The sequence below is a fragment of the Staurois parvus genome, unplaced genomic scaffold (genome assembly GCF_062004578.1).
Source record: "Staurois parvus isolate SC_StPar_1 unplaced genomic scaffold, SC_StPar_1.0 ptg000636l, whole genome shotgun sequence".
In the NCBI taxonomy this organism is placed as follows: Eukaryota; Metazoa; Chordata; class Amphibia; order Anura; family Ranidae; genus Staurois; species Staurois parvus.
In genome coordinates, this window is record NW_028318432.1 from 5230536 (window position 1) to 5302624 (window position 72089).

A 72089-nucleotide genomic window follows, 5' to 3' on the forward strand; every position below is an offset into this window, starting at 1 on the left:
ATCAACTTTTTAATCAAGGTACGCTGTTCTACTGAACAATGTCTGGAACGACCCATTTTCCTCAGAATTTCATAGAGAAATGCACTGTAACCAGCATGTGCTGCCTTCCTTCCTTAAATAAGGGCAATAATTGCCACCTGTTTTTCAAAGAATGAATGACCTCACTAATAGAACTCCACACTGCTATTATTTTGAACATGCCCCTTTCAATTAGTGATTCAATTACACAGAATCAGCAGCATGCATGTCATGACTGTTGGGTCTGTTGGATTTCTATTACTCTACTACACCTGCTAGTAAATTATTTGCCATGTAGAAATATTATTTCTACCAAAAACAGTGATTGATCAGGTTAGTGATGTCTGACTGCTATTATTTTGAACACAACTGTATATATATATTATATATATATAGTCAGCACAGTGGCTAAGTTGTTAGCACTTCCACCTGGCAGTACTAGGCACGGGCGGACTGACCATTTGGAAACTCGGGCGCTGCCCGAGGGCCCGGGGTCAGTAGGGGGCCCCATGAGATGCCCCTGGTACCTTTTTCATAGGCTTTTTTGAGTTTGGGCAAGGACACAGGGGACCCATGATCCCTATTGCCCGGGGGCCCCATGAGTTGTCAATCTGCCCCTGGTACTAGGGTTGTTGGTTTGAATCCCAACCATGACACTACCTGTACGGAGTGTGCATGTGCTCCTTGTGCCTGCATGGGTTTCCTTCAGGTACTCTGGTTTCCTCCTACACTCCAAATACATGCTGGTACCTTAACTGGATCCTGTTTAAATTGGCCCTAGTATGTGTGTGTATTGATGGTTAGGGACTGATATGAACGTACAATATATGTAATTGATGTTGCTATATAAGTACCTGGAATAAATTTAATATATATATATACACATTATATTAGAGTAGGGGATAAAAAGTAATATTGAGGAAAGTTTAAAAAGAGGTTAAAGCTCCACTTTAAGGAGCTTCAGCACAATAAATTAAGTGCCTGGACTACATTTGAGAACCACAGCACACTGTAACACACGTAGATTCCCATACGAGCTTTGTGGTGCAGTGAAGAACAGATGCCTTGGTATACTATACAGAATAAATAACAAAACACTGCAACCTATATGTACAGCACAATGTAGCACATGTTAAAAGCAGAGGGCTTTGATGGAGAGAAGGGGCTTAGATCAGTAAGTGTATCTTGCTGGGGGGCTATTGGGAAGTTTTGAGGCCAAGGTGACAGTCACTTTAACTGGACTGGGTAAAATGTGAAGAAGTTGCACTGGCTACACCCTAAGGCTTTATCCGCATAGTAACTGGAATTGCCGGTGTGAATATCCTGCGCCCTTCCCATCTTAATTGTCAGAGGCTATAAATAAAAAGAAATGCAGTCACTATGTTTCATTATATGCCTTAAAGTGGAAGTGCAGGAAAACAGATACTTTCGCATATGATTTATAAGTGTGAACTGTCTGACTTGCCAAAAAACATGTACTCCAAGCAGTATTAAACCCAAAACTGATATATATTGAAGCTTACCAACCATTAGATGTGGTGGCTGCATTGGTTTTCTTTTTACCTCTGTTTTTACCTGGTTATCTGGCCAGTACCACACCAGTGCCTCTAATCTGGATGAAGAAGCACAGGGGCACCTTAGGACAGCAATATTGTTAGTCTGTGGGGACTGGTAATGTTAAAAGTACTAGCAGATTTAGATACACTAACATATTAAAGCCAAACCAGCTAATGCAGGCCATAGACAGGTCAAACATTGGCCGATTTTTCGAACGATAAATGAAAAAACGGTCGTTTGTTAAGCCGACGTTACCACCAACGATTACAAAAATTGGCCGACTAAATCATAAAGTTCACCCAATATAACAGCCAAACTTCTGTTCCTTGCAGGTCACAGCTCATGCGCAAATTTTTTTCATTAAAACGATCGTCTGATTTGGCCATCACTGCCACGAAAATCGTCCATTTTCTGCAAATTTTCCAACATGAACGATAATCTAAAAGTGCAAAAAACCCGAAAACCGGCCAACCAATTAACCCACAAACAGTGCGAAAATCATCCGATTTTTGAACCGTCTATGGCCGGCATTACACTTTATGAGCAGTTACAGCAAACAGTTTTTTTCTCCATTTGAGATAAAGATTTTACAGAAATAAATAAACGTTGATCATTAAGATACATAAGCACCCCTGTCAGTGTTAAATGATTCATCCCAACCCTCTAACTGCTACATCTGCAGGAAAGCTTGTTTTGTTGAACTTACTGGAAAAAATATGTACATTTATTATTTTTCCCCATAAGTGAACTTAGCCTTTATAAAGTGTATGTAAAGGAAAAAATAGGTCCTGAATAGAGTGGTGATGGGGTTACAACCCCTTTCAGACTTTTACTGCAGTCTGTGTGGTGACGATTGTCTCTGGGACTGCAAGTGAGGAAACATCCAAAACGTTACAGCTGTCTCAGGAGTAGAAATGGAAAATTCTTCCTTGGGGACACTTGTCCAAAAGGGGGGGGGGGTCCACTCCCTTCCTATCATGTCTACAGGAAGTAAAGTGAAATTACCCCAGTGGAAAAAAAAAAGACCCAACAGGATTTTTAACTCCTTCCTACTCCATTCAAAATGAAAAAAAAAAGTTTTAGCTTTGGATACACTTTATATTTAAAAAATTACTCTGCGCTAAACAATTAAACTATCAATGGCATGTAAAGCTGATCTGTTATCTCTACAATAGATATGTGATAAATAAATGTTAAAGTAGAGGTAAAGTCAAAACTTTATTTTTTATTTGTTTTGGATGGAGTAAAGAATGGTTATAACCCCTCTCAGTTTTTTTTTCTACCATCTGTGTCCCATTGCAGAGATTTCCCTTCACTTCCTGTCCCATAGCCAAAACAAGGAGTGAAGGAATCCCTCCAAAGCAGGGGCGGACTGACCATTTGGAAACTCGGGCACTGCCCGAGGGCCCGGGGTCAGTAGGGGGCCCCATGAGATGCCCCTGGTACCTTTTTCATAGGCTTTTTTGAGTTTGGGCAAGGACACAGGGGCCCCATGATCCCCTATTGCCCGGGGGCCCCATGAGTTGTCAGTCCGCCCCTGCTCCAAAGTGAAGGAATCTCTGGCTGTCACTAGAACTAGTCTCCCCATTGAAAGATTTCTCCTCTACTCCTGTTCTGGAGACAACCCAAAACATAGGATTTTATTTTAGTTTTTCTTTCAGTGATAACAGTAAACAGGAGATTATGTGAATCTCCATAATGGGGCACAGACACCAATAAAAACCTGAAATGTGTTCTAATCCTTCTCCACTCTATCCAAAACTAGAAAAAGTTTTGTCTTTAGTTATACTATAAATAAATATTAAAGCTGAACTCGAGAAAACTAAAGAAGCCTCCGCTGATGTGGAGCAGGGCCTGCACTGCAAGAGGTAACTGCCCGTTTATGTCTAGAGGGCATACAAAGCACTTCTACTTACCTGATCCTCCACTCACCCTGGCAGATGGCACTCCTCTCAGATCCAACAGTGGACTGTCCCTTGGCGGCCCCACGTCCAGTGCAAGGCTACAGTTTCTGCATCAGTCTGAATGACATCAGAGAGCAAAAGTGCAGGAGAGAGGAAGCTGCAGGGAAAAGCAGAGGATCAGCTAAAGGTCACCATACACACTGCTATCTGATTGTACAATCAATTTTTGATTTACCAAACTTTGTAATATAAGGACCTACCTTATCTACCACATCTACCAAGTTAACCTGTATTCAGTCTTGTACAACATAGTTGTTGATAGATCTAAAGGAGATTGTACAGCAAAATTGTAATGAGTGTGCTGAGTTTAAAGCATAGCTAAAGGCATAACTTTTTTTTTTGTGTTGGATAGAGTGGGGAGAAATTAGAATACCTGTCAGATTTTTATTGCTGTTTGTGCCCTTGTTAGGGAGATTCACCCAATCTACTTACCTGACAGGGGTTAAAATTGACCCTTCCTTATGACTGGTTCACATTGAATGCAACTTTGAAATTGTGATACTTCACTTGAAGTAGTGCAATTTCAAAGCAGCAGACCAATGCGATTTGTACCTCCAATTTCACTGTGGCTTGCAACTTCATTTAACCACTTGCCGTCCGCCTGCTGTTTATAAATGGCAGGACGGTGGCACTCCAGGGACCCGCCATTTCTAGCTGTGCGCGCTCCCTAGGAGCGTGCAGCACCGCAATCCGGTGCCCGCTTTGTCCTCCGGACACAGTGAAACACCGATCGTTGGACAGGAACTCTGTATGAGGTCCCAATCATGTGATCACTGATTGGCCAATCAGTGATTACATGCAAAGTAGTAAGCAAGATGTTACTTGTGACATCATTGCTTACTACGTGTGAAATCTGTGAATGATCACAGAGGTCACATAGTACAAGGCTATTCACAACAGCCTTGTACCATGTGACAAGGTGTGACCAATCACAGCTCACTCAGTAGTTCTCAATGGCTGCAAGAATGCAGACAGAGAGAAAGAGAAATGATTGCTTTTACATCCTATATGGGTGTAAAAGCAATCACTGTAAAAAAAAAAAATCTTCATCACCCCCCACAAGTAGTACAGTGTCACCATGGTGACACTGTACTGCTAGGGTGACAGTATTTAAAAAAAAAAAAACATAAATAATAATATAAAAAAATAAAATAAAAATGTAAAAAAACTTTTTAAAAATTATAATTTTTGGTTATAAACTAATTTGGCTTATTTTTTTTTTTTACTAAAAAGATAACGGAATACATTTCGGCCAAGATTTATGATGAAAGATTATTTATTTGCAAAATTTTATAAGAAAAACACTTTTTTTCAAAATTTTTGGACTTTTTCATTTACATAGCAAAAAAAATAAAAATCCCAGCGGTGAATAAATACCACCAAAATAAAGCTTTATCTGTCTCAAAAAATGGTAAAAAATTCATATGGGTACAGTATTGCATGACCGCGCAATTGTCATTCAAAGTGTGATAGCGCTGAAAGCTGAAAATTGCCCTGGACAGGAAGGGGGTGAAAGTGTCCGGACAGGAAGTGGTTAACAGAAGTCAATGCAAATTGCAATGAAAGTGGAAAAAACTAGTGCAGGAAATATTTTTGAAATCGCACTACTTCAAATCGCACTGATCAAGACAGTGCTTCAGAAATCCATTAGATATGACTTCAGATGTGATTTGTAAATCGCTTGTCACTCCGGAAGTCACACTGGCGTGAACCAGGGCTCAATCCATATACAGTTTTGCCTATAGTTCCACTTTAAAGAGTAACTTAATTTGTCGTTGAGGAAGAAAAAACAATCCCCCCAGGTGTTACATGTGTATTGCAACAATTTTAACAAGTGTTACAGATTCCTACCTGTTTCTGCTCTGAAGAAAAAGCTGTTTGTTCCACTATGTCTTTTAGATACTGATTGTGAAAGGGAGTGGCCAATTCATTTTAACCACTTCAAGTCCAGACACTTTAACCTCCCTTCCAGTCCAGGCCAATTTTCAGCTTTCAACACTTTGAGCGACAATTACTCAGTGATGCAACATTGTAACCATATTACAATTTTATCTTTTTTTTTTAGACAGATAGAGCTTTCTTTTGATGGTATTTATTCACCACTGAGTTTTTTATTTATTGCTATTTAAATGAAAAACATTTTGAAAATAAACTTTTTACTTAGTTTTTGTTATAAAATTTTGCAAATAAATAATCTTGCTTCTTAAATTTAGGCCAAAATGTATTCTGCTACATATTTTGGGTAAAACTAACCCAGAACAGTCTATATTATTTAGTCTGTGTGAAAGTTACAGAGTCTACAAACTATGGGATATATTTCTGAAAATTGATCAGTTAAGACCCTAAAATGCCGGATGCTGGTAAGGCATATCGGGTGATCAGGACATTGGTATGAGGTATGGTGGTGATCAGGATGTAGGTATGAGGTATGGCGGTGATCAGGACTCTGGTTTGGGGTATGGCGGTGATGAGGATGCTGATATGGAATATGGCGGTGATGAGGACGCTGGTATAGGGTATGGTGGTGATCAGGATGTTGTTAAGAGGTATGGCGGTGATCAGGACACTGGTATAGGGTATAGCAGTGATCAGGACACTAGTATGAAGGTGATCAGGATGCTGGTATGGAGTATGGCGGTGATCAGGAGGCTGGTATAATGGTGATCAGGACGCTGGTATGGAGTATGGCGGTGATCAGGAGGCTGGTATAATGGTGATCAGGATGCTGGTATCGTGTATGGCGGTGATCAGGACACTGGTATTGGGTATGGTGGTGATCAGGATATTGGTTTGAGGTATGGCAGTGATCAGGACTCTGGTATGAGATATGGCGGTAAGCAGGATGCTGCTTTGGGGTATGGCGGTGATCAGGATGCTGGTATGGGGTATGGAGGTTATCAAGACACTGGCATTGGGTAAAGCAGTGATCAGGACACTGGTATGAAGGTGACCCGGATGCTGGTATGGGGTATGGCAGTGATCAGGACGCTGGTATGGCAGTGATCAGGACGCTGGTATGGTGTATGGCAGAGATCAGAACACTGTTATTGTGTATGGTGGTGATCTGGATGTTGGTTTAGGTTATGGCAGTGATCAGGACTCTGGTATGGGGTATGGTGGTGATCAGGACTCTAGTATGGGGTATGGCAGTAATCAGGACGCTGGCATGGAGTATGGCGGTAATCAGGATGCTGATATGATTTATGGTGGTGATCAGAATGTTGGTATGGCACATGGGGTGATAAAAATGCTGGTATGGGGTATGGTGGGGATCAGGACACTGGTATGGGATATGGTGGTTATCAAGATGCTGGTATGGTTTATGGTGGTGATCAGGACATTGGTATGGCATATGGAGTGATAAAAATGCTGGTATGGGATATGGTGGGGATCAGGACGCTGGTATGGTGTATGGCGGTCATCAGGACACTGGTATAAGGGTGATCAGGATGCTGCCTTGGGGTATGGCGGTAATCAGGATGCTGGTATGGTGTATGGCGGTTATCAGGACACTGATATAGGGGTGACCAGGATGCTGGTATGGGATATAGCAGTGATCAGGATGCTGGTATGGGTTATGGTGGTAATCAGGACACTGATATGGGGTATGGTGGAGATCAGGATGCTGGTATGGTTTATGTTGGTGATCAGGATGTTGGTATGGCATATGGGGTGATAAAAATGCTGGTATGGGGTATGGCGGGGATCAGGACGCTGGTATGGGGTGTGGCAGATATCAGGATGCTGGTATGGGGTACGGCGGGGATCAGGATGATGGTATGGGGTATGGCAGTCATCAGGACACTGGTATAGGGGTGATCAGGACACTGGTATGTTGTATGGCAGTGATCAGGATGCTGGTATGGGGTATGGTGGTGATCAGGACACTGGTATGGGGTATGGCGGTCGGCAGGACACTAGTATGGGGTATGGCGGTCATCAGGACACTGATATAGGGGTGATCAGGATGCTGGTATGGGATATAGCGGTGATTAGAATGCTGGTATGGGGTATAGTGGTAATCAGGACACTGGTATGGGGTATGGTGGTGATCAGGATTTTGGTATGGCATATGGGGTGATAAAAATGCTGGTATGGGGTATGGTGGTTATCAGGATGCTGGTATGGTGTATGGCGGTTATCAGGACACTGGTATAGGGGTGATCAGGATGCTGGTATGGGGTATGACGGTGATGAGGACACTGGTATAGGGGTGATCAAGATGCTGGTATGGGGTATGATGGTGATCAGAATGCTGGTATGGGGTATGGTGGTGATCAGGATGCTGGTAAGGGGTATGGCGGTGATCAGGATGCTGGTATGGGGTATGGTGGTGATCAGGATGCTGGTATGGGGTATGGCGGTGATCAGGATGCTGGTATGGGGTATTGCGGTGATCAGGACACTGGTATGTTGTATGGCAGTGATAAGGATGCTGGTATGGGGTATGGCGGTGATCAGGATGCTGGTATGGGGTATGGCAGTGATCAGGATGCTGGCATGGGGTATGGTGGTGATCAGGGCGCTGGTATAGGGGTATGGTGGTGATCAGGATGCTGGTATGGGGTATGGTGGTGATCAGGATGCTGGTATGGGGTATGGTGGTGATCAGGATGCTGGTATGGGGTATGGCGGTGATCAGGATGCTGGTCTGGCATATGGTGTAATCACAGCACTGGTATGAGGTATGGTGGTGATCAGGATGCTGGTATGGCATATGGTGTAATCACAGCACTGGTATGAGGTATGGTGGTGATCAGGATGCTGGTCTGGCATATGGTGTAATCACAGCACTGGTATGGGGTATGGTGGTGATCAGGATTTTGGTATGGCATATGGGGTGATAAAAATGCTGGTATGGGGTATGGTGGTTATCAGGATGCTGGTATGGTGTATGGCGGTCATCAGGACACTGGTATAGGGGTGATCAGGATGCTGGTATGGGGTATGACGGTGATGAGGACACTGGTATAGGGGTGATCAAGATGCTGGTATGGGGTATGATGGTGATCAGAATGCTGGTATGGGGTATGGCGGTGATCAGGATGCTGGTATGGGGTATGGCGGTGATCAGGATGCTGGTATGGGGTATGGTGGTGATCAAGATGCTGGTATGGGGTATGGCGGTGATCAGGATGCTGGTATGGGGTATTGCGGTGATCAGGACACTGGTATGTTGTATGGCAGTGATAAGGATGCTGGTATGGGGTATGGCGGTGATCAGGACGCTGGTATGGGGTATGGCAGTGATCAGGATGCTGGCATGGGGTATGGTGGTGATCAGGATGCTGGTATAGGGGTATGGTGGTGATCAGGATGCTGGTATGGGGTATGGTGGTGATCAGGATGCTGGTATGGGGTATGGCAGTGATCAGGATGCTGGTATGGGGTATGGCGGTGATCAGGATGCTGGTCTGGCATATGGTGTAATCACAGCACTGGTATGAGGTATGGTGGTGATCAGGATGCTGGTATGGGGTATGGCGGTGATCAGGATGCTGGTCTGGCATATGGTGTAATCACAGCACTGGTATGAGGTATGGTGGTGATCAGGATGCTGGTATGGGGTATGGCGGTGATCAGGATGCTGGTCTGGCATATGGTGTAATCACAGCACTGGTATGGGGTATGGTGGTGATCAGGATGCTGGTCTGGCATATGGTGTAATCACAGCACTGGTATGAGGTATGGTGGTGATCAGGATGCTGGTCTGGCATATGGTGTAATCACAACACTGGTATGGGGTATGGTGAAGTGGTTATTAGCTCATGCACTTTCTGTGTTTTAATAGAAAAGCTGCAATGTCTGCATACCTTTAGAAAAGATTAGCTCTTTGGGAGTATCTTCCTACAAATTACATTTTTGTTGCAGAGGATGCCTCATTCACACGGGTGAATACTTGTTTCCCCATGCAGTGTTGTGTTTTGCCCACAGAAGGGTGCACCGGTGTTCCGTGCATCCTGGTGCCAGCAGTCCACAGCAACAAACACACCCACATGGATGTCACATTGGGGCACAGTGACTGTGTTTGTGCAGATATATGTCCCTATAGTCGTCCATGGGACTGCTGGCACGGGGATGTATAGACACCTGTGCATCCCTGTGCCGGTAACACAACCCTGTATGGGCACACATATATTCACCAGTGTGAATGAGGCCTACAACCTGATTTGTATCTTAGTGCAGAGTTCTTCACACAAGCAGGAAATGACATTTCTGGGGAATGTTCCCTGCACTCTCTGTGTACAGAACGCCTCCATGTTGTCAGATTGCACTGAATTTACAGAGCATGACAGCGCTGCAGATTAATCCCTGGTTCACACCAAATGTGATTTCAAATTGGTGCGATTTGGCCCCATTTAAAGCATGACTTCAAAGCAGCGCTGATATAGATACAGGTGCGATTTCATTGCCATTTACCTTATAGTCTATGAGAGTTATATTGCACTGAAGTGGTGAAAAAGTAATGCAGGAACTATTTTTTAAATTGCACCTTATTAAGACAGTGCCATAGAAATGCATTGAATGTGACTTCAGGTGCATTAGTAAATCGCATGTTGCACCTGAAGTCGCAGCGGTGTGAACCGGGGATAAAAGGAAAGGTCATTTTTATAACAGTTAACTACAATGTGGCTAGTGTAACAATGGTATATACCAGGTGTCTGCAACCCGCGGCTCCAGAGCCGCATGCGGCTCTTTTTCACCTTGGCTGCGGCTCCGGAGCACACTGCCCACCAGGTGACAGGCAATAGGGCAGCAATGGGCAAACTACGGCCCGGCAGACCTTTTAATCCGGCCTGCGGAGCTAGGCTCCTGCTAGGCTCCTCTCACAGTCCGCCCTGAAGACCGGTGTAGCATGAAAATCTGTCTCCTATGAGGATCTGTCCCCCTCGACGTATCTGCGCATGTGTCGGAGATCGCCGATCGGCTGCTAATGCCTGAAACTGGCACATGCGCAGATACGTCGAGGGGGACAGCACCTCATAGGAGACAGATTTTCATGCTACACCGGAACGGCGCGGGAACACAGCGAGAGGAACGCGAGGAGCAAAGGTAAGTGAATTGACACAGGGGGGACTTGGGGACTTAATATGGGGGATGAATTAATATGGGGAATGAATTACTATAGGGGGCATGAATTACTATACGGGGGATGAATTACTATATGGGGGATGAATTACTATATGGGGGATGAATTACTATGGGGGATGAATTACTTTATGGGGGATGAATTACTATATGGGGGATGAATTACTAAAGGGGGGGATGAATTACTATATGGGGGATGAATTACTATATGGGGGATGAATTACTATGGGGGATGAATTACTTTATGGGGGATGAATTACTATATGGGGGATGAATTACTATAGGGGGGGATGAATTACTATGGGGGATGAATTACTATGGGGGATGAATTACTATATGGGGGATTAATTACTATGGGGGATGAATTACTATATGGGGGATGAATTACTATATGGGGGATGAATTACTATGGGGGATGAACTACTATGGGGGATGACTTACTATATGGGGGATGAATTACTATGGGGGATGAATTACTATGGGGGATGAACTACTATGGGGGATGAATTACTATATGGGGGATGAATTACTATGGGGGATGAATTACTATATGGGGGATGTATTTTCAGTTTTAAAAATGTGGCTCTCAAAATAAATTTCAATCGTGGTTTTGGCGAGATTTGGCTCAGTTGAAAAAAAAGGTTGCCCACCACTGACCTAAGGCTATGATTGTGATTATGATGATACACTGTGGCCCTGATTAACCCTTTGCTTACTGGGCCCTTAAACCCCCTTCATGACCAGAGCGCTTTTTGCAATATATGCAGTGTCGGATTTGTTTTAAATGTTGCAATGGTTTTGCGGCTCCCAGTCTTTTTTTCCCTCTCAGAAACGGGTCCAAGTGGCTCTTTATGTCTTAAAGGTTGCAGACCCCTGGTATATACTATATATTTTTTAACCTGCTATGTTTTTTTCCACGGAAGTGGAGTTACCCTTTAAGTAAATCTCCTTGGCCCTGTCCCTGAGCATACACCAGGGTAACCCTTGCACTCCCAGGGTTCACATTCCTCTTCTCACAACAGGAGGGGGAGGAGTTCTTTCCCATCTATTGGATTGGGATTTTAAAGGTTTGATACAATGAAGGCAAAACAAAGAGAAATGATACATTGTTTGTACATTGTTTATCAGCTGAGATATTAAATGTGCCAAACAGAAATAACATATCTATCCTGGCGCTATTTATATCCTGTATAATAATAATCCATGAGTGACAAGTAACATGATAAAGTGGGGTGGGGGCACCCAGGGTGGGGTATGCACCACAGGCACTGTCAGTCCTCATCCTGGAGAGTGAAGTCACTCAGGACTGAAGCCTCTGGATCAGCATGACAGGAAGAGAGGGAGTGTTAGAGGGGGGAATGACATCCTCCATCCATCAGACACATGGAGGGTGATGGGTTGTAGATCAGACACTTGGAGGGTGATGGTGTGTGGATCAGACATATGGAGGGTGTTGGTGTGTGGATCAGACATATGGAGGGTGGTGATGTATAGATCAGACACATGTAGGGTGGTGGAGTGAGGACTGACACATGTAGGGTGATGGGGGTGTAGATCAGCTACATGGAGGGTGAAGGTGTATAAATCAGACACATGGAGGATGACGGGGGTGTGGGGACGGCCACATGGAGGATGCATACACAGGCAGAGTCCCGGGCTGTCAGCTGGTCGGGTCACGTGGTGGGGTGGAAGGTCGCTCTCACAATGGAGGTGTCGGAAGACGGGCAGAGGGGTTTGCACCGCTTAGCGGATCCGGCCCGGTTTGGCCCAAAGGCCTTCAGCGCTGTTCTCCGGGGGGCCCTCCAAAGCCTGGTCCGGGGCCCCGCCGCCCACTGCGCTCTAGGTAAGGCCGGAGGAGCGGGGAGGGACGGCCGTCTTTTGTGCGGGGAGTCCTGGGGAGGGCCAACGAGAGGACCGAGAGCCCAACACCCGATCCTGCCGGGCCAGACCCGACCCACCGCCGGCCCGAGCCTCTGCTTTGTGTGTGCTGTGGCCCGGAGAGGCTGCGGGACCTGACGGGGGCCCATCACTAGGGCTGATCTGTGTGTACTGGGCTGTGTGTGTACTGGGCTGTGTGTGTACTGGGAGCACTGGGCTGTGTGTGTACTGGGAGCACTGGGCTGTGTGTGTACTGGGAGCACTGGGCTGTGTGTGTACTGGGCTGTGTGTGTACTGGGAGCACTGGGCTGTGTGTGTGTACTGGGAGCACTGGGCTGTGTGTGTGTACTGGGAGCACTGGGCTGTGTGTGTGTACTGGGAGCACTGGGCTGTGTGTGTGTGTGTGTACTGGGAGCACTGGGCTGTGTGTGTACTGGGAGCACTGGGCTGTGTGTGTGTGTTTACTGGGAGCACTGGGCTGTGTGTGTGTGTGTGTGTACTGGGAGCACTGGGCTGTGTGTGTGTGTGTGTACTGGGAGCACTGGGCTGTGTGTGTACTGGGAGCACTGGGCTGTGTGTGTGTGTTTACTGGGAGCACTGGGCTGTGTGTGTGTGTTTACTGGGAGCACTGGGCTGTGTGTGTTTACTGGGAGCACTGGGCTGTGTGTGTGTGTGTGTTTACTGGGAGCACTGGGCTGTGTGTGTGTGTGTGTTTACTGGGAGCACTGGGCTGTGTGTGTGTGTGTGTTTACTGGGAGCACTGGGCTGTGTGTGTGTGTTTACTGGGAGCACTGGGCTGTGTGTGTGTGTTTACTGGGAGCACTGGGCTGTGTGTGTGTGTGTTTACTGGGAGCACTGGGCTGTGTGTGTGTGTGTGTGTTTACTGGGAGCACTGGGCTGTGTGTGTGTGTGTGTTTACTGGGAGCACTGGGCTGTGTGTGTGTGTGTGTTTACTGGGAGCACTGGGCTGTGTGTGTGTGTGTGTGTGTGTGTGTGTGTGTGTTTACTGGGAGCACTGGGCTGTGTGTGTGTGTGTGTTTACTGGGAGCACTGGGGTGTGTGTGTGTGTGTGTGTGTGTGTGTGTGTTTACTGGGAGCACTGGGCTGTGTGTGTGTGTGTTTACTGGGAGCACTGGGCTGTGTGTGTGTGTGTGTACTGGGAGCACTGGGGTGTGTGTGTGTGTGTGTGTGTGTGTGTGTGTGTGTGTTTACTGGGAGCACTGGGCTGTGTGTGTGTGTGTGTGTGTACTGGGAGCACTGGGCTGTGTGTGTGTGTGTGTACTGGGAGCACTGGGCTGTGTGTGTGTGTTTACTGGGAGCACTGGGCTGTGTGTGTGTGTGTGTTTACTGGGAGCACTGGGCTGTGTGTGTGTGTGTGTTTACTGGGAGCACTGGGCTGTGTGTGTGTGTGTGTTTACTGGGAGCACTGGGCTGTGTGTGTGTGTGTGTTTACTGGGAGCACTGGGCTGTGTGTGTGTGTGTGTGTGTGTGTACTGGGAGCACTGGGGTGTGTGTGTGTGTGTGTTTACTGGGAGCACTGGGCTGTGTGTGTGTGTGTTTACTGGGAGCACTGGGCTGTGTGTGTGTGTGTGTGTACTGGGAGCACTGGGGTGTGTGTGTGTGTGTGTGTGTGTTTACTGGGAGCACTGGGCTGTGTGTGTGTGTGTGTACTGGGAGCACTGGGCTGTGTGTGTGTGTGTGTACTGGGAGCACTGGGCTGTGTGTGTGTGTGTGTACTGGGAGCACTGGGCTGTGTGTGTGTGTGTGTGTGTGTGTGTGTGTGTGTGTGTGTGTTTACTGGGAGCACTGGGCTGTGTGTGTGTGTTTACTGGGAGCACTGGGCTGTGTGTGTGTGTTTACTGGGAGCACTGGGCTGTGTGTGTGTGTTTACTGGGAGCACTGGGCTGTGTGTGTGTGTTTACTGGGAGCACTGGGCTGTGTGTGTGTGTGTGTTTACTGGGAGCACTGGGCTGTGTGTGTTTACTGGGAGCACTGGGCTGTGTGTGTGTGTGTTTACTGGGAGCACTGGGCTGTGTGTGTGTGTGTTTACTGGGAGCACTGGGCTGTGTGTGTGTGTGTTTACTGGGAGCACTGGGCTGTGTGTGTGTGTGTTTACTGGGAGCACTGGGCTGTGTGTGTGTGTTTACTGGGAGCACTGGGCTGTGTGTGTGTGTTTACTGGGAGCACTGGGCTGTGTGTGTGTGTTTACTGGGAGCACTGGGCTGTGTGTGTGTGTGTGTTTACTGGGAGCACTGGGCTGTGTGTGTGTGTTTACTGGGAGCACTGGGCTGTGTGTGTGTGTTTACTGGGAGCACTGGGCTGTGTGTGTGTGTTTACTGGGAGCACTGGGCTGTGTGTGTGTGTTTACTGGGAGCACTGGGCTGTGTGTGTGTGTTTACTGGGAGCACTGGGCTGTGTGTGTGTGTTTACTGGGAGCACTGGGCTGTGTGTGTGTGTACTGGGAGCACTGGGCTGTGTGTGTTTACTGGGAGCACTGGGCTGTGTGTGTTTACTGGGAGCACTGGGGTGTGTGTGTTTACTGGGAGCACTGGGGTGTGTGTGTGTGTGTTTACTGGGAGCACTGGGCTGTGTGTGTTTACTGGGAGCACTGGGCTGTGTGTGTGTGTGTTTACTGGGAGCACTGGGGTGTGTGTGTTTACTGGGAGCACTGGGCTGTGTGTGTGTGTGTGTTTACTGGGAGCACTGGGGTGTGTGTGTTTACTGGGAGCACTGGGCTGTGTGTGTGTGTTTACTGGGAGCACTGGGCTGTGTGTGTGTGTGTGTGTGTGTACTGGGAGCACTGGGCTGTGTGTGTGTGTGTGTGTGTGTGTACTGGGAGCACTGGGCTGTGTGTGTGTGTGTGTACTGGGAGCACTGGGCTGTGTGTGTGTGTGTGTACTGGTAGCACTGGGCTGTGTGTGTTTACTGGGAGCACTGGGCTGTGTGTGTTTACTGGGAGCACTGGGGTGTGTGTGTTTACTGGGAGCACTGGGGTGTGTGTGTTTACTGGGAGCACTGGGCTGTGTGTGTGTGTTTACTGGGAGCACTGGGCTGTGTGTGTGTGTTTACTGGGAGCACTGGGCTGTGTGTGTTTGTTTACTGGGAGCACTGGGCTGTGTGTGTTTGTTTACTGGGAGCACTGGGCTGTGTGTGTGTGTTTACTGGGAGCACTGGGCTGTGTGTGTGTGTTTACTGGGAGCACTGGGCTGTGTGTGTGTGTGTGTGTGTGTGTGTACTGGGTGCACTGGGCTGTGTGTGTGTTTACTGGGAGCACTGGGTTGTGTGTGTACTGGGAGCACTGGGCTGTGTGTGTGTGTTTACTGGGAGCACTGGGCTGTGTGTGTGTTTACTGGGAGCACTGGGCTGTGTGTGTGTTTACTGAGAGCACTGGGCTGTGTGTGTGTGTGTGTGTGTTTACTGGGAGCACTGGGCTGTGTGTGTGTGTGTTTACTGGGAGCACTGGGCTGTGTGTGTGTGTGTGTGTGTGTGTACTGGGAGCACTGGGCTGTGTGTGTACTGGGAGCACTGGGCTGTGTGTGTGTGTTTACTGGGAGCACTGGGCTGTGTGTGTGTTTACTGGGAGCACTGGGCTGTGTGTGTGTGTGTGTTTACTGGGAGCACTGGGCTGTGTGTGTGTGTGTTTACTGGGAGCACTGGGCTGTGTGTGTGTGTACACTGGGAGCACTGGGCTGTGTGTGTGTGTACACTGGGAGCACTGGGCTGTGTATACTAGGATCATTAGGCTGGGAGCACAGGGCTGTGTATACTGGGAGTAGGCAGAGCATACTGGGAGCACAGGGCTGTGTATACTGGGAGCACTGGGCTGTGCATAAGTCTTCTATAATGAGTAATTCAGGGTGATAGTGCTGATAGTGCTAGCAGAGCTGAATTATACAGATTACTGCTGCTGTATGCAGGAACCAACCAGGCCTCAGCATTCAGATAGAACAAGGAGTCTGATTGGTTTCTGATTGGTTCCTGTGGGCAATGCTCCCCTTTTATCTCCTCTGCTGCTTGTAAATCAATTATAGTGAGTCCAGTGTTGGCCAGCCATGGAGATGTATCATGAGACCTGCAGCCAGATGGCTTCATGATAAAAACTGTCAGAAGAAAGGTGATAGCATTTCTTTCCATGTCTCTAGTTCCCAGCTTGCTCCTTCCTTTTTGTGCTCCTATATGACATTGCTTACAGCAGTCGGGATGGTTAGAGGTTAGCTCCTGAGTGATTCCAATCACCAGCATGCTGGCAGATCTCTGTGCTCAGCCTGATTTTGTTCCCTTTTATCAATAGAAAATATAATGAGCATTTTACAGATGATGAGCTCTGTGGCAGCCTATAGCACTGGTTGAGGCTTTGGCTATGGCTGATAACCTCTGTAGCTACAGTTTCCCTTTATTATTCATAGGAGACATCACTGTGATTCATTATTTTGATACAAGTTAGCAAAACTAGCAATGAGCTGAATTGTTTGCTATGGTTGTTGCCTCCTGGGCCTTCAGTGTTCTGTTTGTTGTGTTGCAGTCGGAAAAATAGAGAAGTAGCTGTGTCATTTCTGAAAGTGAAGGGTGTTCTGCATGACACTTATACCATGTGATGGGGAGGGGCCTACGACTAATGAGAGGGGTTTCCTGCTGGTGAGACAGAACATGTGTTGTCATTGGAGGACCTGGGCAGACTGGAGCGTGTATTGACTTAAAGTATATTTCCACTTTTGCAGACAAATTTTAGGCACTCCCACCATATTATATTCATACAGCATACCTAAAAATAGTTTTAAAAAATATAAAAACAAACATATATTTACACACTTCTTACCAGGGGCGGACTGACAACTCATGGGGATCATGAGGCCCCTGTGTCCTTGCCCAAACTCAAAAAAGCCTATGAAAAAGGTACCAGGGGCATCTCATGGGGCCCCCTACAGACCCCGGGCCCTCGGGCAGTGCCCGAGTTTCCAAATGGTCAGTCCACCCCTGCATCTTACCTTTCTAGTTGTTTCTTTGACTCAGGTTTATACATTGGACGCTATAGGCAGCTTCTGTTGTTCAGAAGAGCTTGCAGTGTGCAACTAGAGGGCTTCCTTTTTTTTTTTTTTTTTTTTTTTTTTTTTTGTGGTAAATTAAGATAAAATGTAACACCCAAGCCTTGACATCGATAAAGTGATTCTAAATGCTCATATTTAAAACAAAAATAAAATAAATAATAACAAACATGTATTTACCTGCTCTCTGCAATGGTTTTGCACAGGGCAGCCCTGATCCTCCTCTTTTGAGGTTCCCCCCACCAGCGCTTCAGTCTCGTACCCCCATGGCAAGCCCCTTGGGAGCACTCGTGTGCGTGATCCCATGCCTGCTTTGTGTGTTATAAGACACATAGAACTTGGCTCTGCTCCATCACCTGCTCCCTCTTCCTTGGCTGTGATTGACAGCAGCAGGAGCCAATAGCTCCCACTTCTGTGTCTGACCCAATGAGGAGGGAGAGCCTCTGCTCTCATGCACATCCCTGAATTAAGATCAGGCTCAGGAAAGTATAAGGAGAGGGGCTGGGGATGGAGCTGCTTGTAGAAGGTTTTTAACCTTAATGCATAGAATGCATTCAGGTGAAAAAAAGACCTTCTGACTTTAGAACTGCTTTAACCCTTTTGTTAGGACAGACAGAGTGCACATCAGCTTTAAAACTGATGATGATCTGCCAGCACAGTACAGACAGGGTTAATTTTGGTAACCATAACTCCCTTTATGATGGCCTAACAAATACAGTACATGCAGAGTCAGGGAAGCAGGATTTCTTTTGGGTTGCTGCATATATGCAACATGTTATATATAGAAAAAAGGGTGCAGCGCTAATAATGCCAGTAGAGTTATATCAACATGAATTGAAAAGAGTATGCAAATAATAATCTTATTGGATCATAATTAAAGGTTCCGTTTATTGTCCCAAAACCACACAAGAAGTGTGATATATAAATTCTGTCGTATCTCCTTTTCAAACCACGATAAATGATCCACAGGTGAACTGGAAATAAGTGAAATACGCACTCACCAGAAGTGCGTTTTAAGATATGCATGAAAGCAAATTCCTCTTTCATCAGGTACATCTGGGTCCTTGGATCTCAGGTCAGGCTGCACTCTCGTTAGACATCCATCATGGCTAAGTTCCCTGGTTCCTCAGACACTTGTGCACCTTAGGGGTCCCTCCTTAAGTTAGGTACTGAAAGGGTGGCACTCATATAGAGCCCAATAAAGGACATCACATAGCGTGATACTGCATAAAAGACTTTATTTTCAAGTGAAAGTCAAACATAGAAACAAAAGTACTGACCGCAATGATATGTGCTGGCCACCAACGGTGACTTAGATGTCCTAGATGCTGTAGCCCCCCTTGATGCGTTTTGTGCTATGCACGTTCTCAAAAGGGTCCAGGGCTCCAGGTCCAGGGCTCAAAAGGGTCCAGGGCTATATATGCAACATGTGTTTGTGCGCTCCATTGCATGCTTCCAGCATGGAGACAGAGCTTTCACCAACAGATCCCATATGAATGATTGGGAGACAGACCAATCACAGGCTTAGAAACCCCCCTTGTACTATTAGTCCTCTGTTAGAAGAAAAAGATAAAAAAAACATTTTCGCCATGGAGTAAAAGTATAAAAGAAAATTAAAGATAAATTAGTTATATTGGGTCTTAAAGCTGTTCTTCACCATAGAATAAAAGTACTGCTCAAACACTCCCTGCCCTCAACCTCTAACTAATTCTCTTTTATTATGGGGGGGGGGGGAGTAGATGCCTATAATTTATTTTTTTTGACAGGTGACTGCTCCCTTTTCCTCTATCCTCACCTAAGTGCTTGTCTGTCCTAATACTGTGGCTTAATCGCTGTATGAATCACCGACCTGCAAGAAATATGCTAATCAGGAGCTCTAAATCTACTCCGAGTTGCTGTGTGCTTGTCTTGGGTCAACTTGAAAAGCATTGACATCAGAGACAGCCAGCCAGCTGTCTATGGCACCCTTTGTTTCTGTCACTACAGGTTACCTATACAGGTTACACATGTACTGCAAGAATAGAAAGGCTGCCATTTGCTGTAATCTTCTGTGCCTGGCTGTCATGCTAATCCTTTGGATTTAATACTTTCTGAACATCTGGTCTGGAACAATTGGAAAATAACAAGTTATGACTTTCTAATCTGCTTGCATGTTCTGGACCAGTGACTATGAAATCCCTAGAAGGCCAGGCAACTAGGAAGTCAGTGTGGCAGCCCCCATAATTCACTCAGTCTCAATGTGGTAGCTGTCCTGCTTGCTTACTGGCTTCAGCAGGCCCAGACTGGCCATAGGGCAAACAGGGCATTTGCCCAGTGAGCCCAGGCTGCATATCCTTGGTGGTCTCAATGCAGCTGCAGCCATTCAGCTGTCAGGGGTGGAAATGACAGGTCACATGACTGTGAAGGGAGAGAGCTGGAGGAGACACCACTGCCTGATGTGCAAGCTGCTATTAGAAAAAAATACAATTTGTGAGTTTAATTCTTTGGTGTGCTGATATGCTGCCTTCACTTTACCTTCTCTTATCCTCTGCTCAGTATATGCAGTAACCTCTAGCAACCAATCGGTGAGCGGTAATGATGTGCAGTGACCTAGTAATCAATCAGTGAGTGGTAATGATAGTTACATAGTTAGTCTGGCTGAAAAAAGACAAAAGTCTATCCAGTTCAACTATTAAAAAAAAAAAAAAAAAAAAAAGTTATAATCCTATACCCACAGTTGATCCAGAGGAAGGCAAAAAACTCAGCAAAGTATGATCCAATTTGCTCCTGCAGGGAAAAACATTCCCTCCTGATCTCCTGAGAGGCAATCGGATAATCCCTGGATCGACTTTACCTATAAATGTTAGTATCCAATTATATTCTGTGTATCTAGGAAAGAATCCAGGCCTTTTTTAAAGCAATCCACTGAGCTGGCCAGAACCAACTTTTGAGGGAGTCTATTCCACATTTCACAGCTCTTACTGTGAAGAAACCTTTCCATGTTTGGAGATTACATTTCTTTTCCTCCAGATGTAAAGAGTGCCCCCTTGTCCTCTGTGATGACCTCAGGTTGAATAGCTCTACACCGAGTTCACTATATGAACCACTGATGTATTTATACATGTTGATCATATCCCCCCTTAATCTCCTCTTCTCAAGAGAGAATACATTCAGTTCCTCTAATCTTTCCTCATAGCTGATCTCCTCCATGCCTCTGATCAGTTTGGTTGCCCTTCTCTGTACTTTCTCCAGTTCCCCAATATTCTTTTTGTGGATTGGTGCCCAAAACTGAACTGAATGATGTGCAGTAACCTCTAGCAACCAATCAGTGAGTAGTAATGATGTGCAGTAACCTCTTGCAACCAATCAGTGAGTAGTAATGATATGCTGTGAGATCCTGTGAGTTTTAATATAAAGAAATATATGCCAAAAAATGTAATATATTTACATAATTCCAAATGATACATTACAGTGACTTAAGCAGGCTAAAGATAACTAAAAGATATCAAGAAACCAGTAGTTGTCATGATTTGTAATTTGGTTTAAAAAAAAATAAAGGGCTGCTCAGTCTAAAATGCCCAGGCCTATTTTTTTGTCCCAGTCCAGACCTGGGCTTCGGTACTTGAGTGGTAGGCATTGAAAGAGCCTGCAGTAGGTGATGTCAGAGTGAAGTTACAACTTAAGATCTGCATATTTGTTCCAGCTAAGGCCTCGTTTACACCAGCGTTCTACAGCGTACACCCATGGGACAGCCGTGTTTGCATGCACAGGTGTTTGTGCATCCCCATGCAGGCAGTCTCATTCATATCAGTTGGGATGCAGCGGCTGCATGGACACCACTGCTGCTCCCAGTTTGACAACTGTGCGGGTGTAAGGCCTGAAGGCGCAGTGTCTGTCACCCGCAGGGCTGCCAAATTGAGATCAATGGCTGTGTCGGTGTAGCCAGTTGACATGAATGGGACAACCAGTGCATCCTACTGCAGGCAATGGTAGAGTGGGCAGAGAGTGGGCATGGTAGGCAGGCAGCTGGCATTTTTAGGAGGTCAGCAATATGGCAGGTATGTTTTTCTCTCATGACCAGTTTCCCAGAGATGCCCAGAAATGCAACACAGCTTATTTAACTCCACTTTGACACTCCAAAAAATAGAATTGAGTTCAATTACTTTAAATTTAAAGTTTTAACAAAGGGCAAAACAATTTCTTAGATTTGGATGGAGTGGCGAGGGATTAAAATGCATGTCAGGTTTTTATTGCTGTCTGTGCCCCCACAAGGAGGCTTACTTCTTTGTCCTGTTTATCATTATCATTGAAAGTAAAAGAAAACCCCAAGTTTTGGGCTGTCCCCAGAAAAGTGATAGAGGGGAAATCTTCCAATGGGAACACTAGTTCTGGTGACCTGGAGGGCCCCAAGGAATTCCCTTAACTAGCAAGGATTTTCTCTTACTTGCTGTTTGGCTGTGGGATAGAAAGTAAATCTCCACTATGGGACACCGAAGTCGAAAAAGAAAAATTCTAATGGGATATAACCCTCTCTTACTCTATCCAAAATTTTAAAAAAAAGTTTTACTTATAGTTCTACTTGATATTTTGTCTGTGGGATCCTGTAATTGGCTCTTTATTCTATTACAATGAATGTGCCAAACAGTCTGGTTTGGGAGATTCCTGCATCCGTTTGGTTTGATTCTCTAATACTGGAGAGTGCAAAATCTGGTGATTACCCATGGCAATTAGTAAAGGGTTGGGTCAGAAGGAAAGCAGCAAAGTGAGGAATGGGGGAGAAATGAAATATGATTGCCATTATGAAAAAGGCTCAGCAAATATGTCAGAGGAAGAAGATACTTGTGTGTTCAGTATGAGGGCATGATTAGGGTACCCAGCCTAGATCATATGGCTGAATTTTTTACAGCAGTGTTTTGGAATGCTATTGGAATAAAAGAGAAGCCTATTTTCTTGCCTATTTTCTTACTTATCCCCCCCCCCCCCCTTTTTGTATAATTATTATACAGGACTTACTGTGTATAGCGTCAACATTCCACATATTACTCTTCATTCAATCCTAATTCCCAAATTTGTATTTATAATGTATTTTTGATAGATGTAATTTTTATACTGAAATAATATTACAATATGTTTGTAGTATAAATAAATGTTTGTAGAAGTAAAATGTAAACGCTAACAATGTTATTTCTCATTGCTCCCTTTTGATCTGCTAAATATACCAATAAAAGTGTTCAATAAGTGCAAACAAATTCCAGTTGGTCCCACCAGAAATCCAGTGTTGCTGCAATATTCTCTAGAGTAGCCTTATCTTCCTAGTTCATTTATAGGAACTGCAGAACACCTCCCCCTGTGTTATAGATATGAGGAGAGGGGAGTTGTAATAAAGACATAGCACACCTCCTGTGTACCAAAGCTACTCCTCCATTGATACAATACAGTGAGTTAACCTTGTAATCATAGGACAGAACATGTGTTACTGGCTGGATAACCAGTCAGAATACAGGGAGAAAAAAAAGAAAGCTAATGCAGCCACCTCCTGTAAGGATAGGTAAGCTGCAAGCTGTTCTTATGTTTAGATACACTTTAGCAGAGAGTATAGACAAGGTAGATAAAGAGGTTTTTCACTTAGCAAAGTTAATATTTACTTAGCTCAGCAATGTGAAGCTGTGTTCACTCACACATGGAAATAATAAAATAAAAAAGTGTGTGTGTATATATATATATATATATATATATATATATATATATATATATATATATATATTATGTATCCTTGTGTATCTGCAGTAACATTACAGGTAGGATATGGATTGTATGAAATTTATACATTAAAAGAGCTAACCTAAATGAAAAATAATTTGTATATATTTTTTTCCTCTAATGTGTTGTCTGGATGCAAATACTTATCAAATAATCCTACTTTTAATAAAGTATTTCCCTAGACTTTTGTTAATAGTAGGTAAAATGAATTAGAAATGGGGTGGCTGTTACACAAATTATTACAAGGGCCTGCTTTACTTTGAGCAACAGCCCTACTTTTGTTCCTGTTCTCCATTTTGCAGTTTTCCTAAATTGACCTAAAAGACTGCACCTTTTGTGTTAAGTCAAGGGTTTGTTCACGCCGGATGTGTTGTCATACTTTTTGCTGCAATTCCAAATGCCTGGATTAGAGAATATACAGTGGGGTTGACTTACTAAAACTGGTGAGTGCAAAATTTGGTGCAGCGCAAATGAGCTTCCATTATTATTTTTTATTTTATTTTTGTGTGTGTGTCAAAGCCTAATTGAATAAGCTGATTGGCTACCATGCCAGATGCACCAGATTTTGCATTCTCCAGTTTTAGTAAATTAACCCCAGTGGGATGATTTACCTAAAGAGTAGAGGCTGTTAATGTGGCAAAGTGAATGTTAGTAAATAAGGTGAAGCTGTGTCCACATTAAATACCAAATTCTGTACAAGGGTAATTAAACCACAACAACAAAAACCCAGTATTTTTGTTAGAAAATGAGAAGTTGGTTGAAGTTAACAGCTTCACTTTGTAGTCTCAGTGAACATTCCCATATTAAGTGAACAGTCTCTACTCTTTTAGTAAATCAGCTCCATTGTGTTTGGTAGGCCCTGTTTGCCTCCTACATAGGCTTACAGTGCATTGTGAAGAATTCTTGTATGCTATATTTTGGGTCACTGTCTTAGATTTTACCATTCAAGTTGATTTAATTCATTCCAAAATGCAACCAGCAGCAGCACGTTAGTGCCTGCATTTCTGGCCTAAACGTAGCCCTTTGACTGTGTTGGTAGATGAGGATTTATTTGGAATTTATTTCTAAATTCAATCCTTTTGTATATATGACATAGAGAGAGAGTCTGAATTATTATAAATTATTTTATATATAAATATATCTAGCACTAAATATGTGGGTGTATAGGTGTATAGTACCTGCATGTCCATGTTATTACTTTCATTGCATTTTTTTTTTTATAAACATGCACTTATTTTATTTTGCTGCTTTCATTATGTGTGTATAAATAAATAATTTGACTGCTTTCTTTGTTGATAGAGATGGATATCTAGATAAACATACACCATTAAAGTAGTAAAGGAAAACAAACTCACTCATTATACATTAGGCTGATTTACTAAAAGAATTGAGAATTCTCAGAGAATAAGTTGTGTGTATTTACTTCAAGTATCAAGGTATGTGCAAATTAAATTAGTACACAGGAATTTGCTATCTGCAGGATTGCATAATTGAAGTAAATATCCATGCAATTTTTTTTCGTGAAGATTAACTCCTTTAGTAAATCAGCTTTATATTTTGTTGTACACATTTTATCCATGCAACTTTTTTCTCCAATAAAATATTACTTCAGTTTTACAAAAAATTGTCTACAGGCAGACCTTCTATATTACCCCCATGCCATCTATCACAAAATGTATTTCTTCCATACATATTAAGTATAATAAAAGCAACAAAAATTACCATGCTGAGCACTTGTTCTATCTGCAGTCTATAGTATCATTTTTATTAAATAACTAGATGTATAATTGTGGCATTTGATGCCCTTTTTTTGTTTTGTTTTTGTTTAGTGTTATTATGTTTCTCATGTTGTATGTGTTGTTTTGCTCCTGTCTGCTGTTTTGCTTTCCCCATTGTGTCGCTCCCCAGTAGGAGATATTTGTCGCAATGTCTCCCAGCCTTCCATATTTCCAGTAAGGCCAGCTCTCTGTTGTTTTGGGTCAGTTCGGACGATTGAATCTGGAGCAGATGTTGCAGTCAAAAGGCGTTCAATGTAAAACGTGTTGGGCATTCACAGCAGCACAATGCCTTGTGTGTGGACGGGCTGTTTGTGGTGTTTCTCTTGGAAGTGTCGCTGAAGTTGTTGCACAGTCGTGCTCAGGCACTGTCTCATTCTCTCCCGGCCATATTGTCCCAGTGTGTGTGTTTGCACAGATCCCAGCTGCAGGGAGGGAATCAGACCTGCCTGCTACAATAGATCCCCTTGTTCCCTCTGCATATTGAACGGCCGGCGCTGGGCTGCTGCTCGGGGTGCTGCTCCTGTCACCCTGCCTCTGACCTCTTGCCAATTCTGCTGCTGCATTTCTTGGCAGCTCCTGGGCTCTGCCATGGGAGGGAGAGCTTTCTTCTTGGCCCTGGCTGCTGCTGCTGCTCTGGGATTTCTGGGCTTCTCACTGAACACAGTGCAAAACTCTGTTCCTCTTCTGTGTCTGTGCAATCCACACTTCAGGATTGTAGCTGGAGACAGTTCCAGTGTTAAGTTGTATGAGGTTCCTATGTTGTATCTGGAATGATCACAATGTTACATGTGCAACATTGTATACAAAATGATCCCAGCTTTACATCCACAGTTCTGTATGTGTACTATTGTATCTATAGTGATCACAACTTCACATTCACATTTCTGTATATGCAACATTGTATCCATAATGATCCCAGCTTTACATCCACAATTCTGTCTGTGTAATATTGTATCTATAGTGATCACAACTTCACATTCACATTTCTGTATATGCAACATTGTATAAATAATGATCCCAGCTTTACCTCCACAATTCTGCATATATAACATTGTATCCACAGTAATCACAGCTTTACATTTACAATTATGTCTGTGTATCATTGTATCTTTTATTAATCACAGCCTTGACATTCGTAATTCCCAATATGTAAAACTGAATCTTTTGATCACAGCTTTACATTCACAGTTCCATATGAGTTTCACATCTATAATAACCGTTTTACATGGACAATTTTATCTGTAACATTTTATCTATAATAAACACAGCTTCACAGTCACAGTTCTCTTTATGTAACTTTGTATCTATAATGATCCCAACTTTACATTTACAATTCTGTCTATGTAATATTGTATCTGTAATTTTTACAGCTTTACATTCACAATTTCCTATAAGTATCACATCTATAATAACAGCTTTACATGGACAATTCTCTCTAACATTGTACAGTCACAGTTCTCTTTTATGTAACTTTGTATCCATAATTATCACAACTTTACATTTACAATTCTCTCTATGTAATATTGTATCTATAATGTTCACAGCTTTACATGTACAATTCTCTCCATGTAACTTTGTATTTATAATGATCACAGCTATGCAGTCACAATTCTGTAATATTGCATCTGTAATGATCCAAACTTTACATTTTACAATTTTCTCCATGTAACGTTGTATCTATAATGATCCCAGCTTTACATCTACAATTTTCTCCATGTAGCATTGTATCTATAATGATCCCAGCTTTACATTTACAATTTTCTCCATGTAACATTGTATCTATAATGATCCCAGCTTTACATTTACAATTTTCTCCATGTAACACTGTATCTATAATTATTACAAATTTACAGTCACCATTCCCTATATGCATCACATCTATAATAGCTTTACATGGACACTTTTCTGTAACATTGTACAGTCACAGTTCTCTTTTATGTAACTCTGTATCTATAATGATCACAGCTTTACCTTTTACAATTCTCTCTATGTAATATTGCATCTGTAATGGTCACAGCTTTTACATTCACAATTCTCTATAAGTAAACTATCATTGTAACAGCTTTACATTTACCATTCTCTGTATGTAACTTTGTACCTATAATGAGAACTGTGACTGCATAGCTGTGATCTTTATGTAACTGTGTCTATAATGAGAACTGTGACTGCATAGCTGTGATCTTTATTTAACTTTGTATCTATAATTATCACAACTTTATAATAATTCTGTCTATGTAATATTGCATCTGTAATAGTCATAGCTTTTACATTCACAATATACAACAATATACATTTTATATATACAACGTTGTATCTAGACTCAACACAGCTTTTACACAATTTTATAGACATGCACCTTAGTGATTACCACCATAATTCTTTTATGTGTAGCACTGTATATTATACTCCTCACAGCTTTACATCCACAATTTTCTATAGGTGACATTTCATCAATAATGATCACAGCTTTTACGTTTTACAATTATTTTATGTACAACGTATTATCTAGACTGGTCACAGATTTACATCACTAATATATTTGTACAACATTGTATCTATAATCGCAACTTTTCACAATTCTATATATGCAATATTGTATGCAGACTCATCAACTCTATCTACAGCACAGTGTTCATACTAATCATAGCTTTCCGCCATGATTCTATATGCATCATTGAATGTATACTGATCACAGCTTTACTCTATAATATACTTGCGTGAAACATTGTATCCAGACATATCACGGCTTTACGTATAGATTTTATATGTGGATTGATTTACTAAAGGGGCTGTTCACTTTAACTCAATGTTAGTAAATAAGGTGCATCTATTGTCAGTTGGAAACCCGAAGGGGGGGGTGATAAAAATATATTTTTTTCTAATACATGATTTGGAGATTGAAATGAACTCGGGTTCTGATTTCTTTCTAAGTAATATGCTTTTTACTGTAAGTCTATTGCTTTAGTAAATCAACCCCACTGTATTTAGACGCATCAAAACGTTACACTCACAATTATTTACATGTTCAACACTGGGGATGGATGGAGGATGGATAAATAAGGGGAAGCTGCCTTCACTTCACTAGTTTAATTATGTACAAGCGTAAACAGAGCTTCAGTAATTCTAAAATGAACATGTACTTTGGTAGGAGGACATTCTCTTCTCTTTTTGCAGATGTTCTTATTGTGTCCACATTTTGAAATCACCTTTGTGCATGCTTTGAGTTGTGTCTGTTACATTTCTTACACCATACCATACATTATGGAGAACTTTGTATGGGAGTGTGTGTACAGATTTATGTCATGGTATACCCACTAGAGTGCACATGATGATGCAAGTGTCTTGAGGGTTCTACAAAACATAATAGAATGGTGTAACTGGATAGTAACTGTGACTGTTCATCTTCCAGATATCAGGCACTGGGACTGAGGTGCAATATCTGCACAGTTATGGAAGAAAACCCCTTTCACTTTTTATATAATAAAACACAGAGACAGATCAAAATTCCACAAACCCACAAAAACCCATGGCCTGCAATTCATCAGCTGGGCCGAGTGATTCTCTTGGCATGGTCACAGGAGCCAGAAACAGGAGTGGGTGGCTTGAGTGATTGACAATCCAATCTGCCCCAAATGGAATGTATTGTGAATAACTGCCTGGTCTTATTTGTATTTTTGGTGTGATTTAACACTTGCAGCAGTTCAGGAATTTGTAGGAAAGTATCACAAAATAAAAAATATACAATGAAGCCTGTTACATCCAGTATGTGGAAAATGGAAGTGAAAATAAATGCTGCCCTGTATTAGTTTTAGTGATCTATATAATGATATGTGTATAGTCTGGGGTAGATTCCCCAAGGGCTGTTTATTTAGCAAAGCAAATGCTTACTTTACATAGTTCTAGTGAAAATAAAGGTGAAGTTGCCTTTTACTTCCCTATATTTTTACATTTGTCTTCCAGGTACATGAATGGGTATTTAGGATGAACACAGCTTTGCCTTATGTATCAACATTCACACTGCCAAGTGAGCAGCTTATACTGCTTTAGTACATCGATCCACTGGGGCTGATTTGCTAAAGGCTAATATGGGTGTTCACTTTGCAAGGGAATTTTCCATTTGCTTAGTGAATGAGGTGAGGTTCTGCTGAATTCCAACATCCAATTTTATGCTAGAAAGTGAAAATTCACTTTACAAAGAATGCCCAATACTGCAAAAAGGGCTTGTTTTAGGCTGGCCATACACTATACAATTTTCTTACTTTTCTGCCCAATTTGTGCTCAATTTCCTTTTATTTTTACCTTCCACTATGTAGTGCAAGGGCCTGCCTAATTAGATACAATTGAAAGTGTTGTTTAGGTTTGACCTCATATTATATGGTTTTTGGTAAATCTAAAGAAAATTGTATAATGTATGGCCAGGTTTACTAAAACTGCAGAGTGAAAATTCTGGTGCAGCTGTGCATGGCAGCCAATCAGCTTCTAACTTCAGCTTGTTTGGTTAGGCTTTGACAATAAAACCTGGAAGCTGATTGGTTTCTATGCAGAGCTGCACCAGATTTTGCACTCTCCAGTTTTAGTAAATCAGCCCCTTTTGCACAGGATTGGACATTCTTTGTAAAGTGAATTTTCACTGCATTCACCAAGCTAAGGGAAGATTTCCCATGCAAAGTGCAATTTCCCTTACAAAGCTCCTTTTTAGTGAATTAGTAAAAAACTAAAAATGAAAACACTGAGGTTGGCTAAACGTTTGCAGGGGAATTTGCACTTTGCACGGGACGTTTCCACAGAGCTTAGTGGATGTGTTGAAACTCCACTTTACAAAGAATACCCGATCATGATCAATTTAAAAAAAAAATCAGTATTTTTGCTCGCATGTGAATGGAAGTCTGCAAAGTTTTACTATGCTCTGGAGGGAATTTCCCATGTATAGAGCAACTTCTCTTACAAAATGAAGTCCATTTGCTTTGAGTTGTTTGCTCCTTCTCCAGTCTTGGGTCATCTGGTTCTTGTGTGATTAATAGACGTTTTGTCTGCTCAGTCTGTGAACTTGGAGCAGGATTTTTGTAGTTCTATATTAGGTTTCAGTGGATTGTTACATGTATATTTTCCGTGATGAGAGAGTCGTCATTAGTACGTAGTAATGTCACCAGAGCACGGTCATATTTTTTTATTGAGGTATTTTTATGTATCAGAGGTCACACGCCGAGGAGAAGTGTACATGGATGTGGCTTTTTGTAGATGTGTTCATGGCTGATGACAGTGCTGCTTGTAGATCGGTGCCGAGGAGCGCAGTGCACAGATGTCAGTGCCGGGAAAAGTCGGCGTGTGTAGCTGTAGAGAGGCGTTGATGAGCGCTGACAGCAGAGGAAACGAGTCATTTACAAGCACTGAGCCCATCTGATCACACCATCCACTGCCTGCTCCGGGAACTGGTCTGCCTGGAAATGTACAGAGGGATCGCTTTCACCATAACCATGAATAGAAAAACAAAAAATAATAGATGAATAAAAAAAAAATATGAAATGTATTGCAAGATCGCATGTCCTTGCCTGCATTGTTTAGGGTGGGCGTAGAGACTGGAGTATTTAATATTGACTTTGCTGTGAATAGATCGATTAAATGGGATCGGTGGACGATGACAGATCGGTGCACATTAACCCTTACACACGTGCGGTTTTCATCCCTTTCCTTTTCTTGGTAGAATGTGATGGCCAATAAGACAACTGATCACAAACCAGATCTCAGCGATCTATTTACAGTTAGCTGATGAAAGCTGAGTTCTGATTGGTTGCTTTTTTTCCTGTGTAATTCTTCTGTGACATCTGACCTGTGCGGATACAATGTTACCAGAGTGTGATCCGCAGGCAGGGATTTTGGTTACATTGTTCTTCATTGATCCATATGCACTACATGCCCCAGCGTGTCTTGCCAGCCTTTAGCTTTAGTGCCAATATTTGGGGTAGGTTTGGTGTTATATTTTATTCATTTTATTATGTTGTATTTTCCCAATAGGTTTTATATCTTTGAAAATAGAAACCATTAGTTAAAGCAATATGAAACCCAAAAGCAAATATTTATTTTATTGCAGCTTACCGATGTGATGGCTGCAATAGTTTTCATTTTTAGGCTTTCTTTCTTTTATTTCCACCTTGTGGTCTGCCCAGTAAGTCTGCTATTTTTCAACAAAACCAACTGTCCCGCAGATGTAACAGTTAGAGGGTTGGCATAAACCAGTTACTACTGATATGTGTGCTCTCAGTGATCAGCTTCCATTTAATTATGTAAAACCTTTATCCCTTGTAAAGTATTATCTGCAGTGTGGCTTCACTTTTAGTGTTTCTAACTTTGCTAGTACATCTAACACTCCCCTTTAAAGTTTTTATCTGCAGTTTGGCTTCAATTTTAGTGTTTCTAAATCTGTTAGTACATCTAACACCCTCCCCCCACTGACAATGATGCTGTCCAAGGGTGTCTCTGTGCTGGTTATTGGCCAGATCACCAGGTGGGAAAAAAAGGGGGGAGTGAAAAAAATTAAAAAAAAAAAAAACTAATGCAGCCGCCACATCTGGTAATATGTAATATATATTACATGTATGCTTTTGTGTTTACTACCATTTTTTACTATATTTTTCCTAGTGAGTCTTTAATGTTTGAAAATAGAAATTACTAGAATTGCTGTGTAGTTTCAGAAAATGCTAACAAAAAGCAGGGTGTTCTTTTTAGTGAAAGGAGGGGGAGGGGAGTCAACGGGGAACGCTGGGATTTGTAGTTCCCATTTTGTCAGCATTAGTAGCTATGGCCCCGATTTTAGAACTAATATTCTTGTTATCGTTCTCAGTTGTAAAATCCACTTTTGTGTCTGTGTTTGTGTTGCTGTAGATGACACAGAGCTCCGACATATTGCCCCATCTGTAGTAAAAGAATGTCACTCCGCAGTGGCTGCGTGTGTCCTGGAGGCTGTGAAGCACAATGTAGACAGAGCAGCCCTCAGGTATATATGTCTCTATAGAAATGTGTCTCGCCATAACTGTGCGACAGACCTGCTCATTGTTTCTGCTGTCCCCCCCACAGCACCTTCCTGGAGGACTGCAAGTTCGATAAAGAAAAGGCAGAAGAGTTTTGGACTGAATATCAGGTTTAGATGTTAACATTTTTGTCCTTTTTTGTGTGTTTTTTGTTTTTTTTTATTTTGTCGTGTGTGTGTATTAGTTTTTTTTTCTTTTGTGTGTGTGTGTGTGTGTGTGTGTGTGTATTTTTGTTTAGATTTTTTTTTTTTTTGGGGGGGGGGGGGTCGTGTGTGTGTGTGTGTGTGTGTGTGTGTGTTAATTGTCAGTCTGCTGTATTACAGAAACACAAGGAACCTCTGGAGATCCTCCTAGGAAAGTGAGTGCAGACTTCAGTCATAATGTTGTCTTCAATGATCTCTTGTATTTGGTGTGATGAGTCCTTTACTTTGAATACTGTGCAGGGGATTTAAGAAAATAGGAAGTTCTCTAGCTCACTGATATTGGATTCTACATTAAAAAAAGAAGAGCTTTAATAAATGGATATCATTGTATTGGCCTGGTGGGTGACTCCAGTGTTTGTCCTTTACCTTCAGTATAGGCAGATGTCCCCCACACGTGTCAGATGTGTCCTGGCGTCTCGCATATGAGATAAAGGTGATGGAAAGCTTTGTGTGTCCATTGATTTTGTTTGTGTATTGATCCTGTATCATTCAGCTGAGACGATTTTTTTTTCTTTTCTTTTTTTTTTTTTTTCTTTAATTTTTTTTTTTACTCTTCAGACCAATCAGCTGCACAAAACCTACCGGCCTTCCTATTTTGTGAATTTCAGTTTAGAGGTAATAGTACACAGACTGATATGGGGAGGGGGGGGGTGGGTTCTTTATGTGACCTTGATTAGTAAAATCTAGTTCTCTCTTCCCTCAGACTTTGGATCCCAACCAGGCCCAAGATGTTAGTTTTAATTGCTCAATGGAACAACTGCAGGTATACTTGTATTAATTGTATCTGAATTGAGACAAGATTTCCAGAGATAATTTTGGGCTCAGCTTGCAAAACTAACACATCAGGATAAGAAAACTTATTTTCATGAAAGTGACAGTTGTTTTCAGATGTCCAGCAAGATTTGAAAATGACAGTCACGTGGCTGAAAATGTAAGACCCTCATCCTTGTGTAAAGCTTTGTGAAATAAGCTTTTTGTGTGATACTACTAAAGCCAAATATTTAAAAGTATCCAGTTGTGTTTAAAATGGGTAGAAATTGCTGGCATGTCTGAGCTGCTCGGAAACCAGATAAACTGTATTTTTTTCTGTTTTGCTTAATTTTATTTATTTGAATAAAATGTTTTGTATGTTTTTGTTTTTTCTTAATACTTTTATTTTTTAAAAGAGAAATATCCAATTAATGGATTATTTATTGCAACCTGAAACAAAAAATAGAGAGGAATTTATCAAAATTGTAACAGTTGTGCATACAAGCCAATCTTTTAACTTTAATTTTTTTAAAGTTTACCTGAACAAGCTGAAGTTAAAGTTAGAAGATGATTGGTTGCCATGTAAAGCTGCTCTAGATTCTGTCTGCAGCAGTATTGATACATTTTCCCCATAGGAGGAGATTTACTAAAACTGGTGCACACAGATGCAGCTGTACATAGTAACCAATCAACTTCTAGGTTTTATCAGCAAAGCTTAATTGAACGATCTAAAGTTAGAAGCTGATTGGTTGCCATGCACAGCTGCTCCAGTTTTGATAAGTTCCCCTTAATAGTGTCAGTCTATGCTAGCTGTTGTTTTCAGTTCAGGTCAACCAAGCTTGCTTGCTATGGGAAACCGATTCATTCTTCCATTGTACACATGACTTCCTCAATCGTTACTTTTGTATTGATAAGGCAGCCATGGGGATCACAGACAGTACAGATTGTAAAAAAAATGTTACAAAACTGCATGTTTTATGAAAATTGGGGCCCAGCTATTAATTGCTAGCATTTTTGTTTCTGTCAGATGTGTTTCCACTCTCGATCAGGTTTTTGTTAGTCAACTAAAGACGGTTTTATTTTAGTATTTGTAAAAATGAACATCTTGTAAGCCTTGTGGTGATAATATTCCAGTGGTGGTCCTGTAACAGTCTTACTCCAGTACCATTCCTAGTGTCTGTGTCACTCTTCATAGTAATATGCTGTCATGCTCTATGGAGATGGTTTCACAGAATTATATGGAGTTCTTTGATTGTCACTATGGGGTAGATTTACTAAAACTGGAGCACTCAAAATCCGGTGCAGCTGTGCATGGAGGCCAATCAGCTTCTAACTACAGCTTGTCCAGTTAAGCTTTGGCAATAAATCCTGGAAGCTGATTGGTTTCAATGCAGAGTTTCAACAGTTTTTCCACTCTCCAATTTTAGTAAATTACTCCCTTTTTATTTTTTATCTAATTAATGCCTATACGGTGTAGTATAAATTAATAAAAATGACACATCAGTATGACGTCATCATGAACGGTTACAAGATGTGCAGGTTGTCAGTGTGCCTGGATCACACCGAGCCTCTCATTTGTTCTTTCTAGACAGGTCCTGGCTCTGGCTCAACTGTGATGTTTTCTTTTCTTATTTGTCCTTTAGGATTTAGTAGGAAAACTTAAAGATGCAGCTAAAAGTCTGGAGAGGACCTCTCAGATGTGACCTGGAACCCCATCAGAAGTCACGATGGAAAACAGAATGTTATATTTTCCTTTTTTTTTGTGTATCTCATCCTGCTTCTTTTTTTTTTTTTGCATTCCTGGTGATAAAACTGTTTTGTTAGGCTGTGATGTACTGTTTTTCGTGCCTCTTTACATTCCATAAGATTTGCTTATGTTGAACAAATACATTTCAGCATCTTCATCATTTTTTTTTTTCATCATTATTCCATACAAAGATGCCTGTTCTTTTTATTTCTGCACAGATTTACAATATCCATATACTGTATGCCTTTTGTGTGTACAAATAAATATTATATTTATATCACATCGTGTGGTTTATTTATACTTTCCTCTATGCAGTCTTTTTTTTTTTTTATATATCAGTCCTATAAATCTCAGCGGCTCAAAAGGTTGATTTTTCAGTCCTCAGGCAGGCTCTGTGGCTTTCTAAGCAGAGGATTTATGAATAGTGTAGCAGCCAGATGGGTTGTGGTGCAGTATAAGTTTTCCTATTGCATGAACCAGATTTAAAGCTAAGATTTCATTGGCTTGGACTGGGATGAGTCCAAAGTTTTGGTACTTTTTCTGCTTTCAGTTGTGTCTTTGTATCACCTTTTGTGGGCAGAACAAACACTTGAACGTTCTGGTTTTGGTGGACTGGTTTATTATTTGTCAACAGGGATGTTGGAAATGCCATAATGTAAGTGGTGACCGAATCTGAATTGCTGGCTCTTCCTTTTTTGCTCCCTCCACTGTCTTTAATTAATTAACCTTCTGCAATAGAACATGTGACAGATCATTGATAAGGGATGTGCTATTAAATCAAATTATTGGTTGAATTTTCTTCTAAAAATTATAAAAGTGTATAAAAAAATGGGATCAGATTATGTGAACTTCTCAGCTAGAATAAACTTTTTGGTGCTGTACAAACCTGTCATTCTACTATGATTAGGATATAACACCCAATTAGAAAACCAATAGGGATCCCTAGTACTGCAGATGTAACTTGGGTTCTAGTCCTCAACACTTGTTCTATGCGAATATAAAGGCTGTAGGAGCTTCTATAGGTTTGAGGAACACCCAACTGGATAGCTAATGGGGTATCCCTCTGTAATGTAGCTGTAATTTGAGTTCTAATCTGCACCAAACATGTTATAATATCTATGTAGAAAAATAGGCTGTAGGAGCATCTATATGTTTTATTGATCATCTAGCTGGAATACCAATGGTGTATCCCATGTAATGTAGCTGAAATTTGAGTTCTAATTTGCACAAAACTTGTTATAATATCTATATCACTATATAGGCTGTAGGAGCATCTATACATTTCATTGATCATCCAGCTGGAAAACCAATGGTGTATCCCATGTATAGTAGCTGTAATTTGGGTTCTAGGCCCTACAAGACTTGTAAGTGATATATAGGCTGTAGGAGCTTCTATAGGTTGTGTTGATTTAGATACAACACCTAACTTGATAACCAATGGTGTATCCCTAGTAATGTAGATGTAACATGGGCTTTAATTCTTTGTTAAAAGAGATATAAAGGCTGTAGGAGCTTCTATAGGTTTTATTGATTCAGATACAACACCTAACTTGATAGCCAATGGTGTATCCCTAGTAATGTAGATGTAAAATGGGCTTTAATTCTTTATTAAAATAGATATATAGGCTGTAGGAGCTTCTATAGGTTTTATTGATTCAGATACAACACCTGACTTGATAGCCAATGGTTTATCACAAGTAATGTAGATGTAACATGGGATTTAATTCTTTATTAAAAGAGATATATAGGCTGTAGGAGCTTCTATAGGTTTTATTGATTGAGATACAACACCTGACTTGATAGCCAATGGTGTATCCCTAGTAATGTAGACGTAACATGGGATTTAATTCACAAGACTTGTTATAAGAGATATATAGGGTGTAGGAGCTTCTATAGGTTTTATTGATTGAGATGTTAGAGAAGTGTACAGACCTGGGGCTGCCAGTCACTATTATTCTACATAGTGTCTCCATCCAAGGAAAACTACAGCTTTCCATTATACGAATTTCTTGTACAATTGTTCTTTAAAAACCATGGAATATAACAATTTAATTTTGTATGCAATCAGCCAGGTCCCTGCACTGCATAGTTGGAGGTAAATCTAAAATACATTTATATAAGAAAATTGTATAATGTATGGCCAGCTTTGCACACTTAAAACTTTAGGTTGGCCATACATAATACAATTTTCCTTCAGATTTACTAAAACCATCTAATATAATACTTTTACTTTGTATGCAATCAGGGAGGCCCGTACATAGAATTATATAAGAAACTTGCATAATGTATGGCTAGCTGTATACAATTTTCCTCAACCTGAGTGGGGTGTTGGAATGGCTCTTCCAGACAGGATCCCAAGAATTATTGTGTGTGTACAATAATCTGGATTCTGGATGGGGTCGGGCAGTCGTGGGTGGTTCTCCTGCGCTGGGAAAATCGTGTTTGTAGAAAGCTGAGGGTGAAATACGGCTTGTATGTATGTCTGAGCACCTCCACCCCCTCCACCCCTCCTGGAAGTACCGGAGAGACATTCCTGCAGCTCTCACCCGGATTGGGCGGCGCCTTTTTCAAGTGGGTCACAGGGCACCCAGCAACCCCCCCATAGAGCAGCGTGAGATCCGAGCACACGTGCGCTCAGAGGGACTCCACAGATCTGCGATCCATTGAAGAATTTGCTGCTTGTAATCTATAAATCCTGTGTGCTGTCCGGAGAACTGAGCGGCGCTGCCACCGAGTACATCGCAGGCACCCCCCAGGAGCCCCCTCACTCTGTACACATTGATTGTAATACGCCCAGCAGCCGCCTATACATTGCACAGGATTTAAGGACGACCGGCAACGACTGGGAGCACGTCTGCAGCCCTCTTAAAGGAACATACACCACCTACAGATGTGATGGATACGTCCGATCTGCTGCGATCCGAATACAACGAATTCCTCAGTCTATGGCCAGCTCCACTAATTGCCTTTAATTGCATTAACCCGTTCATCCCCTGACGCCAAACGCTGAGTCTGCTGCAACCGATCCATCGCCATAGCAGGACACGTTTGCTGGAACTACTCCAGTTTTTGGGTGTAAATCATTTGCAGAATGTCCATGTAGACTCACAGCTGCCTGTACAGATAGGATCAATGGCTGCTTAGATCGACTCTACCTTTGGAAGTGTCCTCTTATGTATAAAGCTGACCATACACTATACAATCTGATTGTAGTACTTTGTAATATGAGAACAAACCTAAACCATCCATTCAGTTAGGAAGAGATCAGACAGGCTCTTGCATTACACAGTTGATGGAAGATATAAAGGAGATTGTACAATCAGATTTTATTTACTAAAACTGCACGATAAAAAATCTGGTGCAGCTCTGCCTAACAACCAATCAGCTTCCAGGTTTTGTTGTCAAAGCTTCATTGAACAAGCTGAAGTTAGAAGCTGATTGGCTGCCATGCACAGCTACACTAGATTGTGAGTGCTCCAGTTTTAGTAAATCTCCCCCAGAGTGTATGGTTAGTATGTGGCTGGCCATACACTATACAACCTGATTATGTCATCTCTGTACAACCAAAACTAGCCAACGCGAGGACAACCCTAAATTATCTATTTAATTAGTGTAAAATCAGGCAGGCTTTTGTACTTTACAGCTGATGGTAAATGTAAAGGAGATTGTACAATCAGGTTGTATAGTGTAAGGTCAGTCTAACGCTCTGTAGATCGATGGTATAACACATCATGAGTGGTGATATTATCCATGGGGTACCACTGTGGACGATTTAGAAGAGAATATTTATAAATAATGACAGCAATACACGTCTGTGGCATTAGGATTGGTATAGTTACTATTCATTTTGTAGAGCGTGTTTCTGTAAACGCTGATTGAGCTTAGTAAATAGGGCGAAGATGTGTCTATGTCTGCATAGGCGATTGTTTTATATCCCAGTGTGGCTGGAAATGTAAAGTGAACACAACTTCACGTTCTGTACTAAATTGTGGCCATACACTTTGCACAGTGATCATTCACCTTACTACGTGAACAGCACCCATCTATTCTGCCTGCATCACCCCCATTGTGGCTCCCCCATGGTTCACAGCCCCCAGTACTCCACTGGGATTCATTTTCTGCACCGTATAATCTGCTGTAAGCGGCACCTAAAATCAAAGGCAGGTGGTTGTGTCTTCATTCAACATTGTTATTTAAGGAGCAACAATGTATCCCACAGCTGGATGGCTAAAGCTAATGGGATTGCTGCCGCTAATTCAGTAACACAATGCAAGGAGCAATGGGGGTACCCAAGGAACACTCGCCTGTACTGACCAATCAGAATCAGCTGAAGATATCCGACTATGGCAAGCCTACATGTGATTGGTTACTAGAGGTCACTGGATCGCTTGCATGTCCTTGTTGCACTTATTGAAGAGGTCATTCAATAGTCCTATGAACGTCCACATGGAGTATAAGGGGCTTTATTTCATAGCATTAGATTATATTTCACAGGTCATTATTATTGAAGTCCAAACATTGAGATCTACATCAGGCGTGCCACAGCTCCATATGACTTTTATGATGCCCATGTCTTAAGCCCCATGGATGATCCATACACGATGCAATTTAATTGTACAATGATCGTGTTCAGAGCAGCTCCTCTCGAATACATTGTAGCTTCCCTATGGCAAAGCAACTTTACTAAAATCCCATCTACAATATCTGATCCCTCCAACCCCGATCATACTTCGGTTGTTTCATCAGTTCTGGTTGTAGCTTGTCCCTAGTAAATTCAGTTCTCACAGTGTGATTACTAGCACGTGTACCCTTAGACAACACAGGGGGCTTGGCATGCCTGGACCTCCAGTATACACGGTAGGTACAGCATGGTTGTAAGTATGTACCCCAACTATACATCAAGTACAGTATAGTGGAAGCGTCCTACGCTCAGTAAGTACAGTATGACTGTGGTATTGTACCTATACAGTATGACTGTGGTATTGTACCCTTAGTAAGTACAGTATGATTGTGGTATTGTACCTATACAGTATTATTGTGGTGTTGTACCCTTAGTAAGTACAGTATGATTGTGGTGTTGTACCCTTAGTAAGTACAGTATGATGGTGGTGTTGTACCTATACAGTATGATTTGTGGTGCTGTACCCTTAGTAAGTACAGTGTGATTGTGGTGTTGTATTATTAGTAAGTACAGTGTGATTAAGGTGTTGTGCCATTAGTAAGTACAGTATGATTGTGGTGTTGTGCCATTAGTAAGTACAGTGTGATTAAGGTGTTGTAGCTATAGTAAGTACAGTATGATTGTGTTGTACCATTAGAAAGTACAGTATGAGTGTGTTGTACCATTAGAAAGTACAGTGTGATTAAGGTGTTGTAGCTATAGTAAGTACAGTATGATTGTGTTGTACCATTAGTAAGTACAGTATGATTGTTGTGTTGTACCATTAGTAAGTACAGTGTAATTGTGGTGCTGTACCATTAGTAAGTACAGTGTGATTAGGGTGTATCATTAGAAAGTACAGCAGGATTAAGGTGTTGTAGCTATAGTAAGTACAGTATGATTGTGTTGTTGTACCCTTAGTAAGTACAGTGTGATTGTGGTGTTGTACCATTAGTAAGTACAGTGTGATTGTGGTGTTGTACCATTAGTAAGTACAGTATGATTTAGGTGTTGTAGCTTTACTAAGTACAGTATGATTGTGTTGTTGTACCATTAGAAATTACAGTATGATTGTGGTGTTGTAGCTTTAGTAAGTACAGTATGGTAGCAGCGAAATACCATTAGTAAATGCAGTAAGTAGAGTTTTGTAACAGCGCTGTAGATGTATTAAGTACAGCATATGTGATGCAGTGTACGTTTAGTAAGTATAGTAGCGCTGCACAATGTGGTAAATACAGTATGGTAGTAGCGCTGTAGTAAATACAGTACACCTTTAATAAATACAGCATGGCAGTAGCACCGTAAGTGAGCACAGTATAGCCGTAGAGGTGTCCTATTAGTAAATCCAGTAAGGACAGTGTGGTTGTAACGCCGTACCTTTAGTAAATGCAGTGCGTCCAGTAGGAGTGTACCCTGGTACCTCCACAAAACACTGTCCATATTGTGTGATTGCGGTAATGAGTACACAGGCTGTTCTGTCCTCTGCTGTACTCCGAGGAAGCCCGGTGTAGTTGTAGCTGTGTACCTCCTGTAAGTGGAGTGAGCAGACGGTGGTTGTAGCGCTGTAGCCGCACATGTACAATCCGTACAGCCCAAGCACCGGAGGCTTGTACTGCCATTTCTCCAGCAAGCTCAGTATAGTCACAGCGCTGCTCTCTATCACACAACTGCTGGCTGTTAGCAGCGCTGTAGCTTTAGTATACACAAATCCACATTCCGGCTACCACGCTGTTCCTATAGGATAGTATTTATAGTGTGCTTGGTTGGCTAAATATCCCCCAAATACAGCAAGCCCAGCATGGCTGCAGAGCCGTAGCTCTTTCAGTAAGCACAGTGGGGTGGAGGAGGAATCCTTCTAGTAAGTACAATATGTATACCATGGCTGTACCTTTAATTGTGTAATTGTATATAGTGCTGTATACATGGTGTACACTGCGGTGATTGCTGCACATTATTAAAATGCGGTGTAGATGAAGTAACCTATAGTAGCTATGGTGTGGATGAAGTAACCTATAGTAAGTACGGTGTGGATGAAGTAACCTATAGTAATTACGGTGTGGATGAAGTAACCTATAGTAATTACGGTGTGGATGAAGTAACCTATAGTAATTACGGTGTGGATAAAGTAACCTATAGTAATTACGGTGTGGATAAAGTAACCTATAGTAAGTACGGTGTGGATGAAGTAACCTATAGTAAGTACGGTGTGGATGAAGTAACCTATAGTAAGTACGGTGTGGATGAAGCATTATATCTCTAGTAGGTACAATAGGATTATAGTGCTGTACCTATAGTAAGTGTGGATGAAGCAGTATCCCTCTGTTAAGGGCTATATGATTAGAGGGTTGTCCCTCTAGTAAGCAGCACCCCCTAGTATGAGCAGTACACTTACAGCGGGGTAGGGATAGTAAGTACAATAGGTACTATGTGGGTGTAGCGCTGTACTTCTTAGTAAATAGGGGTTTCGCCTTTAGTAATTATTATGTAGTTGAAGCTCTTTACCTCTTGTAATTAGAGCGCTACACCTTTAGTAAGTACTATGTAGCTGTAGCTTTAGTAAGTACCTCTAGTAATTAGAGCTCTGTACCTCTAGTAAGCACAGTAAGTACTATGTGGTTGTAGCTCTATACCTCTAGTAATTATAGCGCTACACCTCTAGTAAGTACAGTAAGTAGTATGTGGTTGTATACCTCTAGTATTTAGAGCGCTGTACCTCTAGTAAGTACAGTAAGTAGTATGTGGTTGTATACCTCTAGTATTTAGAGTGCTGTACCTCTAGTAAGCACAGTAGTAGTTTGTGGTTTTAGCGCTGTGCCTCTAGTAATCTATGCAGTTAAAGCGCCGCACTGCTAGTTAAGTACAATAAATTATTTCCCGACTCATTAGTAAGCATTGTAAGGTGTTTCTTCCCCCCTCTCTGTACAGTCACAGCCCGCTGCATTTTGTACCTACCGTAAGATCACAGTGTTCTCCCAATAGAACGCTGGATATGACTCTACATACATTTGTATCACTCTGATCTTACTCTGAGATACAATGTTGCAGTTAGTTACAATGATCCTTGTTATATAGTGACCTGACCTCCCTGTATGGTATCCCCCAACTCTGCCAAATACAGACAAAGATCGCACTGTCTGTTTACTCAGCGCTTCCAACAATGATTTATTAAATTGTTCTGATTACATAGATGAGCCCCTCGTTGCTGAATCTATGGAAGCTCCATTATTCTCTAAAATGTTTTTCTGGCAGCCTGCTCTCTCTATACATCTATGTGCTGTGATACCCCAACCAACACAACTGCCAGTTATATGAGAGCTAATGCATAGGCGGTGCTCCTTGATAACCCAACCAATACAACTGTCCTTTTTATTATAGGCAACCCACACTTCTATGTCTTATTTGTGACACTCTAACCAACACAACTGCTCTTTCTATTATACGCAAAGCACACTTTTATGTCTTAACTACCACACCCCAACCAGTACAACTGCCCTTTCTATGATAGGCGATACACGCTTCCCTGTATTAATTATGACACCCCCAACCAGTACAACTGCCCTTTCTATGATAGGCGATACACGCTTCCCTGTATTAATTATTACACCCCCAACCAGTACAACTGTCCTTTCTATAATAGGCGATGCACACTTCTCTGTATTAATTATGACACCCCCAATAACCAGTGCAACTGTCCTTTCTGTAATAGGCAATGCACGCTTCTCTGTATTAATTATGACACCCCCAACCAGTACAACTGTCCTTTCTATAATGGGAAATGTACACTTCTATGTATTAATTATGACACCCCCAACCAATGCAACTGCCCTTTTTATTATAGGAAATGCACTTTTCTATTTATTAGCTACGACACCCCAACCAACACAACTGCCCCTTTCTTTTATAGACAATGTACATTTCTATGTAATAACTATGACCCCTCAACCAACACAAATGCCCGTGTTATGACAGGCAATGAAAAGCCTGTGCCCTATGGCACCCCAAACAGCAGGTCTGCCAGTTAAGTGACAGGCAATGCCAACCCTGTGCCTTAACTATGACACCCCAACCAACATAAGTGTCCATTATATGACAAGCAACACTCGCCCTGTGCCAGGACACCCCAGCCAGCACAGTTGCCCGTTGTATTATAGGCAATGTACCTACTGTGCTCTATGAAATCCCCAACCAACACAACTGCCATTATACGGCAGGCAATGCACACTTTCCCCCTTAATTATGATACCCCAAACGGCGCAACTGCCATTTATATGAAAAGTAATGCATACTCTACGCCTGAATTATGACACCCGACAGACACAACTGCCTATTACAGGACAGGCAATGCACATTTGCTGGAGAAGAAATGATCCACCCCGTGGGTCACCCACTCCGCTTCTGCTGACATTCTTATTTTTTTCCCCCAGCCCCAGAGTTATATTATAATTTCAGGGGTGTCATGAATTGTCGGGCGCCTCCCCCCGATCGGCCTGGGTTGTAATCGGAGGTGATGTGTGCAGAAATCGCAGAGTAGCCTGTGTGTCCGCGCTGAGTGCGCTGTGTGTACATTGTGAGTGTAGTGTGTACACTAATTCCCAGGCCGCCCTTAAGGAATGAGACCACGTGACGGCGCGGGGCGGGCGGACTCCGAGCCATTTTGGGGACGGTGTCAGTTTGCAGTGTGAGGCTCCAGTGAGCGGAGTGCCCGAGCAGCCCGGGAGAGGCAGCAGCGGAGGAGGCGGCGGTGGCGCGCGGAGGGACAGGGGGCGGCTCGCGCGGCGCTCAGGGCGGCAGCAGCAAGATCGGCTCCGGTGCGGCAGCAAGCAAAAAAAAAAAAGACAAAAGCGCTGAGGATGGTGTAATCAGCCCCCGGATCCGGGCAATAGAAGAGGCGGGAGCGGCGGTCCGGTCCGGAGGAAGAGCCGGAGGAGGAGGAGGGGGAAGGAGGGGATCTCCCACCCCTGGCTGGCCTGGAGAAGGGGGGGAAATGAGCGCAGTGCCCGCACTGACAGCGTCTGCAGATCGGCTCAAGATGGCCGCCCCTGGGCTGCTGCTCATCCGCTGAGCGCCCCCCCCCCCTACCCGACACTGCATTGTCCCCGGACCCCCCAGCAGCAGCAGCAAGCAGCCACCCCGATCGGCACCCCACGGTATGTGCACCCTCCTGGGTGGGGGGTGGGGATCTGGTGGAGGGGAGGGGAAGGGGGGGGAGAGGGGGTGTTTGTCTGCTGTACGTAAATAAAGAGGAGGGGGGAGTGAGGGGGGTGGGGTGCGGATGCTGGAATTTGGCAAAAGGAGGGGGGTGGTAACAACACAGGTAGATGTGGGGGTGCCGATGTTGGGGAGTGGAGCACGTGAGCGGGCAGAGGTGCCATCTTCTGGGGCTGCCCAATCTCAGCTCTGGTGATCTCCCTCCCTGTGTATTCAAGCCCCCACCTCCTCTGCTTCATGTCAGCCTGCCCCCTCCCCCCTGCTCCAAGGCACACTTTTTACACCCCACTTTGCAAGCTGTACCCCCCCCCCCCCCCCAGTGCCTTAGTAGTAGGGCTAGCTTGGCATGGCAGGGAATGGAGCTGGTGGTGCCAGTGTGGTCATAATGTGCCATCTGCCTAGAGAAAACCACATGCATGGGTCACTTTGCCACCCCCAGGGGTTTTTCTTTAGCTGTGTTGCCCATTTAGTGACAAAGCAAATGCACGTATTGTATACAAATGTTGTATTTGTCTGTGTGAACCAAAACAGAAATCCTAATAGATATACTATTATAGTCTGTGGATAGCATGCTTTGTTTGTATTGCAGTTAAAGGGAGAAGCCCCTGTGCTGATTTGTTGAATATTGTGTGTACAGTTGTCATTTCATGTGCATCCTCCTCCTTTGTGCGAGGAGCTTGGTTCAGCTCGGCTGCTGCTGCTGCTGCTATAAGGGCTCCTTTGCTGGTGACAGTAAATCACAATTGCCAGAGTAGCTCACTGGCCTTCCCTGTTCACTCCACTATGAGAGCTCTTGGAGAATCCTTCCAGCAGATCACAAAAAAATCAAGAAAAAAAAAAAAGCTGGCCAAGCCCAGAGTGCCAGTGGGGTTACCGTGTGGTCACCCTGCCATGTTTCCATATACTTTGCATAATGACCCATAAAGGAACAGGAGGGCTGGAGGAGCGATCACTGGCAGGGAGCTGGAGGGGAAAACACTGCTTCAGCTGTTGTTGGTATTTTTTTTTGTTGTAGATAAATGCATCCAATGGCTGATGTTTGAAGTTGCTCATTTGTATTTGTCGGGTGCTGAGAATAATGCTCTGGGAATTAGTGGTGACTTCAGATCATGCTCAGAACTTTGCTCCCACTCTGTCCTCATGTGATTGTAGCTGTGTTGGTTCACATGTAACAGTTGAGTACTCTACATATTTATTATTTGCATCTTCAGTTCAAGGTTTCCAGGCTGCAGCCCCTTTTACTTGGTCTAAGCAGTGCTGAGGAAGGGGGTCGACCTCCAGTGACTCTTTTAAAAAAAAAATGCTGTTTTGTATGTAGCGGGGGTGGTCTCCTGCATATTTTTTTTCCTGTTCAATTTATTAAATGCACTCCTTTCTTATCTGTAAATATGCAGCCTGGGAGCTCTGGAATATTGCTTCATAAACTAGCCGTGCCATTCTCTATAGCAGGATCCCTGGCTGACAATAGCTGTGGAAGCTCTGTTTGTATGTCAATGATATATTTCATGGCTCTGTAACTCTCTGAACATTAACCCAATGTAGCCTTAACAGATTTATAGAGTACTGGCTTCCTGCTTTTCCCCCACACTCCCTCTTTCCTTACTGACAGGCCCGTAACAAAGGTTTCATTCCAAGGCTTCGTTGTTACATTTCATTCCTGGCTTGCCTGGGAAGTTATTACATTGTATTAAATGCTATATGTTTATTGCTGCTTTTGATCTTCTGTACAGATCTGACCTGTGAGTATAATTCTTATCCTGGAAAGGTGCTCAGATTGCTCCTAGATAGGATCCCTTGTGATTAATGACAATGGCCAGATCACCTCCTAATAGTCAGATTAGGGTGATCACTATCTTTGGGATAGGAGGAAATTTGACAGATTAGATGAGATAAATCCATTGGCTTCTCTGTAGCTAGTTAAAAAAAAAAATTAATTCACAAATGCCTCGCAGCTGTAGTTAGAGTGTCAATTAAACCCCCCCTAATGTTGTGTCTAGGTGGGATAAATTCATACATTGTGAGTGGATTTCTTGTGTGTGACGTGAAATTGGAGGAATACAGGATATAATGGTGTGTTGGGGTGTTTCTGTCTACTTAGATCCTGCTGATAAATTGCCTGAGCTTGGAAAGTTCTCTTGACATTTGGAGTTTTGTTGCTGGCACTAATAAATAGAGTGGAAATTTTACTCCACTTTGTTGCTGGCACTAATGAAGAGAGAGGAAATTTTGCTCAACTTTGTTGCTGGCATAAATGAAGAGAGGAAAATTTGCTCCACTTTGTAGCTGACATTAAGGAATTGAGAGGAAATTTTGATCCACTTTGTAGCTGACATTAATGAAGAGAGGAAATTTTGCTCCACTTTGTTGGCATTACTGAAGAGAGAGGAAATTTTGCTCCACATTGTAGCTGTCATTAATGAATTGAGAGGAAATTTTGCTCCACTTTGTAGTTGACATTAATGAATAGAGAGGACATTTTGCTCCACTTTGTTGCTGGCATTAATGAAGAAAGAGGAAATTCTGCTCCACTTTGTTGCTGGCATTAATGGAGAGGAAATTTTGCTCCACTTTGTAGCTGTCATTAATGAATTGTGAGGAAATTTTGCTCCACTTTGTAGCTGTCATTATTGAATAGAGAGGGAATTTTGATCCAGTTTTTTGCTGTGATTAATGAATTGTGAGGAAATTTTGCTCCACTTTTTTGCTGACATTAATGAAGAGAGAGAAAATTTTGCCCCTTTTGTAGCTACCTTCCTCTAGTTCTTTTTTGGGACATTTGGACCTTTTTTGGTATTTGTCCCATTTGTGTCGCCAGGCTCTGGTAGTCTACTTGGAGATGCTCTGGTAATTGATGGTTGGCAGAGCTGGCATATTTTTTGGTTGAGATGTGGAGGGTGAATGTGCCATGTAGAAGTCTGGACAAGTTTGTACTTTGCCCGGCCGAAAATTGAAAGCATAACTGCCATTTAATATCTCAGGGTGGGTTGTATGGTTGTTTGCCAAAGCTGTTCATCAATGAGCTCCTCCAGTTCAGGGACTGTGTGAACTGAACATGTGTGTGTGTGTGTGTGTGTATATATATAATGGGTTTTTTTACTCCTAAGCTGTCCTTAGATAAAATGTTTCTTCTCCCCCAGTCCTTCTGAGCCTTTTATCTCCCGACTTTTGCTATGTCACTTGCGAATCTTCTGCGAACTTTGTTCTCTGAGTTTCCAACACTCTTTTTCGAACAGTTTTCCCCCGTTTACCCCAAGCAGATCTCACCAGTTCTGCTTCCCATCGGAGTTGAATGTGTTTTTTTTTATGTATTTGTCTTCTACAAGTATCGACTGCCTGGGCTGTGGTGGAGCCGGTAATAGCCGGCTGTCCCCGATTTTGTGAGTTCACTATGGACTCTTCATTCATAGCTGTCCAGAGCTCCTCCCATCCCCTTTGAGGTGCAGTGGTCAGGTGTAGTGTACATGCACAGGAGGGGGGTCAGCACCTTTCAAGCCAATCAGGGCTTAATGTGGTATTTGTTTTCTACAAGTATCGCCCATCTGGGCTGTGGTGGAGCCGGTAATAGCCGGCTGTTTCTTTTTTTCGGGGGTCAGTCTGTACTCTTCATTCACAGCTGTACCTGTCAGGCGTAGTGTACATATATAAGAGGGGGGTTCGGCACATTTTAAGGACTATGCCCGTTTTTTTTTGCTGCGGATTAACTTTTGTTAGGGTGGGGGGAGCACACAAATCCTTTGCTGTCATCCATGATAAAAATAAAGCAGGATGGTGCTGGGGAGGGGGGGGGGTACTCCCAGAACTTGGATCACCCCCTGTTCCTGGTGTGTAGAAGGAGGGTGCTGGGAGATAGTCATACATAGAAGTAAGAGAGCTCCCCCCCCATTCCTGGTGTGTTGAATGAGGGTGCTGGGAGGTGCTCCCAGAAGTAGGACCCCCCCCCTTCCTGGTGTGTGAAAGGTGGGTGCTGGAAGGTGCTCCCAGAAGTAGGACACCCCTGTTCCTGGTGTGTAGAAGGAGGGTTCTGCGAGGTGCTCCCAGAAGTAGGACACCCCTGTTCCTGGTGTGTAGAAGGAGGGTTCTGCGAGGTGCTCCCAGAAGTAGGACACCCCTGTTCCTGGTGTGTAGAAGGAGGGTTCTGCGAGGTGCTCCCAGAAGTAGGACCCACCTGTTCCTGGTGTGTAGAAGGAGGGTGCTGAGAGGTGCTCCCAGAAGTGGGACCCCCTGTTCCTGGTGTGTTGAATGAGGGTGCTGAGAGGTGCTCCCAGAAGTGGGACCCCTGTTCCTGTGTGTAGAATGAGGGTGCTGAGAGGTGCTCCCAGAAGTAGGACCCCCTGTTCCTGGTGTGTAGAAGGAGGGTGCTCCCAGAAGTAGGACCCCCTGTTCCTGGTGTGTAGAAGGAGGGTGCTGGGAGGCAGTGTGTGTGACCCCGGCTCTCTCCTTCCTTCCCTCCCTCTCAGCTCTTTGTCTGTTCCCTGAACTGTACTGGGCGCCTCTTAGTTTTCTGCTCCTTCCCCTCTCCTGCTCGCCCCCCACCCGCCCCCTGCACTTCAGATCTCTGTGTGATGGGTTTGTTCCTCTGGATCTCTCCGTGTATTCCTGGAAAGGTCTCTGCTTTCCCTCTCCCGATTCCTCCAGATTTAGGGGCTCAGCTCATTCAGTGAGCCCCTGCTGCTTCCACCATTGGCCTGCGCCTATTTGGGGATCTAGTGGTCGCACATGTGGATCTAGTTTGCAGCGTTGATGTAGCCTTTTCCCAGTCTGCTGCCTCCTGGATGATTCCAATGAATGATCTGGGTGGTTCTAACTAGGAGGGCGATTTCGATTTGCTATTTGCACAGCGGGCAGATGGAAAGAGTTAAATAGCAGCGCCCTCCCCCCTGCAGGTATATTACCGCCCCCCCCTCCAGCACCTCTGTGTGACTCCATGCCTGGGTTTCCTCCCCATCTCCAGGCGGTGGCAGGATGCCAAGTGTAAGTGTAGGTTGCCATAGTAACGGAAGGATTGCAGCTTGGGCACCAGCACACGGTAATGTGCTCCTTTCATCGTCAGTATAGTCTAGCTGGCAGCTCCCAGTGGGTAGACCATTCCTGCCCCCCCCCCCCCCCCCAATGTTTGGTCTATACCCCAGCTCCAGGTTCTCCTACCAATTCTACCCTGGGTGCCATCATCTTCCAGCTTGCTGGAGCCACAGGGGCCAGAATATCATTGCTGGGGTGCACATTGCTTGCTGGTTTGCGTAGTTGTTGCGATTAAATCGTGCGTCGGCATCCTTGAAAACCTAAAGGCAAGAGCGGTTGTGCTCTGCAAGGGCATTTATTCCACAAAATGAGGAAAAGCTTTGCCGACTGCCATCACCCAATCATGTGCAAGCAAAATGCTGCTTTTTTTTTATTCTTCCTGCACATGATTGGCTATTCTTTTACAAAGTTAAGCTTCGCCCCATTTACTAAGCTTTGGCGCAATGCACTTGCGGAGTGTAGAGTCTATTTGCCTTTAGTAAATCAGCCGCATCTTGTCTGACTGCAAACCATGATGTAAATATATATCTGGTTCAATGATGACTCATTCATTTTCTGTAGCAGCAGTCCTGTGTTCATAGCATGGCCGAGAGAGGTCTCATTTCATTTACCCATGTCGGGATGTGTGTGGCACAGGGTGACAATTCGAATCGCCTCGTTAGTGTGCGCTTCATTTGCTCATTGTCTGGGTGCGATTTGTTAAGGAAAGCCTCTCCCAGTGCATTGATACATGGGGGCCCATCTGTGAATTATTGACTGTGTTTCTTGCAGGGATTGAGAGAGAGAGAACGCCTTTCCACCGAGCAATCATGCATCGGACGACCAGGATCAAAATCACGGAGCTGAACCCCCATCTGATGTGTGTTCTCTGCGGAGGATACTTCATAGACGCTACGACCATCATCGAGTGTCTTCATTCTTGTAAGTAGAAGATGGATTATAAGAGCTGGGGGACTCTGCAGTGGGCAACCTCTCCAATGTACATCGCTCTGGTGCTTGTTTCGCCATTGCAATTCATTTTCTTAGGTCTGGTTCTGCTTTTCCTCTTATAAGAAAGCTGGAGAATATAGAGAGACAGACTAGGGCTGCTTTACTATCAGTACATTTGTCTATAATGACCTTGTGCCCACACAGAACACTGAATTCTGGGCAGAGCAGTTCAAATAAGAGTTTCCATTATAATGTGAATCCACCTAAATGAGTCCAAAATGTACTTCTGTCTGTAGAGGAGATCATTTGTGTGGCAATAGATTGGAAGTCAGTGATCCTCCTTTTTAATAATGATGGAAGTGCTATTAGTTTAAAAACTGAAAGAGTATAACATTGGAAGAGTCTTCCCTGTCCTGCCCCATTGACTGTTCTTGTAGGACCGCTGGAACAATTATTGGCCTGTCTATCTTAACATGTATTAATGGAGGAGAAAGATGGTCTGTAAAGGTTTGAAGGAAAACAGAGCTGTGTATGTAACAAAATGTGGAAAAGTTGATAAATGAAGTCTTTCCAAATCTACTTTGCAAAGTATTTGTTCACTTAGCTGAGAATTAGGTGGAGCTGCATTCAGTTCAATCCTCTAAACATACAAGCAATCCTGACTTTTTTCTGTATTTTTCTATTTCCCTTACACATGACTGGGTACTTAAATTGAACAAAGCTTTACTTTAATCACAGTGAACAGTTACTGTACAAAGTGGAAATGCATTTTTCCAAGTGAATATCCCCTAATTGTAGTAAACTATTCCCAGTTTGTCTTGCTTTTGTATGATCTGTGTTGCTTTTTTTCATTGCACTTATATAATCTATGCTACATTTGGTATTTCATAAAGAGTTGTTCTTTGTATCTACTAGGTTTAGGTATTCTAAAATTATATATCTGTATTGAGTGCCCATTTATCTATATATCTAAAGTTTCTATAGCTGGGTCCATGTGTATATTTTTAACCCTCCATGTATCTGTATATCTGTATAGTTGGGCACTTTTTTTTGTTAGTGTCTCACATTACTTGTACACACACACACACACACACACACACACACACACACATATATATAAAATGTATATATGTGTGTGTGTGTGTATTTATATATTTATATATATATATATGTAATTATTTTTTTTTTTTTGTTTAATACATCTATATTCTGTATATCTATAGAAAAAAAATATATATATATATATATAATTTTTTTTCTATAGATATACAGAATATAGATGTATTAAACAAACAAAATTTTTTATATATATATATATATATTTATTTATTTATTGCTGTGCAGTATATAATAATTTACTAAAGGAAAAGGGTAGTTCACAATGATAAATTAAGTGAAGTGTTCCCTTTCACATGTTTCACATTTTCAGTCGCATGCTAAGAAGGAATCCTGTTTAATATCCCTCACACAGGATTGGATATTCATGGTGAAGACATCTTCATATTCAATAACATTCACTTAGGTGAACAGCCTCTACTTCTTTAGTAAATTAACCCAAAATGATAAATCGTGACATTTTGTGTATCACTTCCATCAAATATTAAAGGAATGTATTCCTAATTTAACACCAGTGAGCTAAACCATGCAAAACACATGGGGAAAAAATGGTAAAACTTTTATTGTCACTGCTTTGCAGAATTCTACCAGAGGTGTTTTGGTCCCCTGACCATAATCTGAGTGGTTATTCTGTATGTATGTGTGACATATAGATGTATTATTGCATGCACTGCCTCTTCTTGCCCTCTCTCCCCTATCAGTAACCTATCAGTAACTAACCACCTCTCTTGGCTTTGTTTGTACAGTCTGTAAAACCTGCATTGTGCATTATCTGGAGACCAGCAAGTATTGCCCTATTTGTGATGTCCAGGTGCACAAGACCAGACCCCTGCTGAATATCAGGTAGGTAGGCAATGTGCCTTCATTCGAGGAAGGTTGTATTTCTGGCTTCATTGTACCATGGTCAAAGTCCGGCCACTAAGCATGTTCCTCCCCCCATCTCCTTGCAGGGCAGACAAAACCCTTCAAGACATTGTGTACAAGCTGGTGCCAGGGCTTTTCAAAAGTAAGTATGAAATATCGATTTGTTGGTGTGGATTTCCTTCAGACACGAGCCGGCCGCCCTAAACCCACCTCTGCTCTCTTGTAGATGAAATGAAACGTCGCAGAGACTTTTATGCAGACAATCCTACTGCAGCTGGTGAGTCGACCACCCTTGTCTTGAACAGGACAGGTCCTCTTTATGTCCTCCTCCCTTCCCCCCTGTGGTTGATACGTTTCCTTCTTTTGCATTTTTTGTCAAGCTGTGATGTTTGTTCTGGAAACACAAAAGGGATCTTCTGCAGTTCCTTATCGATTATATTGGATTGGATTGCATATTGAAAGGCTATGCTTGGTGTAGTCGGATCATCTGTGGCCTAAACTATATACAATCTTCTTTAGGTCTGCTAGGAACTATGTAGTGCAAGGATTTGTCTGCATTACCACAAGCTGAACTGATCTATCATATGTGTCCTGTGTACATGGGTTTTGGTAAATCTAAATGAGATTGTACTAAGATTGTATGATCAAATTGTATAGTGTATGGCCAGCTAAAAATGAAACTCTTGGTTTTTGGATTACCATCAATGGTTTGCAGAACAGATTTCTGTTTCTAGTCTAACTGCTGATCACTCGGCAAGGGCAGTGGTATAGCATTGCAGGCGTATTATTAATTAAGAATCCATTTTATGAAGTGACCATATGAGTTCTTTGTAGAGACACTCTTTCTGTTTAATTAGCGGCAAATGGCTCCAATGAGGACAGGGGGGAGGTAGCAGATGAAGACAAAAGGATCATCACAGACGATGAGATTATCAGTTTATCCATCGAGTTCTTTGACCAGACCCGGTAAGTTCTATGAAGTATTGGCTCTGATGAGTGATATAAATGGCACAGATTTGGGTGGAAGATCCTAACTCTTTGTTTGTTCTCAGGGTGGATCGAAAAGGGAACAGAGACAAGGATAAATCGAAGGAGGAGGTAAATATCGTCCGATACTGATTGTACAATTGTGTGTCCTGTATTCAGAGGCAGATAAATCGTGGTCCTCCCGATGTTCTTGACAGGTCGAGTTGCTTTGATACAAAGTAACAGATCAATATTCCAAGGAGAGTCCTCAAAATCCTAAAGTGAATGTATGAGATTGTACAGATTTCATCCTAAACCATTTGCGATCTACTCCCCTATCTGCACACATGGATGAAGGTTCCATGTGCCATGAATCTGCTTGTATAACAAATATCCAAACAGAACTATCAAAACATTGCTACAAGATTTCCAAAGTACATCGCAAGAAGTGTGTTGTGACATTGGGATAATAATATCTTTGTTACACTTGATTTTCTTTCCTTCCTTCCTTTCCTGTACTTTCCTCCTTTCTTTTTCTTTCTTCTCTTCTCATTCCTTTCTCTTTCTTTCTTTCCTCCCCCCCCCCCCCCCCTCTCTCTCACTTTCTCTCTCTCTCACTTTCTCTCTCCCTCTCCCACCATTTCTACCCACTGATACAATGTAACAAATTTATTGACCCCCCCCCCTCTCTCTCTCTCTCTCTCTCTCTCTCCCTCCCTCCCCCCACTCTCTCTTTCCCCCTCCCCCCTCTCTCTCTCTCTTTTTTCTTTTTCTTTTTTTCTGTTTCGCTCTCTTTCCCCTCTCCCACCTATAAATTACTTCCCACTGATATACAATGTAACAAATTTATTGACTTTCTTTCTTTCTTTCTCTCCCCCCTCTCACTCTCTCTCTCTCCCCCCCCCCCTTCTCTCTCTTTTCTTTTTCTTTTTTTTCTCTTTCGCTCTCTCTTTCCCCTCTCCCACCTATAAATTACTTCCCACTGATACAATGTAACAAATTTATTGACTTACTTTCTTTCTCTTTCTCTCCCCCCTCTCACTCTCTCTCCCCCCCCCCCCCCTCTCTCTCTCTCTTTTTTCTTTTTCTTTTTTTTTCTGTTTCGCTCTCTTTCCCCTCTCCCACCTATAAATTACTTCCCACTGATATACAATGTAACAAATTTATTGACTTTCTTTCTTTCTTTCTTTCTTTCTCTCCCCCCTCTCACTCTCTCTCCCCCCCCCCCCCCTCTCTCTTTTCTTTTTCTTTTTTTCCTCTTTCGCTCTCTCTTTCCCCTCTCCCACCTATACATTACTTCCCACTGATACAATGTAACATTTTTATTGACTTAAGAAATCACGATCAGTGTGTACAGACGTCCTTATAAACTGATAGGAACAGTGACCCTTCTGCAGGTTCTAGTAGTATCCCATTATAAGGTCTGCTTGGAATGGTTCCACTTTCCCATAGAATTTCCCACAGAATGTACACGATTTAGTAGGATCAATCAAGTGGATTCTGTCCATAGCACAGAGGTTTCATTGACATCGAATTACTAAAGTCAAATATGCTGCTCATTTTGCAAAGGAACTTACAGTTTGCGTAAACATTTTCCGCAGAGCTTCGTGAATGTGGTGATATTTAACTTTGCAAAGAATACCCAATCACATACAAGGGGGAAGCAGTTTTTGTGCTTGCACGTGATTGGATGATAGCAGTCAGCAGAGTACACATTAACTGGGCTTTGGGGGAATTCCCTTGCGCAGTCTATTTGTCTTTAATCAACAACCCTGCAGCTGGCATTATATTGGTCATCTTGCCAAGACATTGCACTTGCTGAAGGAAACCTGTCCTTTCCGTAGCTGGCCTCTTTCAGTGTGAGCCACTTGTCATGCTGGTCCTCTGGCTTCCAAACTATTGCAGTTACCACCCAGAAATAGTTATATGGACCTGGGAAAAGTCCTTGTCTACAGCCTAGCTTGTGTGAGACAATTTATTGAAACCAGGGGATCGATATAATATGCAGACCGCTAATACTGTTTGAAGGCGAAGAAGGAGATCAGGGAAGGTAGCCTGTGGGGGTTATTTTCTAAAATTGGAGAGTGCAAAATCTGGTGCAGCTCTGTGTAGAGACCAATCAGCTTCCAGGTTTTATTGTCCAAACTTAACTGAACAAGTTGACGTTAGAAGCTGATTGACTACCATGCACAGCTGCACCAGATTATTAGTGCTCCGGTTTTAGTAAATCTCCTCCTGTGTGTTTCTTGTAGGTTGTAGAAGTAGTTTAGTATGCGGCTGGATGCTCTTGGTTGCTATGTCTGCTTGCCCACTGAGCCACCTTCCCACCTATACTCGGTTTAAAGAAGCTCATCAACAGTAGAACAATATAGGTGTTCTCCATCGATTGGTGCAGAAAGTGTAAAGTGATACCCCTAACTGGCTATAAGTACAATTATTAAAGATGCAAGTTTTGGGGGTAACTGAGATTCCTCCTTCAGGCTTAATACATTTCAATAAAGGGATCACTTACTCTCCAAAGAGAAGGTCGGCAATGTAACAGGGGACATATTGGGATCATTTACTAATTGGATCGATGCTGTTCACCTAGTAAGCCGTGTGTTAGTGAATAAGGTGATGCTAAGTTGACATGTTGCATGTTCCATGTTGGAAGTTGTAAAGGGGCTCGCTGCTAAGAAAAGAAAAGACATGGCTGGGTATTGAAAGTGATCAATATGTACATGTGAACAGATTCCACTCCTTTTAGTAATCTTCTCATATGAGTGCGGAGTAATGCGAGGCTGTGCTACAAAACAAGCTCAGTATACTCAGAGCTGACAAGTCCATCGTCCGGAAAGTGAATGATCGTTGCGTGTATTCTCCCTTCCAGGCCAATGACAAGCGGTACCTGCGCTGTCCTGCTGCGATGACTGTCATGCATCTGCGGAAGTTTCTGAGAAGTAAAATGGATATTCCCAATGCCTTCCAGGTACAGTGCACCTACAGAGTGTGCCAATGGAGATATGTGTTCACCAGCACCGATCTCTGTACATAAACGAGGTTGGGGAGGCGATTGTATGCTGGGAGATTAAACATATCAATTCCTTTAAGGGGCCCCTTAGACCTGAGCCCTGTGTCCCCGGTGGGGGGAGGGGGGTGGTGGACACATAATTCTATAGACGATGCCATATGTGGTGGACACATAATTCTATAGACGATGGCTGGGAGCAATGTTGTACTCCATGGGGGGCAGGAGCTGGGGAAGGAAGGGTTAAACCATTCCTGTCATTTTAATGGCGACCTCTTTTATTTGTATTGCTGGCAGATCGATGTGATGTATGAAGAGGAGCCCCTGAAAGACTATTACACGTTAATGGACATCGCATACATCTACACGTGGAGGAGGGTAAGCAGCTGCTGCTCTGAGCGGAAAGGTTCAGCCTGTCCCCAATTACACCTAGCCTGGTCACATGACACTTTGATTGTGATTACTATGAGGGAACACCGACTATGAAGTCCTCAAGCTGTTAGCACTCAGGTTGGCATGGAATCATTTCAATCTGTAGGATCTATGTGTGGCCCCCTTCCCTTCCTCAATAAAAACACTTATATCTGCTAAAATGTAAGAGTTGGACCTAGACACATTCTCAGTTACAAGGCCATCCATTACTAGAGGAACAGAACGGGTTAACTGGCCTTAGTCTGTGCTTTTTAAAGGGTCCCAATGTTTGCTGACCTTTCCTGAAAATACTAGATCTCTGGCTGTCAGGCTGATTCAGTGGCTTTAGTTTTGCCTGAGTCACTGACCCAGAAGGATTATGCAGGTCAGGAATTTACTTTGACATCAATGGTTTGCATGTTTGTTCCACATCAGCCAGTCGACGTGATAGACACAGCCAGGCAACCAGTCTTTTCAGGAGGTCAGTCTCAGTATTGCTGGTAGTACAGGTTCATTTAGGAAATACAAAAGCTGCCTTGGCAGGTGGTCTTAAAATCACACATTCTTTAGGGGTTGATTTACTAAAGGTAAATAGACTACACGTTGCAAGTGCAGTTGCACTCTGTAAGGGAATTTGCTCTGGAGCTTAGTGAAGGAGGGGTGCTGACTTCCATTATCCAATCATATGCAAGCAAAACTGCTGGTTTTTTTTTATTTGCACATGATTGGGTTTTAGCTTTGCCTCAAGCTCTGGGCCAAATTCCCTTACAAAGTGCACAGTCTATTTGCCTTTAGTAAATCAACCCCATTATGTCATCCTCATCTTTGGTTACACGTTCTGACAGTGCTTGCATTGTTTTTTTTTGCTGTAAATGAAGCCAGAGTAATAGGCAAAAACTGTCACCTATGTAAGAGTTAACAAGTACATATTTGAATCCTGGTTCCTTACATTGACTTAGGCTGGAGTTCCCCTTTAGGCATAGTAATGTGGTGTACCAGGTTGCACTGACCTATTCCTTTCTTCCACAGAACGGGCCTCTTCCATTGAAGTACCGCGTGAGACCTACCTGTAAAAGGATGAAGATCAGCCACCCTGCCGACAGAATGAACAACATCAGCGGCGACCTGGAAAGTGACTCTGGCAGCGACAAAGCCAGGAGCCCCGCAGGGGTGGTGCCTTCCACTTCCGCCTGCATGCCAAACCCCAATACCCAGGTCCAGTCGCCGCACCCCCAGTTCCCCCACATCTCCACCACCATTAATGGGACCAGCTCCAATCCCAGCACCAACCACCAGAACCCTTTCATCAACAGAGCCAGGAAAATGTCCCTCAACTGTTCCTCTGCCACTTCATCCGGGTGAAGGAGGACTTCTGGGGCCACACCAGTAGAGACCAGCAACACACAACGTAACTAGGAACTTCATACAGCTTTATAGATGCTAATATTTGGTGACTGCCCCAATCGCCTACTTTTTTTGCTAGTGAATCCTCAACATGGCCATGGAAGCGAGTCAGGGTGGTGATTTTTATCTGGATATTTGGTTTCCATTTTAAAAAAATACTTTCAACTTGTTTTAACTCATGTTCGGTGGAAATATGAAACCTGAAATTGGGGACGAGCAGGATCTACATCGTTTGACTTAAGTGGATTTAATTGTGGACCTGGAAAGTCACTTTGGAGGAGGACCCTGACCTCTGTTGTGGATATAAGTTGCCCCTTGAAGAGGGTTGTAGTTATCTCTGGGAGTTCTCCTTGGACTCTTGGGCTGAAAGCTCCTTTCTTGGGAAATTTTGCTCTGGAAATTACAATATCCTGGATGTATTATAAGACATGGCACACAGCAAGTATGTCTGGTTTGGAGTCAGGACGACCTTGGATGTTTCCTTATCTCCAGGCTACCTTCACCACAATCTCCTGGTTGTTCTTTTTTTTTTTTTTTTTTTTTTTTGTTTTTTTGTTATTATAAAGTAATTCTGTGGACCTAGAGAGCTTTTTTGTCATCTTCTCAAATCTAAGTGCTTTATCATCCAACGGAAAGGAAATACATAGACTGTTCTATGTAGCCATTTCACTGTGAATAGTGATTTATTGTGTTAGCCTTCTCTTTTTTTCTGCATTGTTGTAAGACCCCTTTGCTGCCAGAAGGAGGGGAAGGTGGGGGGGGGGGGGGGGTCAGCTACTCTTTATGTCCCACCCATCTGGCGTCAAAGGGGACATGTGCTGCTGCACAGAATCGATCAAAGTTAGATAAACTTTCATTTTGGTTTTTTTTTTACAATCTTTGTCTAAAAAAAAAAAAGAAAAAGAAAAGTAAAAAAAAAAAGAAGAAAGCGGGTACTACCGTTTATTTTACTGACTTGTTTAAGTGATTCGCTTTTGTAAGAATCATTTGGCATTATGCTGGTTGTAAAATGCCATATTGGTATATTGACATAACAGGAAGACAGTATTGTATGATATATTTATAAATACTATAATGAAGATTTTTGTGTTTTCATGCACACATAAAGAAAAAGATTGTTAAACTTTCAAAAGTCTATTCAGTTGTCCAGCTGCAACTAGCACATGTTTTAACATCTCCAGAATTCTTTTTTTTAATTCTTTTTTATTTTCTGGTTTAAAGTGGTTACCCATTAAGCCCTCTGCCACCCGTTGTGATACTATGTAATAATGGTACTGCGTTTGAGTGTGATAGGGAATATCGCGTGTGTGAATAAGGGCCAATCAGAACGCAGCTCTGGTCACTGGACTGTCTTGGCTACACAGAAATAAAACCCCAATGTTCAGACAGTTGATATTGTATTTTCTAAATTATGCAATGACTAGTTGGGAGCAGGCAGACACGCCAGGAATCATTTAAGTAGCCCGCACTTTTTTTTTTGTTCTATAATTTTATCTGTTTGACCTTTTCTTACCCTTTCCCACCTGCACACACGTTTATTCTTTAAAGAATAATTAATGTTTGTATTGAAAGGAAAAAAAAACGTGGCTAATCATTTCATTGTCTCCAGTCTGCAAAGGAAGCACAAATCTATGGCTTTGTCTTGCTTATAGTCATTAAATCATTACTTTTGCATATATCTCATTTGTTGTTCTTGTTTTATTTGATCCTTTTCCAAGTTTTGTAGAAAGTGCTCAAAATGTGAGGCTTTATTATGTTTCTTTAGTCCTTATATATTTGTATTGTGTTTTATGTTGTATTGTTTTCTTTTTAATTGTGAGATTGTGGGGTGCTAATGTTACTACAGGAGCAACAATGTAATGTTTGTATGTATATATATAATATATGACAAAGAGAGGCTCAATTGCACAAATTAAACAAAAGGACAAGTATCTTTATTTTCAGCCAGGTGACCGTAAACTTAAAATCTCATTGGGTTGCGAATGGAGCTTCTAATATGCAAATTATTTGATTGGAACCATGCTGAAACACTTCAGTGTAAAAGAACCCTGTCCCTTTTCCAATGTGGCACATGCTCAGCATTGCACAGCTGTGGAGGCTGTATTGAAATCTCTTCACTGCATATTTATTGGCAACTATTGTGAAAATCAATTGTGCAACCTTTTTGATTTTAATGTCCCAACACCTTTATAAAGAATCCAGAGAATCTCCATAAAGCTACACTTCTTCTATAGCGAAACAAATGGGTGTTGTTTACGAAAACTATAGCATGCAAATCTGATCTAGCTCTGAATAAAAACCAATCAACTTCCAGGTTTCACTGCCAAAGCTTAAATGAACAAGCTGAAGTTAGAAGCTGATTGGCTACCATGCACAGCTGCACCAGTTCTCAGTGCTCCAATTTTAGTGAATCTCCCATATTGTCTGGAGTGTCAGCTCTGGAGGCAAAATTATTTATTATTATTAAAAAATGTATTGCCATTCATCTGCTAATTGACAAGTTGTGGAAACTGATCTGTTGTGAACTTCAGCACTCCCAGTCCCTCGGTCTTATGGTAGAAAAATACATATAAAGATTAGCCCACTGGATATTTGCCCTTACTAGCATATTTTCTACATAAATTATACTTTAGGGTAGCTTAGGGTGCTAGTTGGTGTCCCTTTCCATAGTGACCCTCTGCTTGATTGAACCCCCTGGTTAGGATGATGGGGAATTAAGAAACATAGGGGCCCTAACACAGAATATAATAATTACAGGTCCAGCAGCTGCGGGAACTTCTCCTTTACTGTTAATAATTCACCTCATCCCTTTAGTTCCTGGCCACTCTAGACTGCAGGCTGAGGTCACTGAAACCAGAATATAGACAGACATTTAAGGACCTAGCATGTAAATGTAAGTATTTAACATTTTTGCAAAGCAACCTGTTCCATTGTTTTTACAGCAACGTGATGGCATGGGCAACCCTACGGTCTGCCTTTTAGCTGCTTTTCTATATACAAAGCTCCAAATGACTCATGTCCTTATTTTCTTTAGCAGGCTGTAGACAGCCACCCACTACACACAGATAGTCTAATCTGCTTCTGGTGGCTACTTACATGTTGCTTGGTCTCTTTACTACAGTGCAGTCCTGGTGCTTTCTGCATTTTAGGCTGATTTGCTATAGTTAAGCATTTTTACTGAACAAAATGTGTCATTTTAATTTCAAGTATTCAATCCTACAAAAAGCATCTGTCTCATGTCTGTGTATTCCAAGTGAACTGGTTTTCCATGTCATTGGATAATGGTAAGGAGGAGTATTCACATAATTTGTTTAAGTGAAGAGTCCTAACTCTTTTAGTGAGTAAGCCTCTTTATAGTCTCTTCTAGGAGACAGACATGGGTTGTACTGATGGCCATGATGGTAATGGGTCTAAGGGATTTTACTAAAAGAGTTGAGAATCTGTACCCAATAAATAGCAGCTGTGTTCACTCTGAATACACAATTATGGGGGTTATTTACTAAAACTGAGTGGTGTAAAATCTGGTGCAGCTCTTCAAAGAAACCAATCAGGTTTCAGGTTTTATTGTCAAAGCTTAACTGAAAAAGCTGAAGTTAGAAGCTTATTGGCTACCATGCACAGCTGCACCAGAATTTGCACTCTGCAGTTTTAGTATCAAGCCCTTTTTGCCGGATTGGGCATTTGTTTGTTTGTAAAGTAAATTTTCACTTGCTAGCATAAAATTGGATGTTGGAATTCAGCAGAACCTCACCTCATTAACTGAGTGCTCCAGTTAGTTTTAGAACCCCTCCCCCCCCTCCATGTATAGATGAAATAAACAAGTATTGTCTCTTCACGTGATTTGACAATTGTAGGGAGTATTCACGTTATTTCTGAGTGAACATTCTGAGCCCCTTTAGTAAGTCAACCTCTTTGAAAACTGATTTGAATGGTACTGGAGACGATGATGGTTGTGGCACTATTTGCTATAGGAGTCGATGATCTTTAACCCAATAATGGTAGTTATGTTCACTTTGAATACCCAGTCATGTCAATATGAAATTAATCAATTTTATTTTTCTCAGAATTTGATAATTCAAGTGTCTCTTCACTCTATTTGAGTGAAAATCCTCAACTCCTTTAGTATATCGCCCACTTTGTGTGTGCGATATAGGGACTGAGAGCTGCTACAAATGTTGGGAGAGCTGATGAAGATGCTGTTTCTGGTTTTCTAAATGGAGAGAGAAAAACAAAGGATGACACGTGAAGGGTGATTTACCAGGGTGGATGAACAGAGATTTGCTTCAACAAAAAAAAGTTTTTTCTTTTTGCACTGTTTTCCAACCCTTCAAAAACAAAGCGTCCTTTAAACCATTTTTTTTTAAAGTTCTATCAGTAACACCACGTTTGTTTTCTGGGAAGGCTGCCTATTACAATAGCCTAGTCCATGCAACAAAACCATGAAAACCTGCTACAACTGATTTTTTTCTTTCTAATGGAAGCCAAATTCATATTTTTGTAAAGAGATTACTGCTGGACCATAAATGAAACAGGATGATATCTGCTGATCTCGTCATTCCATTGCTGGACTGAACTTTGCATTCTCTGTTTGTCTGATTGGGAACATCTAAACTTCTGCTCCATTCTTCTAAATGGCCATCTTGTATTCCTTGCACGGTGATTACATTTCAGTCATTCTCCGCTTCACTTCATTGGTGAGCACTGGATCAGACTGGACCAAAAATGTCTGGTATTCACGATAAAAGTCGGGGCTTTTCAATGCAATACCTCTTGTTGTCCTTCCCTGTGCCCTGTTGACCTGTCTTAAAGGCACGTCTGTTAATCACTATTGACCCAGGAGCATGTTTATAAAAAGAATGTCATCCTAGTGTAAACCTAAATCGTGATCCTTAGGCTTTTATGCTGGGGTATGGACTTCATATGCTGCTGTATTTCCCTTATAGGATGTAGATTATGTCATAATTTAGGACAGGGGTAGTAAAGATTCCTAGAATGTAATGATGATGTAAACCTAAATCGTGATCTTTTGGCTTTCATCGTTGGATATAGACTTCATAGTGTTGTCTTTTCTTTCTACTATGGGGTAGTTTGTATACTAATTTAGGGCAGGATTAGTAAAGATTCACAGATTTCCTTGGTCCTGTAAACATAAATGATGGTCTTTAGGCCTTAGTAGGATACAGACTTCATATGCTGCTATATTTCCCTTATAGGAAGTCATTTGTTTAACTAATTTAGGAAAGGGTTATTCAAAATTCCCAGATATCTATGATTGAGTAAATACAATGGCCTTTTATTGTGGAATATTATAGACTTCTGCTGTTGTATTTCCTTTACATGAAGTAGTTTGTATACTTTATTTATAGAAGGTTTGAAGATTCCTATCGTGTAAAAAAAAAAAAGTGATATTTTATGGTGGGATATAGACTTCATATGCTACTGTATTTCCCTTATAGGAAGTAAATTATATTCTAATATAGGGCAAGGTTAGTAAAAATTCCCAGATTTCCATGGTCCTGTAAACATAAATCGTGGTCTTTGGGCCTATTTGGATATAGTCTTCATATGCTGCTACATTTCCCTTATAGAGAGTAATTTGTATAACTAATCTAGGACAGGGTTATTAAAAATTTCCAGATATCTATGATTGAGTAAACACAATGGCCTTTTATTGTGGAATATAGACTTCTGCTGTTGTATTTCCTTTACTTGAAGTAGTTTGTATACTTTATTAATGGCAGGTTTCCTAATGATTCCTATCGTGTAAAAACAAATAAGTGATCTTTTATGGTAGGATATAGACTCCATATGCTGCTAGATTTATTTCTATATTTATATATATATATATATATAGAAGGCCAGCTAATACTCGCTCTCAGTTAATGTGTCTTGAAGGTCATACTGTGCCTAATGCCTCTAGTATATACATGGATGCAAAGGGGTTGATTTACTAACACTGGAACTAAAAATAAAGCTTAATTGAACAAGCTGAAGTTAGAAGCTGATTGGCTATAATACACAGCTGCACCAATATCTGAGTGCTCCCTTTTTAGTAAATCTCCCCCTATATGTTGTTGTCCTGCTTTTACAGGAATTAATTATTAAGGCAGGTTTAGTAGTAGTTTCAATATTTTCATCATCCTGTAAAAAAGAACCGTGATCCTTGGGCTTTTGTGATGGGATACAGACTTCATGCGTTGCTGTATTTCCTTTTTTAAGAAGTAGTTTGTACACTTATTAGGACAGCTTTGATAACGATTCCACCAATTTTCCATCACAGATCAAAAACCGTAATTTTTGGGCTTTCATAGTGGGGTATAGACTACATATGCTGCTGTTTATCTTTTACAGGAATTAATTCTACTGATTTGGGGGCAGGTTTGGTAGTGGTTCCAATATTTTTTATTATCCTGTATACAAAAACCATGATCCTTGGGCTTTTGGGGTGTTATATAGAATTCATAAGTTGCTATATTTCCTTTTTGAGGAGTAGTTTGTATACTATTTAGGGCAATGGTAGTAAAGATTCTCAGATGTTCATGATCCTGTAAACATAAATCATGATCCTTTGGGCTTTCAATGTGGCATATGGAGTTAAAATCCTTCTGGGTTTCCTTTATAAGAAGTTGTTTGTATACTTATTAGGACAGTTTGATCAAGGAACCCCCCCTCCTACTTTTCCATCACAAAACCTACTATTTATGGGCTGTCTTTGTGGGTTATAGACTTCATATGCTGCTGTTTATCTTTTACAGGAATTAATTCTACTGATTTGGGGGCAGGTTTGGTAGTGGTTCCAATATTTTTTTCTCATCCTGTATACAAAAAACATGATCCTTGAGCTTTTGGGGTGTTATATAGAATTCATAAGTTGCTATATTTCCTTTTTGAGGAGTAGTTGGTATATTAGGTTTGTATACTAGTTAGGGAAAGGTTAGTAAAGATTCCCAGATGTTCATGATCGTGTAGACATAAATCATGATCCTTTGGGCTTTCATTGTGGGATATGGACTTCAGATCCTTCTGGATTTCCTTTCTAAGAAGTAGCTTGAATACCTATTAGGACAGTTTGATAAAGATCCCTCTCCTTTTCCATCACAAAACCTGCGATCTTTGTGCTGTCATGGTGTGGTATAGACTTTATATGCAGCTGTCTTTCCTTAAAAAAAAAAAAAAAAATACTGATATAGGGGCAGATTTAGGATTAGCTCCAATACATTCATCATCATGCAAAAAAAAAAAAAAAACTGTGATCCCTGGGCTTTATAGATCGGTATAGACATCATTTGTCGGTGTCCCTCCTTTTATAGGTATACATTTGTATACTATTTTAGTGCAGGTTTAATAGAGATCCTAATATTAAAAAAAAAAGTGTGCGGTATAGACTTCATTTTCTTATTTCTTTCTAGGAATCCACATTTTATACCATTTTAGGGCAGATATAGAGGAGATTTCCATATGTACGTCGAAGGTGAAACGTTATAGGATTAATTTACGGTATCTCTCCTATCAGTTGCAGTTTATATAAAACTCGCACATCTTGAGGACTCACCTCTTATAGGTGCTTGCTATGTACTTGATATATTTTTATTTTTTATTTTTTTTTTTTATTTCCAATGACGTTTAATTGATACACATATGGCTCCGGGGAAGCTTCTGAAAATCTCCCTCAGCTGCGATCCCAGTGATGTGTGCTGATCAGCACCGACAGGACCTCCCAAGGATGACCATGCCCCAAGGCAGAGGGGTCGGTCCTGTGTACCCCGGGTGCGATGTCCCCTTTATCCCTAGAAATGTTTACAGCCAGAAGAGCTTCCTGTTTCCGCTGCTCGTACACAGCACTTGCTGCTATACCTCCTCTACTAGAAGCGGATTTCCTCCCCATTATTGAGATCTGCCAGCCTGCTTCTGCCTCTTCCCAGCGTCATTATTCGATGATAGCAGACAGGCGGCATCAAGCAGCTTTCTTTCCTGCAACAGCAATTATTCAAATGAACGATATGTCACTCTCCCCTGACTGATGATCGCACATCGCTTTTTATTTCCTATTTGCTTGTTATCAGCAGCGTTTAGCCTCCCCCTGTGAAGCGCACAGAGACAGTGGAGGGAGGATTGTCTGCTGCACCCCTGTACGCTTCAATAGCATCACATGGTGTCTGTGTGCTGCACCCCTGTACACTGCAATCCCACCGAATTGTGTATAGGTGCTGCACCCCTGTACACTGCAATCCCACCGAATTATGTCTGTGTGCTGCACCCCTGTACACTGCAATCCCACCGAATTGTGTATAGGTGCTGCACCCCTGTACACTGCAATCCCACCAAATTGTGTCTGTGTGCTGCACCCCTGTACACTGCAATCCCACCAAATTATGTCTGTGTGCTGCACCCCTGTACACTGCAATCCCACCGAATTGTGTATAGGTGCTGCACCCCTGTACACTGCAATCTCACCGAATTATGTCTGTGTTCTGCACCCCTGTACACTGCAATCCCACCGAATTGTGTCTGTGTGCTGCACCCCTGTACACTGCAATCCCACCGAATTGTGTATAGGTGCTGCACCCCTGTACACTGCAATCCCACCGAATTATGTCTGTGTGCTGCACCCCTGTACACTGCAATCCCACCGAATTGTGTATAGGTGCTGCACCCCTGTATACTGCAATCCCACCGAATTGTGTCTGTGTGCTGCACCCCTGTACACTGAAATCCCACCGAATTGTGCCTGTGTGCTGCACCCCTGTACACTGCAATCCCACCAAATTGTGCCTGTGTGCTGCACCCCTGTACACTGCAATCCCACCAAATTGTGCCTGTGTGCTGCACCCCTGTACACTGCAATCCCACCAAATTGTGTATAGGTGCTGCACCCCTGTACACTGCAATCCAACCAAATTGTGTCTGTGTGCTGCACCCCTGTACACTGCAATCCCACCAAATTGTGTATAGGTGCTGCACCCCTGTACACTGCAATCCAACCAAATTGTGTCTGTGTGCTGCACCCCTGTACACTGCAATCCCACTAAATTGTGTATATGTGCTGCACTCCTGTATAGTGCAATCCAACCAAATTGTGTGTAGGTGCTGCACCCCTGTACACTGCAATCCCACCAAATTGTGTCTGTGTGCTGCACCCCTGTACACTGCAATCCCACCAAATTGTGTCTGTGTGCTGCACCCCTGTACACTGCAATCCCACCAAATTGTGTCTGTGTGCTGCACCCCTGTACACTGCAATCCCACCAAATTGTATACAGGTGCTGCACCCCTGTACACTGCAATCCCACCAAATTGTATACAGGTGCTGCACCCCTGTACACTGCAATCCCACCAAATTGTATACAGGTGCTGCACACCTGTACACTGCAATCCAACCAAATTGTGTCTGTATGCTGCACCCCTGTACACTGCAATCCAAACCAATTGTGTCTGTGTGCTGCACCCCTATACACTGCAATCCAACCAAATTGTGTATATGTGCTGCACCCCTGTACACTGCAATCCCACCAAATTGTGTCTGTGTGCTGCACCCTTGTACACTGCAATCCCACCAAATTGTGTCTGTGTGCTGCACCCTTGTACACTGCAATCCAACCAAATTGTGTATGTGTGCTACACCACTGTACACTGCAATCCAACCAAATTGTGTATAGGTACTGCACCCCTGTACACTGCAATCCAGCTAAAATGTTTATATGTGATGCACCCCTGTCCACTGCAATCCAACCAAATTGTGTCTGTGTGCTGCACCCTTGTACACTGCAATCCAACCAAATTGTGTATGTGTGCTACACCCCTGTACACTGCAATCCAACCAAATTGTGTATGGGTACTGCAAACCTGTACACTGCAATCCAACCAAATTGTGTATAGGTGCTGTACTCCTGTACACTGCAATCCAGCTAAAATGTGTATATGTGATGCACCCCTGTACACTGCAATCCCACCAAATTGTGTATATGTGCTGCACCCCTGTACACTGCAATCCAACCAAATTGTGTCTGTGTGCTGAACCCCTGTACTCTGCAATCCCGCCAAATTGTGTCTGTGTGGTGCACCCTGTACACTGCAATCCAACCAAATTGTGTCTGTGTGGTGCACCCTGTACACTGCAATCCATCCAAATTGTGTCTGTGTGCTGCACCCTTGTACACTGCAATCCCACCAAATTGTGTCTGTGTGCTGCACCCTTGTACACTGCAATCCAACCAAATTGTGTATGTGTGCTACACCACTGTACACTGCAATCCAACCAAATTGTGTATAGGTACTGCACCCCTGTACACTGCAATCCAGCTAAAATGTTTATATGTGATGCACCCCTGTCCACTGCAATCCAACCAAATTGTGTCTGTGTGCTGCACCCTTGTACACTGCAATCCAACCAAATTGTGTATGTGTGCTACACCCCTGTACACTGCAATCCAACCAAATTGTGTATGGGTACTGCAAACCTGTACACTGCAATCCAACCAAATTGTGTATAGGTGCTGTACTCCTGTACACTGCAATCCAGCTAAAATGTGTATATGTGATGCACCCCTGTACACTGCAATCCCACCAAATTGTGTATATGTGCTGCACCCCTGTACACTGCAATCCAACCAAATTGTGTCTGTGTGCTGAACCCCTGTACTCTGCAATCCCGCCAAATTGTGTCTGTGTGGTGCACCCTGTACACTGCAATCCAACCAAATTGTGTCTGTGTGGTGCACCCTGTACACTGCAATCCATCCAAATTGTGTATATGTGCTGCACCCCTGTACACTGCAATCCCACCAAATTGTGTATAGGTGCTGCACATCTGTACACGGCAATCCAACCAAATTGTGTTTGTATGCTGCACCCCTGTACACTGCAATCCCACCAAATTGTGTCTGTGTGCTGCACCCCTGTACACTGCAATCCCACCAAATTGTGTCTGTGTGCTGCATCCCTGTACACTGCAATCCCACCAAATTGTGTCTGTGTGCTGCACCCCTGTACACTGCAATCCAACCAAATTGTGTCTGTGTGCTGCACCCCTGTACACTGCAATCCAACCAAATTGTTTATATCTGCTGCACCCCTGTACACTGCAATCCCACCACATTGTGTCTGTGTGCTGCACCCCTGTGCACTGCAATCCAACCAAATTGTGTATATTTGCTGCACCCCTGTACACTGCAATCTAACCAAATTGTGTATAGGTGCTGTACACTGCAATCCTCCTAAAATGTGTATATGTTATGCACCCATGTACACTGCAATCCCACCAAATTGTGTATAGGTGCTGCACCCCTTGCAATCCAAACTAATGGTGTATGTGTGCTGTACCTCTGTGCACTGCAATGCCATCCAGAGAAGTCTCTGTGTTGCACCTCTGTACATTTTAATCCCACCCAATGGTGTCTGAGAACTGCAATCCCATCCAATGGTAACTATGTGCTCAACCCCTGTACACTGCAATACCGTGCAACTGTGTCTGTGTACTGCAAACCTGTACATTGCAACCCCATCCAATGGTGTCTGTGTGTTGAACGCCTTAACATCGCAACCTAATGCATCTATGCCTGTGTGCTGCTCTCCTGTACATTACTACCCCACCCAATGGTGTCGCTATGATGCACCCCTGTACACTGCAATCCCACCCAATGGTGTCTGCTCTGTGCAACTTTCTACATTAGCATCCAACTATCAGCGTGCCGATCGCTGGCTTCATGCAGTCATCGTACAATCTCTCGGATTGTATTGCTATCTGGCTCTGCTCTGGTTCTGCCCTGGTTCTGTTCTGGCTCTGATCTGGTTCTGCTCTGCTCTACCCTGACTCTGATCTGGCTCTTCTCTGGCTCTGCCCTGGCTCTGCTCTGATCTGGCTCTGCCCTGGATCTGCTCTGACTCTGCTTTGGCTCTGCCCTGGCTCTGTTCTTACTCTGCTCTGGCTCTGCCCTGGTTCTGTTCTGATCTGGCTTTGCTCTGGCTCTGCTCTGGCTCTGTTCTGATCTGGCTCTGCTCTCTCTCTGCCCTGGCTCTGCTCTGCTCTGGCTCTGCCCTGGATCTGCTCTGCTCTGGCTCTGCCCTGGCTCTGCTCTGTTCTGGCTCTGCCCTGGCTCTGTTCTGGTTCTAATCTGGCTCTGCTCTGATCTGGCTCTGCCCTGGCTCTGTCCTGTCTCTGATCTGGCTCTGCCCTGGTTCTGTTCTGGCTCTGCTCTGCCCTGGCTCTGCTCTGATCTGGCTCTGATCTGGTTCTGCTCTGATCTGGCTCTGCTCTGATCTGGCTCTGCCCTGTCTCTGATCTGGCTCTGCTCTGGTTCTGTTCTGGCTCTGCTCTGCCCTGGCTCTGCTCTGCTCTGCCCTGGCTCTGGCTCTGCTCTGATCTGGTTCTGCTCTGATCTGGCTCTGCTCTGATCTGGCTCTGCCCTGTCTCTGATCTGGCTCTGCTCTGGTTCTGTTCTGGCTCTGCTCTGCCCTGGCTCTGGCTCTGCTCTGATCTGGTTCTGGCTCTGGCTCTGCTCTGCCCTGGCTCTGGCTCTGCCCTGTCTCTGATCTGGCTCTGCTCTGGTTCTGTTCTGGCTCTGCTCTGCCCTGGCTCTGGCTCTGCTCTGATCTGGTTCTGTTCTGGCTCTGCTCTGCCCTGGCTCTCCCATATTCCGTCACAACGACTCATTGTTCGGGTTTTGCGGCCGGCAGACTGCGGCGTGTCTGACTCTAAACGCATCGATTCCAGGCGAAATTATACAAATAAAAGTGCGTGATTACAGATGGCCATGTATTAAAGGTCGAGAAGACTCTGTGCTCCTATTGGATTCCCATCCCTGTGGGCGGTGCCCAGGTCTCATCCACACACACACAAAGCCGGAGCACATCGCGGAGCTCCCCGCACTTCGCAGCACAAAGCTGCTTTTTGTGCAGGTTGTCTGCAGCAGCCATCTTGCGCCTGCGCACTGTGGGCATTGTGCTGCTCCGACTTCCTATTCTCCTGCATGTCCCGCCATGTGAAAGCGGTTTGCACGTCGATTTTAAGACATAGAAAAGGCAATCACGGCCATCGGATCCGAGGAGATCGTTTCCCGACGCCCCTCGATCTGGTGATGGCAGTGTCGGGCGATCAATGCCCGATAAAGCCCATTATACGATGCCACTCGGTGTGCAGCATCACAGTCCCCTAAAATACATCCAGGTTCTGCCAAATCGATGCCATCGATCTCTACCCTTATCCCTCCATCGCTAGAGAGTGTATGGGGACACTGCCTGCAAATTAATATCGATGAAATAAATGCAAGCAGCGGAGCAGTGCTAAAGACTGGATCGATATGTATCAATGGAGGGAATTCTGATTGTGCAGTATACCATGTGACCGATTGTAGATCTACATTCGTGTGTATCAGAGAAAGCAGCGATTTTTTTTTTAAATATTTACAGCAAATATATTTGGTAAATTCCGTGCTGACATGACAATTCTAAGTGCCCCATAACCCCGAATTTTCCTATAGACTTCCTATTCACTGCTATACAGTGTCATTGTCAGCCCAGAGCCCTTCCTACAAGAGACACAGAACAAGCATTACAGCTGGTGGCAAAGCAACAAACCAAGCGATTGCTATTCTACTATTATTAATAATTGGTGTAGCAGGAGATTAAAGAGAATCCTGACCCAAGTGTAACTTTGTCTGGATACTTTGTAGCTGGTATCACCAGTCAGCTTTACACAGAATAGCAAAGGTCTCCTACT

At 42.9% G+C, this 72089-nt stretch overlaps 2 protein-coding genes across 2 annotated transcripts; both read left to right on the plus strand.

Moving 5' to 3' along the window:
- Nucleotides 1-12278: 12278 nt before the first annotated feature.
- On the plus strand, nt 12279-35070 carry COMMD3 (COMM domain containing 3). The gene is made up of 8 exons (XM_089693748.1): nt 12279-12471; nt 31945-32056; nt 32137-32200; nt 32414-32448; nt 32666-32726; nt 32852-32908; nt 32997-33056; nt 34687-35070. Exons 1-8 carry the CDS (start codon nt 12333-12335, stop codon nt 34744-34746), a joined length of 588 nt encoding a protein of 195 aa, XP_089549874.1. The 5' UTR covers nt 12279-12332; the 3' UTR covers nt 34747-35070.
- Nucleotides 35071-44118: 9048 nt separating this feature from the next.
- Nucleotides 44119-60053, plus strand: BMI1 (BMI1 proto-oncogene, polycomb ring finger). Its single transcript, XM_089693747.1, has 10 exons — nt 44119-44597; nt 50449-50598; nt 52470-52566; nt 52674-52729; nt 52814-52864; nt 53445-53553; nt 53640-53685; nt 56423-56521; nt 56858-56938; nt 58001-60053. The coding sequence occupies exons 2-10, from the start codon at nt 50487-50489 to the stop codon at nt 58331-58333; spliced, it is 984 nt and encodes a 327-aa protein (XP_089549873.1). The 5' UTR covers nt 44119-44597; nt 50449-50486; the 3' UTR covers nt 58334-60053.
- The last annotated feature ends 12036 nt before the right edge of the window (nt 60054-72089 follow it).

Bases quoted from the DNA above. Each gene is read 5' to 3' on its own strand.
- COMMD3 (XM_089693748.1), top strand. From the start codon at position 12,333: ATGGAGGTGTCGGAAGACGGGCAGAGGGGTTTGCACCGCTTAGCGGAT. The intron at 32,449-32,665 runs GTGAGTGCAGAC...CTTTACCTTCAG, and splicing joins CTGGAGATCCTCCTAGGAAA to TATAGGCAGATGTCCCCCAC. The intron at 32,727-32,851 runs GTGATGGAAAGC...TTTACTCTTCAG, and splicing joins GTCTCGCATATGAGATAAAG to ACCAATCAGCTGCACAAAAC.
- BMI1 (XM_089693747.1), top strand. From the start codon at position 50,487: ATGCATCGGACGACCAGGATCAAAATCACGGAGCTGAACCCCCATCTG. The intron at 53,686-56,422 runs GTAAATATCGTC...TCTCCCTTCCAG, and splicing joins AGGATAAATCGAAGGAGGAG to GCCAATGACAAGCGGTACCT. The intron at 56,522-56,857 runs GTACAGTGCACC...TATTGCTGGCAG, and splicing joins ATATTCCCAATGCCTTCCAG to ATCGATGTGATGTATGAAGA.